Source organism: Trichomycterus rosablanca, chromosome 11, assembly GCF_030014385.1.
Source record: "Trichomycterus rosablanca isolate fTriRos1 chromosome 11, fTriRos1.hap1, whole genome shotgun sequence".
NCBI classification, from domain to species: Eukaryota; Metazoa; Chordata; class Actinopteri; order Siluriformes; family Trichomycteridae; genus Trichomycterus; species Trichomycterus rosablanca.
The window spans coordinates 36,082,182-36,154,270 of NC_085998.1; the positions used below are offsets into that span (position 1 = coordinate 36,082,182).

The 72,089-nt window shown below is 42.1% G+C and overlaps 1 protein-coding gene across 1 annotated transcript; it reads left to right on the top strand.

Annotated features, from left to right (window-relative positions):
* The first annotated feature begins 657 nt into the window (after nucleotides 1-657).
* On the top strand, nucleotides 658-54,095 carry hgfb (hepatocyte growth factor b). The gene is made up of 18 exons (XM_063004281.1): nucleotides 658-706; nucleotides 7,108-7,261; nucleotides 8,801-8,913; nucleotides 10,363-10,477; nucleotides 16,939-17,081; nucleotides 19,848-19,968; nucleotides 21,319-21,437; nucleotides 30,553-30,718; nucleotides 31,261-31,394; nucleotides 32,757-32,850; nucleotides 40,703-40,839; nucleotides 43,219-43,248; nucleotides 43,365-43,470; nucleotides 43,797-43,871; nucleotides 44,247-44,387; nucleotides 46,802-46,908; nucleotides 47,022-47,164; nucleotides 47,833-54,095. Exons 1-18 carry the CDS (start codon nucleotides 658-660, stop codon nucleotides 48,013-48,015), a joined length of 2,130 nt encoding a protein of 709 aa, XP_062860351.1. The 3' UTR covers nucleotides 48,016-54,095.
* Nucleotides 54,096-72,089: the final 17,994 nt, after the last annotated feature.

The following is a 72,089-nucleotide window of genomic DNA, read 5'->3' on the forward strand; positions in this document are numbered from 1 at the left end:
CAGGGGCACAGTCATGCTAGAACAAGAAAGGGCTTTCCCTAAACTGTTGCTGCAAAATTGAAAGCATATCATTCATTTTCTGTAACTGATTAACACCTGTTAACGTTGTTGTGGCTAAAACACTTGGTTTGAAAAAAATTAAACGGGTGCCTCAACGATTTACTTGGTACTGTGTACAAACAAACTAGTCATTATTTTGTCCTAACTTGTGTACCCCTTGTTTGCATTTGCCTCCTGTGTTCACCACTAGGGAGTGAGAGGAGTTGGATGGATGAAGTGTTGGAACAGACTGCATGCTCAGGACTCGTCTGATTCCAGCCTGAGCATAAACAGTAAAGCTGCACTTCGTGTTAAATGAACTTCCTGCTCCGGTTCAACAACCTTACTTAATCCAGATCTCAAAGCACTGGCCAGGAAATCGTGCACTAGATATAGGGGGCTTTCCTAATTCTGAACTGGACCTCTGGATCGCTTTAAATCCCTGATGGAATAGGGGGAGGGATAACGGTGCCAATAACTCAGTGCGCTCCTGATCATCTTCATCCTCAACATCATCAGTTTCTGTTTGTGGACATCACGGTCAGCAGCTCGGCTCCTCAGCTCTGAAACATTTCTGTAACAGGCTTTAGATCAGTCACCACGAAAAGCGATCGCACGATGTGGATTTATAAACTACTGTTGTGTCTTGCTGTCCTGATTTACTCGGGTAAGTTTGCTTGCGGATGCGCACTTTTCCTCTGCGGAGCTTTCATTGTTGTATCTACTAACCATCGCACAATACTTGTGGTTGTTCTAACATTTCTAACATTGGTAAAACTTTGTTAATCAAAAGGAGCTGGGTGCAAGGCACAAGAAAACAACATACTGTAGGTGTTTATGGGCAAGTTGTGATGATGCGCAGAATTCGCGCGTCTACCCTGGACATGGATACAGCCGCACTGTCACTGATTTGTACATTATTACCCTCTTAGTTTTCTTTAGCACTATTTTGACTTTCTATCTGTTATTTTTAAAAGCTCTGATTATATTAAGCAGAGAGTTTTGAAAGCCAATAGATTTTTTGCTTAAATTTCGTACTAAATTAATTCCAGTAACGGCGCATTTTAACGGGATGCGTAAATCTAAAAATTGTAAAGTCGGAGTCCATATGTTACTTTTATTATAGTAAACCATTCTATTACGATGGCATTATTTAGCAGCTCTACATTGTCACGACTTCTGTTTGTAATAGAGAGATAGAAAAGATAAACCAGAATCGGCTTAATTAAAAACGCGCAACTTGCGTCAATGTTTAAAATAAAATCACTTTGGACTAGGCGCACTATCAGTATTAAACTACTTTGCTGTAGTATATGAACATGGTGTCATTTTTAAGTTTTAGCAGTCATAAGTTGGTATTGCTTGGCTAATAATGAATAGGCAACACTGAAAAGTGCAAGTTCAAAAGACCACAGTTCAGGACTGGATGCACTGGCGCATTATCTGGGATAACATCAAGAAAATCAGCTTAGTGTCATTTCCGCACTTTATCAGGGACCCTTTTATTACGTGTGAAATGAAATTTCGCAATCACTGCAGAGCTGTTTTGGAGAAAGTACTGAGTGCTCCGAGTCCTCCTACATCTGGACGCATGAGTCACTGAGCTGAGAATAATAAAACATGATGCGTCCATGTTCAGGTCTGGAGCTGCAATATAGTCAATTTTATCTTGTTTTTAGAATGAATTCATATTCTTATACTTCTAAAATGGTCCAGGTCCAGCCACTACCCAAAGATTTAATCCCCAGAGAGTGACTTCTTGGCTTTAGACTAGCTTCTCTACTAAGAGACACCTGAACAAAACTTTAGTTCTTCAGTGCTGGACTTTCAGAACCCATGTTAGTGTTTTAGTATATGTGGAGTAGTAAATTTCATTAAAATACTATTTTAAAGTGTAAAGATCTCCTTCTGGCTGCTTAATAGGAGTGCCTATGGAAAGCCATGTGTGGCCATGTGAGGTGTAAGCTTGACCGGGTGTATTTAATGTTCCACAGTTCGAGATAGCATCTCAACTAAGCTCTAGGTTTGTTTATATAAAGGAACTACCAACAGTTCTCATAAATAGTTGGCAGTTTAAGGCATCTCTCTCCCTCTCTCTTTAGCTACAGCTACTTTCAAAAGTTATTAAGGTGCTGATAGCTTTTTGAGATGATAACTGGAACTTTGGGTAGTGTACTTACACACGTAGGTTGTACAGTATATACACTCACATTGTAATCAACAGGTGAACCCAATATTCATTGATTTTTAAAGCTTACTATGCAGATCTTGTATAGCATGCAACTGAGTGTACAATTACTGACTGTAGCCTATCTGTGACGTGGTACACTTCCCTGTACCCAATTTACCAATCATAAGGAACTTCCATTGGACACCCACTGAACAGATGTATTTGGAGGGGTGAACCAGTCTCAGAACTGCAGTGCTTGTTTGTTGTACTGGTATGAGTGCAGGTGCAGTAGTGTTGTTGGGAATTTTAAACACCACAGTATCAATGCAGGAAGGAGAAAAGTGCTCCAACCAAGACTAGAGGATGGTTAACATACATTAAGTACGAAAGTCATAAACTGCTTTTGCCTCTAACTGTACACCCACAACACATGCTAACAGCGTGTGTTTCTGATCAAGAGGCCAGCAGGTTTAAATATTATTTCAAAACTCTCTGCACAGTCCCCACCATGTTAGTCACTACCACGTTAGTGTTATTGCAGTGCTGAAAACAAGCATCATCTGGTCAGTGGTGGTTTTGTGGGAATCCCTCTTGATTGATGAATGTGCTGGGGGGGGGTGCCAAAGTGTACAGAGTAACATGACTACATTTAATAATTGTATACCCACTGTTTATCTGTCTGATAGGTGTAGCTTATAAACTAATCAATGAATGTACACAACGAATAGGTGTTTACAGTCCACTTCATGATGATCTGGACCCCTTCTAAACATCAATTAAAGGATCATAAACAGTTTGCCTTTTGGTGAAAGAGCTTAATTTCACTCTAAAACTTGAAGAAAATTTAATTTTTACCTAAATTCATTCTGTACAAACAGTCCTTCTTCATGAAATAAGTATTTTAACAAAACCACGTGTCCTAATTATTGTCTCTCCTTAATATATATTCCATATCAAGTTGATCAAAAAATCTGGGAAATGTCAAGCAGTAATCCAAGACTTTCTGTTTACTGGGGTATATGAGGTGAAACAGGTCAAATTCTCATTCTTTAACATGGGAAAGTGTTGAAAAAAAGATGTGTTCACCTTTATAAGTCAAGAAATATCTATAAAAGAGCTTCTCACCTGAAAATACTCAAATCTACAGGTAGTCAATGGAGGACTCTGTATATTAAATACAGTCTATTTTCTCGGCTGCTCCCGTTAAATGTCGCCGGTGGATTGTGATCCGCATTATTGATTTGGCACAGTTTTTACGCCGGATGCCCTTCCTGACACGACCCTCCCTATTTATCTGGGCTTGGGACCGGCACTACAATGCACTGGTTCATGCATCCTAGCGGTTAGGAACATATAGGACAATTCAGTGACTCCAGTTAGCCTGGCTGCATGTTTTTGGGGTGTGGGAGGAAACCGGAGCACCCGGAGGAAACCCACGGAGACACAGGGAGAACATGCAAACTCCACACAGAAAGGACCCAGACTGCCCTGCCTGAGGATCGAACCCAGGAGGTTGTTGCTGTGAGGTGATAGTGCTACCCACTTAGCCACCATGCCGCCCGTATGTTATATACAGTATACAGAGTATAAACTGCTGTACTGTGACAAGTTGCAACCTTAAACAGCTCTGCCTTTACACTCACATGCTTACATGTTTATAAATAAATAAATAAACAAATAAAAAAATAAAAAAAGTAGCTCAGCGGTTAAGGTACTTGGCAGTGGTGGGGCTTGAACCAGCAACCTATCGATTATCAGCCACTTTGGGTCCCTGAGCAAGGCTTTTAACCCTCCATTTTTTGTGGTTGCCGATTCAAGCTCCAGCACTGCCAAGTAGCCACTGTTGGGCCCCTGGGCAAGGCTCTCAAACCTTCATTTTTTGTTCATGTTTTTATAGCAATACTGTAACCACAGTCACAGTATTATCTTGCACCAATAAGTTATTTGGTTTGACCATCAGGAACCATAAAGGCTCTATGTAGAACCCTATAGATTTGTTCTGCCTAATCATCTATAGAACCCTGCAAAACAAATTGTGTGGATTCTCACCCTTGAATGTTCAGTTATAACACTGTAATAAGATTCATTATTATTATTATTATTATATTATTATATATTATAAGTCGTGTTTTGAGTTGAACAGTGCGCTCAGGCTTTGCATGTATTGTATAAGAATGTGAAGAATGTCTCTGTGCTTCTGGAGATGTTCAGCCATACACTAGAATTACAAAAACATGATTTGTGCCCTTCATATTGTGAAACAAAACCTGAGCTTCCTCAGATTTAAATTTTAAATGTTGACAGGCAAAGGTTCAAACTTGTTACCAGAGGGACTGCTGTCTGGAATGAGGATGCAGATGTGATTTTCTTCCTCTCGGCTGCACCGTATTACCATTCAGGGCCGGTTTGGACGACTGACAGAGGAGTCTGATGTTCTTATCTTTTAGAAACCCTACATTTTTCCTCTTGCCCATTAAGAAGTTGGACTGCGACCATGTCCGATGACCTTGGATGCCAGAGCTAGTTCATGCATGTGGATGTCTGTCTCTGGTTCTGTTCTGAACAGGTTCTGTTACTTAATCGTTCGGGACTTGGCAAGCTCGTCTGTTGCTCTTACAATGAATCCACTCAACCTGAGTCATTGTGCCTAATCATAAAATAATGAATATACTTGCATCTTATTACACAACCGGATTAATCTTGCACTAAAGCACTCTAGATTGGCTTGTCCTCGTTCCACTTTGGACATCTCGTGCTGCTGATGTTCCTTCTGCCTTATCAGATACTGGCTTGTTAGTGTCTGTTTTGTTATTCTTTTTTATACAGTCTGTCCCATGTAACTCTTATTTACCTCTGTGAAACTGGCGTACTTGAAGAACAAAGTCTTACTAATGTTTGTGCTGTTAGGCTGTGTTCACATGGTTTTCACAAGGATGTTTTTGGTCCTTATACATACACTGATCAGCCATAACATTAAAACCACCTCCTTGTTTCTACACTCACTGTCCATGTTATCAGCTTCACTTACCATATAGAAGCACTTTGTAGTTCTACAATTACTGACTGTAGTCCATCTGTTTCTCTACATGCTTTGTTACCCCCCTTTCATGCTGTTCTTCAATGGCCAGGACCCCCACAGGACCACCACAGAGCAGGTATTATTTAGGTGGTGGATCATTCTCAGCACTGCAGTGACACTGACATGGTGGTGGTGTGTTAGTGTGTGTTGTGCTGGTATGAGCGGATCAGACACAGCAGTGCTGCACAAGTTTATAAATACTGTGTCCACTCACTGTCCACTCTTCTCAGTCCAGCAGTGACAGTGAGGTGTTTAAAAACTCCATCAGCGCTGCTGTGTCTGATCCACTCATACCAGCACAACACACACTAACACACCACCACCATGTCAGTGTCACTGCAGTGCTGAGAATGATCCACCACCTAAATAATACCTGCTCTGTAGGGGTCCTGGGAGTCCTGACCATTGAAGAACAGGGTGAAACAAAGCATGTAGAGAAACAGATGGACTACAGTCAGTAATTGTGGAACTACAAAGTGCTTCTATATGGTAAGTGGAGCTGATAACATGGACAGTGAGTGTAGAAACAAGGAGGTGGTTTTAAAGTTATTCCTGATCGATGTATATACTGATATATACAGTTGATTTAAGATGATCTACATCTACCCATAATGAAGTGTATGTAAACCCATTTGGCAGCAATTACGGCTTAGCATACCTGGATTTGTATGGCAAGCGTCTGTGAACTGGCACCCTCAGGTCCTTCATGTTTCAAATCCTTGCCCTGATCGAAGCATTGCCATAGTTTAATCACAAAGATCAATATGCAGTTCATTGTGCCTTACCAAACTTTGTCCAGTCACAAACTCTAAACAACTTGTTTTCACTTTGTCATTCTAGATGATTAGATATAGTTTTATTGATAGAAAAAGCAATTTTATCTTTTCACTATCAATACAAGTGTACAAACATCAAGGGGGTTCAATACGTACTGAACTCACTGTATATTTCTAAACATATATATAGAAGTAATTTTAAATCTAATGTTCAGTATACAGGAAAGCCAGTGTGGTTGTGTCTCAATTCACATCATACTGTACTAAATATTAGTACATTTTGCACATCCAGGGTGGCTGCTCCTTGACAGTCAAAGTGTGACACAACACAGACTGAAATCCTTGAAAATCCTTGTGAAGTTGTAGCCTAGTGCTTAAGGTACTGGGCTAGTAATCAAAAGGTCGTGGGTTCAAGCACCACCACTGCCAGGTTGCAAACTGTTGGGTCCTTGAGCAAAGCCCTTAACCCTCAATTGCTTAGACAATATACTGTCACAGTACTGTAAGTCGCTTTGGATTAAAATGTTTGCTAAATGCTTTAAATGTAAATGAAAAAGATAAAAAATGTTGGTCTATGAGCTGGTGGAAACAATACAAACAATACAAAGAAGCAAGAACCTCACATTGCCATGCAGGTATCACTGAGGCATGGGCACCATACATTCCTAAGTCAATGTGCCAGCAAGGAAAAGCCCGACAAAAATGGTATTTTACAGGGCTCTCCTAGCTGCAGCGCATTATTGCTAATAAGACGCAGAGATGTTCTGATTAAGGAGACCACCAAAGACAGTAATCTGCGTCTCCATGCCCCAGATGATTCTGTGATCTAAGCCTGCTGCCGACCTCCAACGCAGGTGGTTCTGTTACAAAGACAAGATGGAGTTGTTTGTGTCTCCTTTGAAATATTTTCAGCAGTAAAAAAACAGTACAACATAATCAAAAAAGTGCCACCTTCATAAAAAACTAATTATTAATTCAAATGCATCAATATAACAGTTGTTAATATTGAGTATGAGCTATAACAGATTTGTTTTGTATGTCAGAAAGCAAACGACACGCTCTCCAGGACTACCAGAAGACTGATGGTGTCCGGCTGGTCGCTCTGTCTGATTCCTACTCAACAAAAAGCAGGAAGATGAGCTTGGGAAAGTGTGTGAGGCGCTGCAACCGAAGCAGAAAACTGCCTTTCACCTGCAGGTATGAAAACCAGAGAGGGTCAAAACCTGTAGTTAACCTTTTTTATGTGTAATGCAAGGAGCATGTGCAGCATGTAAAGAGATACACCTGGAGTCAAAGGCACAGGACAGAACTGGGTAATAAAGTGAGGTTAAATATACCATGAACAGTAAGCAGAGTTGGAAGTTAGGACCATAAACTTAAATAGTACCCGAAATAGTCTTTTTAATATTAGTTTGAGATTAGAATTATTATTAAACTTAATACCTTAAATCAGCCATAACATTAAAACCACCTCCTTGTACAAGTTTGTCCATTTTATCAGCTCCACTTACCATATAGGAGCACTTTGTAGTTCTACAATTACTGACTGTAGTCCATCTATTTCTCTGCATGCTTTGTTAGCCCCCTTTCATGCTGTTCTTCAATGGTCAGGACTCTCCCAGGACCACTACAGAGCAGGTATTATTTAGGTGTTGGATCATTCTCAGCACTGCAGTGACACTGACATGGTGGTGGTGGGTTAGTGTGTGTTGTGCTGGTATGAGTGGATCAGATACAGCAGTGCTGCTGGAGTTTTTAAACACCTCACTGTCACTGCCGGACTGAGAAAAATCCTGTGACCTGTGACCACTGATGAAGGTCTAGAAGATGACCAACTCAAACAGCAGCAATAGATGAGCGATCGTCTCTGACTTTACATCTACAAGGTGGACCAACTAGGTAGGAGTGTCTAATAGAGTGGACAGTGAGTGGACATGGTATTTAAAAACTCCAGCAGAACTGCTGTGTCTTATCCACTCTCAGCACTGCAGTGCTGAGAATGATCCACCACCTAAATAATACCTACTCTGTGGTGGTCTTGTCGGGGTCCTGACCATTAAAGATCAGGGTGAAAGGGGGCTAACAAAGCATGCAGAGAAACAGATGGACTACAGTCAGTAATTGTAGAACTACAAAGTGCTTCTATATGGTAAGTGGAGCTGATAAAATGGACAGTGAGTGTAGAAACAAGGAGGTGGTTTTAATGTTATGGCTGATCAGTGTATGTACTCTTATACATGTCATTTTTAGAATGTCTTACTTTGCCTTTTCTTGACAGTTCAATGTTCTTAAGTAGCTACTGTATATTTTTACTAGCATAAGGTTTTTGTATAATTTAACAGCCTTGCTCATATTTTAAATTGCAGTCCATTGGCCTTTTAAAAACTGCACAGTGTGTTTAGAGGAAGCAGCTGGAAGCAACATTACAAGTGAAAATGCATGATCAGCACATCAACTACTTCCTATTTTGAGTCACATGCAGCAGCTCTGAACACTGAACGTTACCTTGGCTAGCTAACAGACATCAGCGATCAGCGATGCTCTGTAGGGTCTTTAATCATGGAAACGATGTGTGATTAGAAAAAGGAAATCTACACAGTGAAACAAGTTCTATCAGGTCTCAGGTTATCAGCGTATCATTCAGCTTATCATGCCTCACTGTTGTCTTTACAAAGTCTTAATCAAAACTAGATAAAGTATAAATGAAGCCATTCAATAGCACACTGTTTGTTTCAGAGCTTTCATCTTTGATCAGAAGGGCACAAAGTGCCATCTACTCTCCTTTGATAGTCTCACGGCGGGCGTCCGGACTGAGATCGACTTCAACTGTGACCTGTACGAGAAAAAAGGTACGCACGCGCTCTTGCATTACAGTTTCTGCAGTGATGCTGCAACTTGACAAGGGTTTTAGCAGCATGTGGTTTGATTAGTAACATACATCTGTTCTCTGTTTTGCATGGGTTTTTTTCTGACAAAACACTCTCCTCACTGTATGTGAGCGTCTAGTGATGTTTAGAAGATTATTCGGCGTGGTTTCTTTTGTAGGTTGAAGGCTAGATAAAAACAAGATGACCTGTACACACACTGGCATTCAGAAATGTCAGGAGATCAGCACCAGAGAAATCTCATCTCATGATCACACAGCTTGCTAGCTCAGCATTTCTTTGGTTTAGGTTGCTTTTGCAGTGTATTCACTTAACGAAAAACAACTTCACATTTTTAATAATAATAATAATAATAATAATAATAATAATAATAACAATAATAAATAAAAAAATAAATAATAATAATAATAATAATAAATAACGATGATAATACTACTACTACTACTACTACTACTAATAATAATAATAAGAATAATAATAATAATAATAAGAAGAAGAAGAAGAAGAAGAAGAAGAATAAATAACAAAAATACAAATAAATAATAATAACAAATAATAATAATAATAATAATAATAATAATAATAATGATAATAATAATACTAATAATAACAATAATAATACATTAATAATAATAATAATAATAATAATAATAATAATAATACATAATAATACATCTTTTCTTCTATCTTTACTTTTTACATGTTTCACCACAATCTGTGTTAATGTTTACTGGCTACTTTATGTTATTTTTTCACTTTCCAAAACATGCAGAAGGTGGACTTGCTAATCCAAATTGCATCTAGGTGTTATTTTTGTGAGTGTATGGCACACTCTGATGGATTTGGTGTCTTGTTTAGGGTGTATTCCTACTTTTCTAATCCTATCTGGTGTGCGCCCAGGATGGCACTAGACTTACCACAATCTAAGTAAAAGATTAATATAATTTACATTTTTGGCATTTAGAAGTTTGTTACTGTGTGCCTTCCTCGCGCGACCCTAATTGGATAAGCGGTTAAGACAAAGTGTGAGTGAGTGAGTTACATGGTGGTGCAGGAGCCTTTTCATCATCATAAGTGTCCATTTAATTCCACCTATTAGTGTATCTGTGTTGAGATTGGCAGAGTTTTGTTTGAACTAGGTAATCTGATTTTCACAGACATTCCAAAAACATGCCATTAGGTTACTGCTCGTATGAGTAGAGCGCTCTGAGGAGGTTGCTGCCTTGTATTCTTGTCACGTGCCTGCTGTTTTTGAGTGACTTCAAATCCACTTAGCAGAACCCTAATCAGAATGACTGATTTACTGTAATATGTTCTGAATTCTGAAAAGAAATCCATGAGTTAATCCATGAGTTATAGTGCTATAAACACTGGATTGTTTAGCTGATCATGTTTCTTGTGTTACTTTTGCAGATTTTGTGCGAGAATGCATCATTGGCACAGGGCTGAATTATAAAGGCAGGAGATCGGTGACAGAGACTGGTGTTGAGTGCCAGAACTGGGATTTGAACACACCACATGAACACCGGTAAGATGCCCCTTCTATTCTTTTTCTAATTCTGTATAGGCACCTTAAGAAAGAACAAAAAATTATCCAAGAAATAAAAAAATAAACAAGCCGCTCAGGTGGCGCAGCGGTAAAAACACACGCTGTTCACCAGAGCTGAGATCTCGAATACATCGTAACAGCTTTGCCGTCTGAGGCTGAGCGGCCACATGAACAACAATTGGCCTGTTGTTCAAATAGGGGCGGGATTAAGCCGGATGGGGACTCTCTCTCAGACTAGTGCGATTACTACCTCTGCTGGCTGGTTGGTGGCACCTGCACGGAGATGGGAAAGGAGTGCGGTAGAGGGTGTGGCTCTCTGTACACAGCGCTGTACTGCACTGCACTCGTCAAGTGTAGGTGATAAGATGTTCGATTGCTGTGCACGTGTCGGAGGGGGCGTGGAGCAGCCTCGTCTTCCCCAATCAGGAGCAGGAACCAGCATTAGTGAGAGGATGATTGACGGGCAGAAATTTATGATTTTAATTGCTCTGAATGTGGTTTTTTAAAATAAATAAATAAAAAAATTAAATAAATAACATGTTTGGTGTCTGAACGCTTTTTCTACACTAATATGATTTGAAATTGACTTCCTATACAAATATTAATAGGGGTTAATGATAATCACTACTGTAATTAGGTGTATTTATCAGAATATTGTCTGTGTGAAAAAAAACAGGTAATGATTTCTGCCATCTTGTGATTTATGGTCATTTATGGTGCATTCCACTGTACTCAAAAGAAAGAAAAATACGACCTTGAGCCACGCAAAGTGGAAAACAACGCAGATGCCTTGTGAACACTTTGTGATTTTCCAGTCACCAATAAAAATTGCATCTCATCTGCTTTGCATTTGGTTCATCTAAATAGGAATAAGATGTGTTGTGTTGTGTGGAATCAGCCATGTTTTAGTGATTAGGATGGCATTGTGGCTCTACAGCACCAGGGTCCTGGTGACCTGGGTTCAAACACAGAGTTAGGTTACTGTGTGTGTGAAGTTTGCCATGTTCTACTTATTTCCCTGCAGTAAGTGAATTATTTAAGTGTTTGATGCCCTGAGGTTCACTAGCATCCTGTCCAGATGATATTTTCACTTAGTCCACGGTGTTTATGGGTGACACCAGACTATGATTAGAATAAATTGGTGAATACAAAGTGAAATATGTAAAGTGAATACAAAGCTATTAAGAAAAAAAGAATAAATAAAAAACAGACCCATATATACATCACAATTTTTATCCCATTGTTAAACATCTTTAGATAAGATGAAAATATGAAGAAATTTACAGGACTAAAAGCATCGTGTTTTTGGCATCTTGTAACATTTACTACTGTTCAGTGAATGTTTTATCCTGATCATTGCTTTGGTGGGTCTGTAGCCTCTCCTGACAAACTGGGCAAGAATAAACCCTAGACAAGGCACCAATCCATCAGATGGCTTTACAAACTCACCCATCCAGTCGCTTACTTTTTTCCATGTAAGGTCACATTTGGGCAGCCAGTTTACCTACTGGTATGTTTTAAAAGGTGCAAGAAAACAGTCCCCAGTTTGAAAACAACATAGACTTGAGGACAGTGACTGGAGGCAAAGACTGAACCCAGCATGTGTAAAGCAATTTAAATATGAAAAAAATACACAGGACTAAAAGCATCATGTTTTTGGCATCTTGTAACATTTAATACTTTTCAGTGAACGTTTTATCCTGATCATTGCTTCAGTGGGTCTGTAGCCTCTTCTGAAAAACTGGGCAAGAATTAACCCTAGACAAGGCACCAATCCATCAGATGGCTTCACAAACTCACCCATCCAGTCACTCACTTACTTTTTTCCACGTAAGGGCACATTAGGGCAGCCAGTTTTGAAAGGTGCAAGAAAACAGTCCCCAGTTTGAAAACAACATAGACTTGAGGACAGAATGGATCAAAGCCAGGTTTTCACTATGTTAGTGCTGTACAGTGCTCATACTACCTGCTGCACCACAGTGCTGCTTTGGAGAGTCCTATATTTAGACAAAGGAACATAAACCCCCCCCCACAAAAACATTACAGCTGTGATTTGGTCACAGGTACGAGTAGAGGCAGGGAGTTTGGCATATGCTTTCAATTTCTTTTTTGATTTTGTGTAAGGTGTAAGTAAGTGGAGTTGTTATTAAAATCAGTGGCATTTATAACCTGGACTATTGCATTACTAATGTCACCTCCAACACCACCCATTCAAAACTGTCCAAATACTATAAACATTTTAGTGGTTACTTAGTGGGTAGAGCTTTGAGCTATCAAGCAAAAGGTTATTATCTGCCATGTAGCCACTGTTGGGCCCTTGAGTTTATTTGTTTGTTTCTTTGTTTTATTTTAACAGCATGTTTTACATTCATGACAGAAACGGTAGTTACTCATTACACAAGGTTCATCAGTTCACAAGTTTAATATTGAACACAGTCATGGACAATTTTGTATCTCCAATTAACGTGCATGTTTTTTGGACTGTGGGAGGAAACTGGAGCACCCGGAGGAAACCCACACAGACATGGGGAGAACATGCAAACTCTGCACAGGAAGGACCCGGACCGCCTCGCCTGGGGATCGAACCCAGGACCTTCATGCTGTGAGGGGACAGTGCTACCCACTTGAGCAAGGCCCTTAACCCCCTTGGCTCCAGAAGCACTGTACTGTGGCTGACCCTGCGGTCTGACTGTTGCTTCTAAACAAGCTGGGAGATGCAGAAAATGAATTTAATTGTACTGTAGTTGCGTTTATTTATATATGACAAATAAAAGCCTTTCATTTTATTTTCCTTCTATTAGTCAGTGTGCGTGTCTCGCTTGATCATTGACTTTTAGCAGAAAGGGAAAATTCCTATTCCTATATGATCATTCCCTTGGCTTATAGTCTTTAAAATCCATTTCTGTTCTGATCGAATGTGACATAATTTGACAGCTGTGTTTATTATCCTTTATTTAGTCATTTAAGAAATATTAAAAAGTATTTTGCTCCTAATGAAACAGATGCATTTCAGATGTTTAAAAGCCTTTTCAAGATTTGATGATTTATTAATTGAATAAATTGTCTTCGAGCTTTGTAAAAATGTCAGTAAGCTCATTTTTCAGAGCTTTGCTAATAATGAAAAAGTCAGTGGGTTTTGAAATTTTGAAAAAAAATAAACATAGACTGAGCCATAACATTAAAACCACCTCATTGTTTCTACACTCACTGTCCATTTTATCAGCTCCACTTACCATATAGAAGCACTTCTGCTTTCACCCTGTTCTTCAATGGTCAGGACCCCCACAGAGCAGGTATTTTTTAGGTGGTGGATGATTCTCAGCACTGCAGTGACACTGACATGGTGGTGGTGTGTTAGTGTGTGTTGTGCTGGTATGAGTGGATCAGACACAGCAGCGCTGCTGGAGTTTTTAAATACCGTGTCCACTCACTATCCACTCTATTAGACACTCCTTCCCAGTTGGTCCACCTTGTAGATGTAAAGTCAGAGACAATTGCTCATCTGTTGCTGCTGTTTGAGTTAGTTATCTTTGAGATCTTCATCAGTGGTCACAGGACGCTGCCCACGGGGCGCTGTTGGCTGGAAATTTTTGGTTGGTGGACTATTCTCAGTCCAGCGGTGACAGTGAGGTGTTTAAAAACTCCAGCAGCGCTGCTGTGTCTTATCCACTCATACCAGCACAACACACACTAACACACCACCACCATATATCACTGCGGTGCTGAGAATGATCCACCACCTAAATAATACCTGCTCTGTGGTGGTCCTGTGAGAGCCCTGACCATTAAAGAACAGCATGAACGGGGGCTAACAAAGCATGCAGAGAAACAGATGGACTACAGTCAATAATTGTAGAACTACAAAGTGCTTATATATGGTAAGTGGAGCTGATCAAATGGACAATGTGTGTAGAAACAAGGAGGTAGTTTTAATGTTATGGCTGATCGGTGTACATACACACACACACACACACACACACACATATACATATCTTAAAATATGAAGTGTTATTGCTGAGAAAGCAGCACCATGCTATTAGATAAGATTATTTGCCAGGAGTTCATTAAACTTGTGTGGGTTCATTAAGGATGCTGGAACAGCATGAAGCCCCCGGTTTACTGCCCATCATTTATTGGGATAGAGGGAATAGACAGACTGTGCCAAGAAAACTACACACTCTTCAAAATGCTGCCAACACATGAAAGCATGATTACCTTGAAGAGACCTTGAGTTGTCTTTTTTTTTTTCTTTTTACTGGAATGCATGTTCCCCTTGGTGCTCGTCCCTCCTTCTTATGTTAACTTTTCATCCCTCCTAATGGACTGCATGCTGTAGGGTTAAAAAATCAGCCATTAAATGGTGCGTTTTTTTCTGTTTCTGGATCTGGAAATCTGATTAGTTACAAGTATTTCATGCCATGTTACGCTTGAATCTCACTCCACAGTACAAAGTCATATTGCGGTTGAATTGCTTTTCTTTTCGAACACATTTTGAGTATGAACGTTATAGAGATTTATGGGCTTCACTTCCAGACCACCACAGAGAGAATAACTGCTACGCTGGTACTGGGTTGTTGACCTCTCACTTTTTTAGCACGCATTTTGGGGTCTGTTTTTGTCTGGTTATCCTAACAGTAGTTATTTCGAGGTCACATCCTGCTGAACGGAATGTCTTTTGTTAGGAAAGGTAACTAAAGTATTTCCTAATCGATTTACATGGTCATAAATTAGTAGAAGTTTTTATTGGATTGGTGGTTGTGAAGGAAAATCCAATAAATTATTGCACGTGTATGTGTGAGCATGTGAAAACCTTACGATGAGCTTTTTGGAGCATCCCCTTTACAAAACCATAGGACCTTCTTCAGCAGTGATCATTTAGATCAGATCAGCAACAACAACATAACAGATACTGCATCCAATTCTCCATTTTTAATATCTAAACATTCATTCATTAATTTATTCATTGTATTTTTTTACTTTATATGCTTATCCAATTAGGGTCGCCGGTGATGGAGCCTATTCCAGCTTTTCAATGGGCACAAGGCACACAGTAACACCCTGGATGGGACGCCAGTCCATCGCAGGGCAGACAAACATACATACACATACACACACACACCTGTTCACCTATAGGGCAATGCGGTGTCTCCAATTAACCTGACTGCATGTTTTTGGACTGTGGGAGGAAACCGGAGCTCCCGGAGGAAACCCACGCAGAAACGGGGAGAACATGCAAACTCCGCACAGGAAGGACCCGGACCGCCTCGCCTGGGGATCGAACCTAGGACCTTTTTGCAGTGAGGCGACAGTGCTACCCACTAAGCCACCGTGCCGCCCTTATCTAAACATAGCATTGTGAATTGTATGCAGATAACATTGGATTATGAAATGTTCAAGGTGATCTTTTGAACATGCACCTAATTAATGTGGTCCACTGTGCTCTTGGTGGAATCTTTGCAGTACACTCATTCCTAGAAAGAAGTACTAGAGTGGCAGTGCTGAATTTACTTCATTTGCATAAAGTGTGCAAATTAATAAATACCCAGGTGTTTGGTGGGTAGCACTGTTGCCTCACAGCAAGAAGGTCCTGGGTTTGATTCCCAGGTGGGGCGGTCTGGGTCCTTTCTGTGTGGAGTTTGCATGTTCTCCCTGCGTCTGCCTGGGTTTCCTCCGGGAGCTCCGGGTTTCCTCCCACAGTCCAAAAACATGCAGTCAGGTTAATTGGAGACACTGAATTGCCGTATAGGTAAATGGGTATGTGTGTGTGTGTCTGCCCTGAGATGGACTGGCGCCCCGTCCAGGGTGTTACTGTGTGCCTTGCGCCCACTGAAAAGCTGGGATAGGCTCCAGCACCACCATCGCCCCCTCGCGACCCTGATTGGATAAGCAAAAGTGAGTGAGTTTAGAAATGCTTTTATAGTTTATTTTAGCTTTACGAATCTCTACAATTGTTCTTTTACATTTCCAGACTTTGCATTTTTATTTATTTCTGAAAAGGCACCTCTATAACCCAGCAAAGCACTAAATGCAAAGACGCATGTAATTGCAACTGTTTTTGCTACATCTGCAGCACACAGCTCTACATGATGTGTTAAAGACATTCAGGGATGTAGAAGGATTTCTCTTTACGGAAAAAAAGGACAGAATCCAGGAGTCGGGGCGTCTCTTTTGATGTGAACCTGCTTTATGGTTTTGTGATTTACTCGAGTGAGTGGGAGTGTGGAGGAGGACTGAAGTGGGTGACATCACTATCTAGGATGACTGTCTGTCTCCATTTTTCTTGTTCCATCCTGATCAGGTTCAATTTAAAAGGAAAGTCTCTCTTTGTTACGGACGTACAGACAGAAGTCTCGGTAGCACAGCTGTTTGTTATTTCCACCAATATCCAGATGAAACGATAGTATCCCCTGGGTTTACCCTCACTCTCTTTTCCTCTACAGCTTCTTACCTCAGCGGCACAAGCAGAGGGACCTTCAGGGGAATTTATGCCGGAACCCAGACAACAGCACGACTGGGCCGTGGTGTTTTACCAGGAACCCCGGCATACGCTATCAAAACTGCAACATTCCTCAGTGCTCGGAGGGTGAGCAACACTCACGATTTTAATTATATACAGATGGTTACCATGTAGTCGTAAGGTGTCGGACCACCAAAAGCAACATTTACATTTACGACATTTAGCAGACGCTTTTATCCAAAGTGACTTGCAGTAGTGTGATAGTATATTGTCTAAGCAATCGAGGGTTAAGGGCCTTGCTCAGGGGCCCAACAGTTGCAACCTGGCAATGGTGGGGCTTTAACCAGCGACCTTTCGATTACTAGTCCAGTACCGTAACCACTAGGCTACAACTTCCTAGTTTTAAAACACATTCTCTTAGTGTTTTGATAATGGTGGTGGAAGGTGCTGTTCATCTAGGCTGAGAGCTAGAACTGTGAAAGCCATAGCATATCATTTACATCATTTTTTAACATAATATTTATGACCCCTTGATCTAACAGTGAGCCTTTTTTTTCAGGTGGTCTTTCGAACACTTTTGATATGCACCTTTTTAGCGTGTCCAATTACCCAATTGCATCATGCTTCCTATCCACCAATGCCAATCCCCGCTCTGATTGAGGAGAACAAAGCTAACCCACGCCCCCTCCGACAAGTGGGCAGCAGCCTTATGCATTTTGTCACCTACACTTTGACGAGTGCAGTGCGGATCAGCACTGTGTACAGAGAGACACACCCTGACAGCACTCTTTTCACGTCTCTGTGCAGGCTCCATCAATCAGCCAGCAGAGGTCGTAATTGCATTTGTTATGAGAGAGTCCCAATCCGGCTCTTAATATCCCACCCATATCTGAACAACAGGCCAATCGTTGTTCATGTGGCCACGCAGCCCAGCCGGCAGGCAGAGCTGAGACTCAATGTATTCGAGATACCAGCTCTGGTGTTCAGCGTGTGTTTTTACCACTGCGCCACCTGAGCGGCCTTTTGATATGCACTTATTAATGCGGCACGTTGTGCTCTTGGTGGAATCTTTGCAGTACACTCACTGCTAGAAAGAAGAACAACAGTACTGAATTTTCTTTATTTGCAGAAACTGTGACTAAATAAAAATCCAGATGTTTGGAAATGCTTTAATAGTCTTTTTCAGCTTAATGAATCTCTACAATTGTTATTTTACATTTCCAGACTTTGTGTTTATTTATTTATATATTTTTATGGAAAAGCACCTCTATAACCCAGCAAATTACTGAATGCAAAAAGACCCAAGCCCATCTGAGCATTATATTTCATCTATTCACTCAGGTTCTTCCATTCATTTGTTACCCCTGTATCATGCTTTGTCCCTTTCATAAAATCATAACTTCAGATGATATGGATATCACACTACTCAGGAGTCCTGGAGTGCTTTTGTCAACATAACATTGACAACTTGGAAACATTTATACATTGTACATTTTTCAACAGGCCACACTGACTGGCATATTTTATCATGCGATAGATAGAAATCATCTGTTTATATCTAGTTCCAAACTGTCTCTGGAAATAATGTCAATACAAGAACTGTTTACCAGAAGCTTCATGAATAGTGTTTCCATAGTGCCGAACACAAGCCTAAGATCATCATGTGCAATGCCAAGCATGTAAACAAAAGCATTTACTTCATTACTCTTGCCTATAGACAATTTAAAACAGCCAGGGAACTGAAAAGAGACTGAACGTGTGTGGACACAAGGAGAACATAATAAAATGCTCACAGTCACTGAAGGCCACAGGACACTGGTGTTATCGCCATACAGGAGCATCAAAATAAATGCCAACCACGAGTCAGGCTTTACTTCATAACATCACTGCCTGACCTTATAAAAGCTATGACTAACTGTAAGTCAGTTCTCACAGTCATGTTTCTACAGCAGCAAAGAAAAGGCGTTACTGATTGTGTGGTTTTCAGTACCATGTTTTTGATCGATTACGTGATTTGAAGAAAGCATCGTTTGTGATAAATCAGGACACAGACAGTGCATGTGAAGTAGTCAAGTGCTGGGCTTTTTGCCTGCACCTCTGCAGTCACTAGATCAGGACATGGGAGAATGTGGGTTGAATATGCAGAGTGCCCGTTGAGAGCTTTCTCCAGAGATAAAGATCAGGCAAACAGAGACAGACTTCTGTCTACTCTCACAGCCATGTGCTAAAATACAGCTGGGAGGTTTTGTTAATAAATTAGTTTGCCATAATCAGAAACATACACAGATGGATGTAAAATCAAGGGTTTTTTAATGAAAATGGCCAGGCTGGACATCTGGTTCTAATATGCTGCTCTGGTCTTTATAGTAAAATACGAGTCATAGCGCGCTTGCTTTGGTGACCTCTTCGGGCTGTGACATTGAGTGGGCATTATGACTAAACTTCTAAATTTTCAATTAGTCATTACTGTAACCTTTGATCATATGAAATCAGTTAGAAGCTCCATTGTCCTGATAACTTAATGGGTGGTATTTTCAATCATTGGGGTGGGTTGTTATTTGATTTAGCATTTAATCGAATGCCAATTTAATTAAAAATAAAAAAACGATTATAATAAACATGGAAATAAATCCTAATCAGATCCACTGAGCGTAGGCGATTGTTCGTTGATGCTTGTGTGTTCTGCATTCCAGCACTGGTCATTCTTACTTCTGCTGTTTAAAGTGGCAGCCACGTTAAACCTATTTTCTCCTTGCTGAGCATGCTAATGTAGCTCAGCTGTGTGTGTGTGTGTGTGTGTGTGAGTGTGTGTGTGTGAGTGAGAAAGAGAAAACTCCTTTGAGCTCGTTCCTCAAGACTAAGATTCTTACCAGCCGTGTTCTTCATCCACAGTGGAATGTATGACATGCAACGGAGAAAGCTACCGCGGGCCGATGGACCACACGGAGAGCGGCCGAGAGTGCCAGCGCTGGGACTTGGATGTGCCACACAAGCATTTCTTCCACCCCAAAAGGTATGAACTCAACTCGCCTGCTAGAACATGCCCAGCGGGGTAACATTAATCACTCAGCCCTCTGGGACTTACATAAGCAAGTGAGTGTAATTAGCATTGCTGCAGTGTAGCAGCCAATCAGAGTCAATAAGACGAAGAGAGTAGATGAGGGCACAAAGGGGGAAATGCATACCCCTTTTTGTCAGACTAGTGGATAGATTTCTAAACTTTAGGTGTATTTAGAATGACTTGTTCTGGATTAGATGTTTGGCTTAACACACTGTATACAGTACACTAAACAACAGTAATCACAGGAAACACACAGTGACCACCCACCAAAAAGTGCACAATTGCATGTCAGTTGAAGTACCCATGCTGACCCCTGTCCATCATCAGAATATCTGTAAATTTGTACCTTCTTACCCACTGTAACCAAGCTCTTGTGGGGTGTTCCCGGTCTGCAGTGGTCAGTATCTATCAACCAGCGACAGGGTCATGGGCAGCCAAGGCTCATTGATGCACGTGGGGAGCGAAGGCTGGCCCATGTGGTCCGAGCCAACAGACGAGATACTGTAGCTCAAATTGCTGAAGAAGTTCATGCTGGTTCTGATAGAAAGGTGTCAGAATACACAGTGCATCACAGTTGCAGGGCTGTTTTGGCAGCAAAAGGGGGACAATATTAGCAATATTAGGAAGGTGTTAATAATGTAATGACTAATCGGTGTAGTAGTAGTGTTAGAAATAATAATAATAATAAGATTAATTATAATAAAAGCAAATTGACAATCTGGTCTGGATGTTGCACAAAAACATGGTAATCTGGCTTCCATCCTTGCTTTTTATTACTGTCTGCAAGAAATTGCAGGTTATTCTCATGTGTGTGTTTTCCTCCTCTCTTTTTAAGAAAATATCAGTATGTTAATTGTCTTTATTTATGTTACTATTCTTTCTGTAAGGAGCTGTACATGTTTTCTCTGTGTCCACATAGGTTTCCTTTCTACGCTTTGAAACATTTATTAGGAAAAGCTGAGGATCAGTTAAAGATGGATTCATAATAATCATGATAGATTTAGTTATTTATTCATTTTTACAGCAGGGATGTCTGAAAAAACACTTTTTTTTAGTATTGATTGATTTTTAATTGGGCATTTTACACCTGAGTGGAGCACAAGGATTAATGTTTCGAAGCTTTGGGATTAAATATTTGTGTTTGTAAGAGAAGACACTGAGTGTAGCAGTAGTGATAGAATGTGTTGGTAATTGGCTGCAGGTTGTTGTGGGTATCCCTCTTTATAAACTATCATGGCTATGTTTGGAAGTCAGTGGGAGGCTGAATTGACTCTGTGTTGCTTTTTTTTTTTTTTTTGACAGGTATCCAGATAAAGGACTTAAGGATAACTACTGCAGAAATCCAGACGGGCGCCAGCGACCCTGGTGCTTCACCACTGATCCTAACACTCTGTGGGAGTACTGCGATGTCAAACAATGTGGTGAGCTTGTTACTGCAACCGTATGTGTGTAGGCAAGTGAGGGGGCTAGAAAAAAGATCAGGAAAAAAAGATTGCCAAATTTACAACTTCCTCTTCCTGCAGCTCCCCACTCATTTGGGACAGTCAGAGGAATGTTGTTTGCCATATAGAGAAACAAGGACTCCTCCTCAGTGCTTTCATATCTCTACTGTTCGTTAAGTCACAGATTTTTTTAATCAGTGGTCAGTGGCTTTATCAGGTCAAGGTCATGTGTTTGGGATTGTTCTAAAAACTTAAGACATGACATGACTTTTTGGTTTTACTCTTCAACATACACATGATTATTGGACAGGCTTTATATACAGTACTGATAACCCTTTACTATAGTTAACCTTACGAACACTTACATCCCCTCATTCCCTGCCTAAGTTTCACAAGAATCACATGGTGTACATGCTGCAGAACAATAAGACAATAGCTATAGTGCAGACGAATCCTTTTTCTCATTTATTCTCAAGGGCCAATTGATGTTGAGATCAGGGCTCTGTGCATGCTACTGGAACTTCTTCACTCCAAACTCCATATAAAACCATGTTTTTGTAAGCATTTGTTGTGCATAAAAGTACAATCAGGTTGTAACAGGAATGTGCCTTCCACAAACTGTTGGCATGAATTAAAAACTTATATATTGCCAGGTGTATAACAGGTACTGATGGAAGGGAGGTCCACAGGGGTCCAAAAAGGTCAATCTTGGTCTTACTGGACCATAAAAGCTTTAGCTGCATGGCATTTTAATCTTCCAAATCTTTAAGCATAGCATGTTTTCAGGAGCAGCTTATTTCAGTGCTGTGCAAAGCTGATAAGATTGTTATCATGTGCACAGAATGACTTCCAGGTCCTACAAAGTTGCCATTAGCTTCTTGGTACCCTCCATTATCAATATCCTTCTGGCTTAGTCATTCAGTTTGGAGGGATGGCCCAATCTTGGCAAGGTGTTGGTGGTGCCATACACGATGTTTTCCAGTGCTTTTAACTATCCCTCCGAGTGTATCTTTCTCTTAACTTGTGCCCGTCCACAACTTTAACACAGAGCCCTTTTGAAAGCACTTTTCCAACCATTTCCCAGTTTTACCATGCACTACTAGTAGTGGAATTCTCAAAGAACAGCTGGTTTAATTAGTAATGAATCAAAATCATTACCTGGTGTGTACCTGAGCAACTTTATAACGGGTACCCTGACTGGTTACTTATCAGGGCGGCACGGTGGCTAAGTGGATAGCACTGTCGCCTAACAGCAAGAGGTCCTGGGTTCGATCCCCAGGTGGAGTTTGCATGTTCTCTCTGTGTGGGTTTCCTCCGGGTGCTCCGGTTTCCTCCCACAGTCCAAAGACATGCAAGATGATATAAACTTGTGAACTGATGAATCTTGTGTAATGAGTAACTACCGTTTCTGTCATGAATGTAACCAAAAGTGTAAAACATGATGTTAAAATCCTAATAAACAAACTGGTTACTTATCCAAATCAGGTATTTTACTAATGAATTTATGATAATTTAAAAGTGTAATTTTCATAGTATAATACAACCAAAAAATGCTATATTTATATTGACTGAAATTACTACCATAAGAGTGCATAAAATTTGACCATTGTGGTCAGACACTGTCAAATACTGCTTAATGAGTGGTCTGGAGACGAGGATGCAGAACACGTAATGTTTATTAGAGTACAACAGGAAACAAAAAAGAATACGGTCGGCGGTAGTAGGGCAAAAAATAACAAAGAAATGGATGACGAAAGAAAAGAGGAAATACTGGAGAGAAAAAAACAATGTTACTAAGAACTAACAGAAAAACCTAGATAGGACAGTAAGAGACAGAGAGGTGGTGAACTGAACGAGGCGGCCAACGGATGGGACCGAGAGCAAGTAGAGTGAGAGAGAAGTACAGGGAGAGCGAGGGATAGGAAAAAAGTAAGAGAGTTAGTAGGGGGAGATAGAGAGAGCGTTAGTTCACCGACAGAGAAGATGTTAGTATGAAAGAGAGAAATGTTAATGAAAACGAAAAAAGAAAACAGGACGAACTACACAAGCACAGGTAGGGACGCGCCGGAGGAGCGGGCTAGGGTGAGACCTAACTCAGCCCCAGCCGGCCAAACACAAAACACCTGTGAGTACAAACAATGCTCCAAACAAACAGCGATAGAGGAAGAGGGAAAGGAGTGAGAAACCTATGGATCTAAACAAACAAAACACTGGAGCAACAATACAGAGACCAGGACAGTTCACACACACACCTAAACACAGGTTAACTTAATGCTAAGGAGAACAGGGAAAGGAGAAGGGGCGCGCGTGAAGGAGAACGCTGGGAAACACACAGACTAACGTAAAACTGAACACACTACGCACACACGCACACACTCACCCGACGTAGATAAACACGGAAGTAAGTAGCAGGAGAAAAAGTAACTGGAAAGAGTATCGCTCGGTATGACGGCAAATCAAATACTTCGCACTCGAACAGTGAAAACGGAAACCTTAAATAGAGAAAGAAAGAACCCGGAACTAATGAACCGCACCCTGTGAATGGCAAGCGCGCAGATTAGAAGGCGGGGCTAAGGGAGCGCGTCACCGAGGGAGAGTCAGCGTCGGGATTTCTTACATAGCCCCCCCCCGAAGAGGTCGTCAAGGGGGGAACACCGGGGACCACAACAGACGACCTGGCAGGACCATCTCGGGGAGGGCAGGAGCGGGAAAAAAAACTGCGGGTGGCTCTGCTCAGGGGACGGTGCTCGGCAGGAATCGGCGGGGAAGGAGGACGACGTACGTCAGGAGCCGACTGGGAGAGAGGGCGACCCCTAGGCCTAAGGGGAAGTGAACGGGCAGGTCTACCTCTGCGGGAGCGAGGCGGTCTGCCTCGGGGTCGGGGAGCCGGGCATTGGGGATGCGTCAGGTGGAACTGGTCGAGCAGAGCTTTATCAAGTATGTCAGTCCTCTTAGTCCAAGATCTCTCTTCCGGTCCGTAACCCTCCCAGTCAACTAGATACTCTAGTCCTGTGTCAGTCCTTCTAGAGTCTAGGATACTGTCGATGGTGTATATGGGACGGTCGTGGGGAAGTTCTTGAACGAGATGTTGGTGGGGTTGGGAGTCAAGGGGCCCAGGGGTGAAAGGTTTAAGGAGGGAGACGTGGAAAGAGGGGGATATTTTAAGACGGGGGGGTAGCTGAAGGGTAAACGTCACGTCGGAAACCTTCTTGATTATAGAGAACGGCCCGATGTATCTGGCCGTAAGTTTTCTGGAGCCGGGGGTACGGATGTCCTTCGTGGATAGCCATACCTTGTCTCCCACCTGGTACGTGGGACCCTCACTCCTTCTGCGGTCAGCGAAGCGTTTAGTCCGGGCATTGCTCTCCGTTATGCGCTGGTGAACAGTCTCCCAGATGTCTTCGCTTCTCCGGAACCACTCGTCCACAGCAGGGGCGTTGGAAGGGGTGGGGTCCCATGGAGCGAAGGGGGGTTGAGAACCTAGGGTACACTGAAAAGGGGTTATCCCCGTACTGGAGCTCCTCAGGGAGTTTTGGGCGATTTCAGCCCATGGGAGGAATGTGGCCCAGTCATGTTGGTTACTCTGGCAGTAGGATCGTAGGAATTTAGACAGCTCCTGGTTGGCCCGTTCGCACTGTCCATTACTCTCGGGGTGGTATCCCGACGTCAGGCTGATGGATGCACCCAATTTCTTCACAAAAGCCTCCCAGACGGCCGAGGTGAATTGGGGCCCTCGATCAGAGACAATGTCTTCTGGGAGGCCATAGTGACGAAAAACCTCATGGAAAAGGGTTTCCGCGGTCTGGAACGCTGAGGGCAGTGCGGGCAGAGCAATGAATTTAACCCCCTTGGAAAAACGGTCCACGATCGTGAGAACCGTGGTATTGCCCTCAGATACAGGGAGATCCGTCACGAAATCTATCGCTATGTGACTCCAGGGACGATATGGGACGGGTAAGGGCTTAAGCTTGCCTGCGGGAAGCTGACGAGGAACCTTCGAGGCGGCGCAGGTAGCGCAAGAGGCGACGTCTCTGCTTATTTCGGCCCGCATGGCAGGCCACCAGTATTTGTGTTTAAGCTTGTCGAACGTCCGATCGGCCCCCGGATGACCCGAACTAGGGTTCGTGTGTGCCCACGAGATGAGTTGGTGACGGAATTGCGGAGGAACATAGGTCTTATTAGGTGGAGGTTTTATCTCACCGGGCGGTGGTTCCTTGATGTTGACCTCCCGAATGTTCTTGTCCATCTCCCAGGAAATGGCCTGCACAAAGGCTCGTGAGGGCAGGATGGGTTTGACTGGAGTTTCGGCCTTTTCCTGATTGTCATACCTTCGTGATAGAATGTCGGCTTTAGCGTTGTCCTTGCCCGGCCGATACGTCACCGTGAAGTCAAATCTGTTGAAGAACAGGGACCACCGGGCTTGCCGGGCATTAAGTCGACGAGCACACTTAAGATATTCTAGGTTTTTGTGGTCCGTGATGACTTGGACTGGGAAATTAGCACCCATAAGCCAGTGGCGCCACTCCTCGAAAGCAAGTTTGATAGCTAGTAGCTCCCGGTCTCCCACATGATAGTTTTGTTCGGCAGGCGTGAGTTTACGGGAGAAATAAGCGATGGGGTGCAGTCTAGGAGGTTCGCCTTGGCGTTGGGAGAGGATGCCTCCTAGACCCCGGGAGGATGCGTCGATCTCGACAATGAACGGAGACTCGGGATCCGGGTGAGCGAGCACCGGGGCAGTGGTGAACACTCTCTTAAGCCTCTCGAATGCAGCCTCTGCCTCCTTGGACCAGGAGAGCCTCTTGGGTTTACCTTTTAGTAGGCTGATCAAAGGGAGTGCGATCTGGCTGAATGAACGTATGAAGCGCCGGAAGAAGTTGGCGAACCCCAGGAAGCTTTGCAGTTCCTTGATGGACTTGGGAGTCCTCCACTCTAGCACTGCTTTGACCTTCGTAGGGTCCATCTGGATCCCTTGGTCATTGATGATGTAACCTAGGAAGGCAATCTCCCTCTGGTCAAATTCGCACTTCTCCGCTTTAACGTATAGTCCTTGTTCCAGCAGTCGTTTCAGAATACTCTTGGTGTTGACTTGGTGGGAACTGGAGTCCGGTGAGTAGATGAGGATGTCGTCGAGGTAAACAATAGCACATTTACCCAGGAACTCTCTTAATACATCGTTCACCAAACACTGGAAAACAGACGGAGCATTGGTTAGCCCGAAAGGCATAACCAGATATTCATAGTGTCCCGCTGTGGTACTAAAAGCAGTTTTCCACTCGTCGCCCTCCTTCTCACCAAGTTATAGGCATTGCGAAGGTCGAGCTTGGTGAATATCTTGGCTTTCCGTAGCTGTTCCAGTGCTGACGGGACGAGAGGAATGGGATAGGTATAACGTTTGGAGATCTTGTTAAGCTCTCGGTAGTCTATGCAAGGGCGGAGCGTCCCATCCTTCTTGGGGACAAAGAAGAAGCTGGAGCTAGCTGGGGACTTGGAAGGACGGATGAACCCTTGCGCTAGAGCCTCGCTGATGTACTCCTCCATAATCCCTGTCTCCTTGACGGATAGAGGATAGGGCGTAGCACGAGGGATCTTGGAGCCTGGCAGTAGGTCAATGGCGCAGTCGTACTCGCGGTGAGGTGGCAGACGACAGGCGTGGCCCTTGCTGAATACCGTGGCTAATTCCTGATACTTGGGAGGGACGTTAGCAGGAAGGATCTCCGAGGGGGAGTTAGTAGCCGCCACAGACATGTTCTTGGTTGGCGACGTCAGACACCGCTTGAGACATTGTGGTGACCACGCCAAGATGTCCAGAGGAACCCAAGCCATAGTGGGGTTGTGGTCTCGTAACCAAGGTTGACCCAGGATGATGGGCGAGATGGTGCCGGTCATGATGTACAGGGCCCTCTTCTCCTCGTGGAGAGCCCCTATGCGTAGGGAGATAGGGATGGTGCGATGGGTGATGTTACCCACAATCTTACCATTGACTCCGGAAATACGTTGGGGTGCTTGGAGAGGAATTGCTGGTATCTGGAGTCTCTGCACCAAACTGTCCTCGATGAAGTCACCCTCCGACCCGGAATCAATCAGAGCCGCTAACACACACACATTGGAGTTGTGAGACAACTGGATATTGAGGCGAGACTCGGTCTTATGGATGGAATGAAACGTGCTCACCTTATGAAGATTGGGGCTCTGTGATGACGTCTTGGTTCTCTGAGCTCCTCCTGCTGCCTCTGCTAACCTCTCCGGCCTAGAAGGGCACTCAGGGAGTTGGTGACCAGCCTCTCCACAGTAGAGACAAAGATGGTTTCTCAGACGTTCTCTTCGCTGCCGTTCAGTCAGACGAGTACGACCCATCTCCATGGGTACGTGGCTCGAGGTGCTAGGGAGCTGACGGTTCTGACTGGAACACGGGTGCTGAGTCGCTAACAAAACATGGTGATCTAGCTGGATGGATAACTCGATAAGTTCCTCGAGGCTCATGTTTAAGGAGCGATAAACTAGTTCTTTCTGGAGATTGGGTATGAGACCGGCCTTAAACTGGGATATAAGTGCCGTCTCATTCCATCCACTAGAGGCAGCCAAGGTGCGGAACCTGAGGGAGTATTCAGCAACACTTCTTTTCCCTTGGGTGAGCTGACGAAGCTCGTCCCCGGCCGAGACGCCATGACGAGGGTGGTGGAACGTACTACGGAAAGCCTTAAGGAATCGCTGCAAGTCCTGGGCTTCGGGACCATTGGTGAGCCAGATGGCTGTGGCCCACGAGGAGGCCTCACCAGTGAGCCTAGAGATAAGTAGTGCGATAGCATTGCGTTCTGGAGTGAGCGGTCTGCTGGCTAGGAACAGTGAGAATTTAAGTAGAAACTCCTCACAGCTCTCGGGGTCCCCGGAGTATGGAGGAGGTTCCGGGATGGGGATAAGCGTGGTGGGTTGTGCGGTGACGGGGGTGTTGACAGGTGCGGTACTGGCTGTGGGCACCTGCGGAGCCGCCGTGGCCCCCACGGTGAGGTTCTGGACCTGTTGGGTGAGAGCCTGAATCGCCCTACCCTGATCGTCAATCTGCTTCATAAGGCGCTGGATAAGTTGTTCCGCCGTCTCCATATTTTAGGCGAAGTATTCTGTCAAATACTGCTTAATGAGTGGTCTGGAGACGAGGATGCAGAACACGTAATGTTTATTAGAGTACAACAGGAAACAAAAAAGAATACGGTCGGCGGTAGTAGGGCAAAAAATAACAAAGAAATGGATGACGAAAGAAAAGAGGAAATACTGGAGAGAAAAAAACAATGTTACTAAGAACTAACAGAAAAACCTAGATAGGACAGTAAGAGACAGAGAGGTGGTGAACTGAACGAGGCGGCCAACGGATGGGACCGAGAGCAAGTAGAGTGAGAGAGAAGTACAGGGAGAGCGAGGGATAGGAAAAAAGTAAGAGAGTTAGTAGGGGGAGATAGAGAGAGCGTTAGTTCACCGACAGAGAAGATGTTAGTATGAAAGAGAGAAATGTTAATGAAAACGAAAAAAGAAAACAGGACGAACTACACAAGCACAGGTAGGGACGCGCCGGAGGAGCGGGCTAGGGTGAGACCTAACTCAGCCCCAGCCGGCCAAACACAAAACACCTGTGAGTACAAACAATGCTCCAAACAAACAGCGATAGAGGAAGAGGGAAAGGAGTGAGAAACCTATGGATCTAAACAAACAAAACACTGGAGCAACAATACAGAGACCAGGACAGTTCACACACACACCTAAACACAGGTTAACTTAATGCTAAGGAGAACAGGGAAAGGAGAAGGGGCGCGCGTGAAGGAGAACGCTGGGAAACACACAGACTAACGTAAAACTGAACACACTACGCACACACGCACACACTCACCCGACGTAGATAAACACGGAAGTAAGTAGCAGGAGAAAAAGTAACTGGAAAGAGTATCGCTCGGTATGACGGCAAATCAAATACTTCGCACTCGAACAGTGAAAACGGAAACCTTAAATAGAGAAAGAAAGAACCCGGAACTAATGAACCGCACCCTGTGAATGGCAAGCGCGCAGATTAGAAGGCGGGGCTAAGGGAGCGCGTCACCGAGGGAGAGTCAGCGTCGGGATTTCTTACAGACACAACACAAGACTTCAGATTTAATATGGGACAAATAAAGATTTGTGTACTTTGTGGCTATATTAAGGCAAACCAGGACTTAAAAAAGGATCAAATGTTTTTATAAGTCAATTCAAGTCAGTAATGGACTTCTGGGACGTCTCGGGTCAGTCAGTGCTCGCAAGCACAGTCTTAGGCGGTGCAGAGTTATTTATCAGAGAATATGCTTTACATGTGTTTGGAAATCCCTGTCCAGTTCTTACCCATGTGTGTTGCAGCTGTGTGCACGCTGATGCCGAAACAATCTGCAGAAACGATCAGATCATCAGTGCGTGGATTTAGATGGCTTGGGTCCACTTGGAAAGTGGACCTCCTGTCTATCTGATCGCCGTTCTTAAGGCCAGAAATGACTATTAAAACCCAGCCTGTTGATCTGCAGTATACAGTATTGTTTTTCCAGCTCTGCTGTGCTACTAATGAGGCAGTTCTTTCAAGACGTAGATGGAGTATGGAGCACTTTAATTTGGCTAAACAATTTTAACATGGCATTACAAAATCCTATGTAATACGAGTGCACATGTTGGAATTAAATGCTGTACATATTCCTGAGTCAGGTCAAGGAATTTATTTGTTTCAGGACTCATTAGTGGAACCTTTGTTCAATATGTATGACACACCTCTGACCTATGATGAAGCGGGTTGTTTATACAAAGGAGAATTTCATGTTTCATATTATTCAGATTGAATCTAGAGAGCTGTACATTTTAAGTTCATGTCCAAAATATATTTCCCAGCTGTTTTACTAGAAGCTGCAATTGCTTTGACTCACTTGCCAGGCATCGGTTCTTCACAAGAAAAACAAAACTTCTGTTGTTTCAACCTCAACGTTCGCGGTTACACAGTGACCGAGTGTGAATCATCATGTATCACCAAAAAAATAAAACTGTTGTGCTGGATTTTCTTACGTCGGTCCGTTTCTGTCTTTTTCCTTCTTCACAGCCTCTGACAACCACAGTGATGCTGAAACAACTACATCATGTTTCCGTGGTAATGGAGAAATGTATCGAGGGTCCGTGTCAGTCCCTCATGATGGTTTGACCTGTCAGAGATGGGATGCCCAGTATCCCCATGCGCACACCTACATGCCTCAAAACTACCGCTGCAAGTAAGTGCTTTTTCAATAGGGGTGGGCAAATTGGCTGGGTACTTTAAGCTTAACCCCTTAAACCCCTCATGTAATTTTAACATTTTATGTTTACAATTTCATTGTCGGCAGCACAGTGGGTAGCACTGTTGCCTCACAGCAAGAAGGTCCTGGGTTTGATCCCCAGGCGTGGTGGTACGAGTCCTTTCTGTGCGGAATTAGCATGTTCTTCCCGTGTCTGCGTGGGTTTCCTCCAGGAGCTCCGGTTTCCTCCCACAGTCCAAAAACATACAGTCAGGTTAATTGGAGACACTGAATTGCCCTATAAGTGAATGGATGTGTGTATGTGTGTGTGTGTGTGTGTGTGCGCCCTGCGATGGACTGGCGCCCCATCCAGGGTGTTACTGTGTGCCTTGCACCCATTGACAAGCTGGAATAGGCTCCAGCACCGCGACCCTGATTGGCCCAGATGACATTGGCAGTATAGAAATGCACAATAATAATTATGTGCTGGTCTAAAATGGAAGTGGAGGTCGGACTAAAAATGTTTATGTGCACTGCAGAGACCTGAAGGAGAACTACTGCAGGAATCCTGATGGTCGTCATGCCCCCTGGTGCTTCACTACTGACCCTAATGTGCCTTGGACATTCTGCACCAGCATCCCACGCTGTGGAGCATCAGAAGTTAAACCTGATGGTAAGTTGTATTCACAATTATTTCCAAACTATGTTTGGCTTAAGGGCATGGTGCCGTTTATCTCCCCGAAACAACCAGAAAGTTGGGCATGTGGGTGGCACATAAGTCTAATGCGCTAGTCCACCACACTGAGATCTCGAGCTCTTAAGCTTAAATCTCAGCTGTGCTATCTTTATGGCTGGACTATCCAATAGGCACGATTGAGAATGGGAGGTTGATGGGTTTTTTATTGCTGCTGTAATTGCGGCCTCTGTCTGCTGGTGAAGATGCCTACACAAGAGATGAATGATCCACAGACAGCAGGGCGTGACTCTCCATACATGTTACGGCTCACTGTGTGACCACCTTAAATCTCAGCCTTTTCATTGTGACCTGCAGCAGCTAAAAAACTCAGTGTTCATGGTTACTGTTGTATTTATTAAGTAGATGTACATACATCCACTTAAAATGGTATCACATAATGACATGAGACCACAGGGGCTGTAAAAGGGAGGTGATGATGCATCTTTTGATCCCTCAAATTAAACGCTGATTAAACATCACAAGTATATGGCCGCACAAGATTACTGTAATTTGACATGCAATGGGTCAAGTGAGTCGCCCACACAGGTGCCCGGCAATTAACTTCTAAATTAGGCTTAATTACTTTTCTGGATCACAGAGATTCTGGATATTCACCGTCACTGATAATGAGCCTATTTTTTATATCTTATTTTCCCTTTCTACTGCAAACTGCAATTTTCCTCAGCCTTGATAAAAGATTAAGAGATAGAATTAATTTAATATATCCTTTTTTGGCTTGGGAATATTTGTCCCTGTGAAACATAAGTGCAAAAATTTGAGATGCTGCCATTTCTCTCAGTTCTCCATCTCTGCAGTTTGGCATTGACGCATACGGGTCCCAGTAGTCCAAACTCGATATTTACTAAAATAGGCCCCAGTTAAAGGCATGCATACTGAGAGTGAGCAGTATTGTGGGAACAGGACATGCTGTAGGACTCAAACATTAATCAACATTGACAGATTTGCATTCCTAACAATAGAATTAAAAGACTGGTTCAGGTCCTCAGGCTGGCATTGATTTAGCCATCTTTTTGACTGGGGCCACAGGGTTTAGGAGCACATGGAATAATTAGACCTTGGTTGTGTTAGTTTATAGCAAACCGGACATGCAGGTCAATTGGTCGGACAGGTCTGCATGTATATTGTAATGGAAGAAAAACATTGGTCTGCTTACTATCTAGATAGATAAATGCTTTATTGATCCCGAAGGAAATTAATGTTACATTCACATTAACCTACAGTATGTTACATAAGCTGGCCATGTTCCTGAGTTTGTGGTTTTTGGATGATGTTTTTTAGAGTGTTATACTGGGAATGGAGAGATGTACAAAGGAAAGCAGATAAAGACTCGTTCAGGAATTCCATGTGCACCATGGAAGGACCATACTGAGAGGTAAGTTCTAATCCTGCTACCAATGTCAAGGTAACCATTTGGAAAACCCTGTTTGTTATTTCAGCACAAAACAAGGTTCATTCAAGTTTGGTGTGGGGAAACTCCTATGGCCTTTATAGAGCTCTGACCCTAAAAGCATATTAATTCCAAACTGCCTCTAACACAGTTCAAAAGCATTTTAAGGCATCTAGGATTTCGAACAGCCTCCTTCTCTGGAGCGTGCATACAATAACGTAAAATGCTGTCTATGTAGAGAGCTCACTAGGTTTTCGAACACACCCTAAGTTTACCTGGCTGAACAGCCACACATAAGCCTAAGATTAATTAAGTGCTGAGTGTTGTCTGGATTGGTGTAAAGTATAATACCAATGAACTCTTGGGCAGTGATAAACTTAGGTGGTTAAAAACAAACATAACGTGGTGTTACCATTTAGTGGAGGACAAATAATGGTTTGTTTTTTATTACTCTAGACTGGCTTTCTTCATTATAATATAAAACTTATCATCCAACATTAGTGCCCAATCTTACTGCTTACCAGAAAAGCCCAAAAACACAACCCTAAATGCATACATGCACCTTTCTTGCTGGTTTTCTGATCCTACAGTAAATTTGAATAATGATCAGGTTTGTTCATCCAACACATCTTTTGAGTCATTTGGTTTCCATGGACACAAAATGTTTTGCTTTTCATCATTTTGCCTTCCAGAATTTCAAGGACACCCCCATAATGCCTGTCTGCCACTTATTAGAGAGTGAATAATTCATGTCATTAATTCAAGGATAAGCTTGCTACCAAAAAATAGGGCCACAAAAAGCCCACAGCCAAAACATTTTTCAGCAGTATCAGAGCATCTTAAAAATGAACATGTATAGTAGTTTTAAATAAATGAAATGCAAAAATAATAGGAACACCACATAATAAATTGGCTTCACTTTGAAGAGACGAATGAATAAAGTCCTATTAGGTTGTTAAAGAACAACATGCATCAGTTAATTCAATATTTCAAGCAACATTTTTAAAAAAGAAGATTTTAAAGGTTAATTGCAGGCGTTATTTATAACAAAAACTGGTAAATTATTTAATGTTTTAAAGAAAAAAACTCAAATCCTCAGAACTCATGAAAGTGTATGTCATGCATAGACAAACTAGATAAGCGAAGAATAATAATAGAGGAAGCTCACTGGCAGCACTTCACAGGATTGTTACTTAATGCTCCAAAAGTATTATTTTTAAGTGAAAAGTTTGGTTTAATTTAGTCAGGGATCCATTTGTCTGTGTTAAGTGTCATTCAACTTTCTCTCAAAAGTCTTCACCAGCACCAGCAGTGTTGTGTCATCTGCATTTCAAAGGTTATGTTTCCACCTCTGGTCTTGAATTCTTGATCATCTCCCTTCAGTTCTGCTTCTTTGCTTCATTATATGTTCAGCGGCGTACAGGCTGAACAGGATTGACAACAGAACGCAGCCTTGTCCAACTCTTTGCCGATGTGGAACCAGTCTGTTTGTCCATTTTCTGCCATGACTGTGGGTTGTTGCTCAGTGAGGAGATTCTGTATATAAACAATGAAATGATCTGGTATGCATCTTTCTGAGGACATCCCACAATTTTGTGTTGCCACCACTGTTATATATAAACAGCTTCAATAAAGCCAAAGTGTGTAGCAGGGCTGCAATTTGATAATAAAAGCCAGTGCACAAGGATGTAGAACGAAGTAATTTAGTCTAAAGTATGGACTAGAAATGTGTTCTACATCTGAACGGATTTTGGTTTGGTGGAAACCAGTAGATGCGGTAGTAGAGAAGTGGTTTGGGCCGCCATCTGCTAGAAATGATAAGGTTTAAACTTTGCAGACTGAGAGGTAGATCACCACCTCATTCATCCATCAAAAAACTGAAAGATTTACTTTCTTTCTAATCTTTAATATCATTACAAACCAGTCAGAACTCACAGAAGAATATTCTAGAAAATAATAAAACTTAATCTGAAGGCAAGTTGTGGCCTTACTTTTATTAGTTCCTTGAAATAAGTATATTGTTACTTATTTTTCATTGTTTTCTCCACAGTCTATTGACTTTCTAAGGACTTTGCACACCCAAAAGCTGTTCAAACTAAATTGAATCTTTTTTTGTGGTAAAGCACAATAGATCATTAATGTCCCAGATCATTAAGCAGCTCTTAAGCAAAATATTGAACAGCTGTTCAGAGGATGAGGGGTTCTGGTGCTTTAAATGTTAGGAAGTCGGTGAAATAGAACATTATTATTATTATAAAACCCACCAGAGTTCAGAGCTCTTAAAAATTACACTGAATTACATCAGCAGAGAACAGCGAGCAGTTCCAGACATTGTTCAGCAATTCATTGCCATATGTGGTTTTTCACATCATTATTTTTGTAGGCTTTCTGTATTTTATTAGAAAGCTTTTTATGTTATTATAAAGAGAGAATAATCCTTTCAGCAGCCGTCTGTAACTGAAGATTAAGATATCACAAGACATTTTTGAATTGGTCTGTCAGTTCCTAGCACATTAAAACTTAAAACGTGTATGTTTAGAAAAGCGCTTGGTCCAGTAGATTAGATACAACAACTACGTGTCAAAGCTGATTTACTTTGTCTATAAGGATTGCATCTTGTCTGCCTTGTCTGTTTTTATTGTATTTTATTATTACCACTTTTTCAGGAGGTTTGAAGAATAAACTTTGTGAGCAAAAGTATGTAGACACCTAACAATGAGCTTGTTGGATATTCCATTCCAAAACAAGTGGCATTAATATTAATATGTGTTGCCCCACCCTGTGGGCTATAACAGCCTCCATTCTTCAATATGGTGTTACACATATTTGTGATGCAAGGCGACAGTGCTACCCACTTCACGGTGGTAAACCATGCTATCACACCAGAACTGATATCTTACATTTGCGAGTTCAAATCTCAGCTCTTCTACCAACAGGTCAATTGCCTATACAGACAATGATTGGCTCGTCTGAAGGGTGGGAATTCTGGAGGGGATTCCTCATAACTGCTGCAGTTATGACCTCTGTTGGCTGGTTGATGGCACTGCACAGAGACAGGGAATAATTGAGATTAGTGCGTGACTCTCCATGCGCGATAAGGATCTCCAAATGAGCTCACCTTGTGTGGGTGAAAAAAAGAGGTCAAGAGGAGCTGAGTTAAACCTCGTCTCTGGTTTAGCATGTTCTCTGTATGCTGTTGTTTCCTTACAAGCTTTAAAAACATAGCAGCAGGTAAACTGGTTTCTGTTAAGTGTCCCTAAAGGTGCAATTGACAGACGCCCTGTCTGGCTGTCCAGACGTCCTATTGCGTCTGTCAGGAATATTTTATTCCTGTCCAGTGTTTCTGGGTGTCTCTGCACCCATCACAATCCTGATCAAGGAGATGCAGTTGCTCAAAATGTTATAATTAATTCACAAATAATAGCTATTTAGTGCAGTGGTCTTTAGATCTAATTAAGTCTGTGTGTGTGTTTGTATATTTCTCTGATTGAAACAGACAGGTCAGCAGGAGGCCTGCAATGTTTCTGTTGTCCACTCTGACCTTAAAATGTGTGGCATTAAATAACATCCTTGCTTTATGAACAAGTTCCAGGTCAGAGATCACTCGCCCCTGCCTGTGCACAACCCCACTAGAGCAGTATAACAAAGAGCACAGGTCCTCGCACCGCCCCGCTGTGTTTGTCTTGCCTGTGAAAATAAGCTCCTTGCAGTTTTGCGAGAAAGAAAAACAGATTTTAGTTAAGCGTTGCTTTTTGAGAGAGCTTTAATTGATGGTAATGTGTGGCAGTCGGAGTGACTCAATTCCCCAAGAATTGTAGGCAGGCGGGTGCAGCTGGACCCACCAGCTTTAGCGATGACCTCTGACCTCCCTTTGCTCGCTCCTTACCCAAAACTCAGACCATGCACACATCAAAGCCGGGCAGGTTCTTTTGTTGGTCTACATGGTACGTGGCATCGCAACTGTGTCAGAGGTCACTCAGGTGTGGAGGACTGGTGTGAGAACCTCAGGTTAACCTCAGGTTAACCCACTAGAAGTCTTATTGTTTATCAAATTATGTGGACGCCTGAATATGAGCTTGTTGGACATCCTATTCCAAAACCATAGGCTTAAATAGACTCCACCAACAACATCCACTCTTCTAAAAAGGCTTTTCAAAAGATTTGGGAGTGAGTCTGTGGTTATTTATGCCTGTAAAAAAATTGTAAGGTTACTAAGCCCTAAGACACAGAACACAGTCAATGTTCCAATTCATTCAAAAGGTGATCAGTATAGTTAAGGTCAAGGTTTTGTTAAAGCCATTTGAGCTCCTCCACATTAAACATGTCAACCATTATATAAATGCAGTTGTAGCCTAGCGGTAAGGGTACTGGTCTAGTTACCAAAAGATTGCTGGTTCAAGCCCCACCACTGCCAGGTTGTCACTGTTGGCTCCTTGAGCAATGCCCTTAACCCTGAATTGCTTATACAGTATACTGTCACATTACTGTTAGTCGGTTTGGATAAAAGCGTCTGCTATATGCCGAAAATTTAAATATTACTAATTTTATACACTTAATAAACGTGACAAACAATATAATACAATATAATATAATACAAAAAACTATATAATTAGGAGGGTGGCCACAAATCTTTGTGAGAATCCACTCAATTTCTTTCTTAACCGCTTATCCAATCAGGGTTGTGGGGGGTGCTGGAGCCTATCCCAGCTTTTCAATGGGTGCAAGGCACACAATAACACCCTGGATGGGGCGCCAGTCCATCGCAGGGCAGATACACATACACATACACACACCCACTCACCTATAGGGCAATTCAGTGTCTCCAGTTAACCTCACTGCATGTTTTTGGACTGTGGGAGGAAACCGGAGCTCCCAGAGAAAACCCACGCAGACATGGGGAGAACATGCAAACTCCACACAGAAAGGACCAAGACCGCCCCGCCTGGGGATCGAGCCCAGGACCTTCTTGCTGTGAGGCGACAGTGCTACCCACTTAGCCCCTTTGTGAGAACCAAACAGTTCATCAACAAACTGTTGATTCATTTACACTACATTAAATGATGTGGATTCAAATTATATCATTTGAATCACTTGCATAATCACTTGAATAATTTATTCCTTATATAATTAGGTTAGACCGATAATTTCACATAATTTCTGCATTATGACTGTGTGAGTTATTTGATGTTTTTTTCTCCCCTTGGAATTCCAGCTGTAGAATTTGCAGCGTTCTGACAGTGGTATTCCCTAAACGTGGGGGGCTTGTGGATATTAATGTGGGAGAGCTGAGTGTAAAGGTCATGTTGCAATTAGCCAAACACTGTTCTAGTGATGAACAGGCTCTCAGCTGGAGAGTGCAGGTCTGGGGTAAAGAGAGGATTCTGAATTGCCTGATACTTATGCACACGATTTGCATGATAATGGAAAATTAATTCACTCTTATTGGAGTTTCTTCAGTTTCTGAAATACATCTAAACACATCGCAAACAGTCTGACTGTACTGTAAACCTTCAGAACTTCACTACATCTATTCCAGTCTGCACAAAGATGAAATGGTTTCTAGTACGTGTTCCTCTGTTTACAAAAAAATCTCAATGATTGTGAACACCAATGAACATTTATCACCAGGGATTACTGGCTCCATTACAGATGTTTATTATCTTTGGTTTTATTCTTTACTGGTTCATATTAACACAGTTCCAGTAATTTTAATTGGTTCCCAGTGGTTATATTCAGTTAATGTGGAATTTACCTGTACATGTTGTAGTAAGTTTGTTAAATTAAAGAGTTAACATTAATTAACATTTTTTTTTAGCTTGGCATACATTAAAAACATGAGAAATTGCTATAATAAATAAGTAAGTAAGTAAGTAAATTTTATTTATAAAGCACTCTTAAAACAACTTACGTTGACCAAAGTGCTGTACATCGAATAAGCATACATAACACAACATTATATAAAAAACAAAAAAAAACAAAAAAAAATAAAAAAGTAAGAACCAAATAAAAATACAGAGTAAGAGACAAAATAAAACAAATACAAATAGACTAAACAATTAAAATTAACACAGCTCCTCACTGTTCAAATGCCAGCTTATAAAGGTATGTTTTTAGGAGTGATTTAAAAACTGCGGCCGAAGGTGCTTGTCGAATATTAGGAGGTAGAGTGTTCCATAGCCTCGGAGCATAAACTGCAAATGCACGATCACCTTTTAGCTTCAAACGAGCCCTAGGAACAGTCAACAAATTCTGAGTGGCTGATCTTAAAGATCGCTGTGCGGTTGCGGGAGAAAGCATACCACTGAGATAAGCCGGGGCTTGACCATTAAGCGCTTTAAAAACAAATAAAAGCACTTTAAAATGAATCCTGTGCTGAACAGGCAGCCAATGTAGTGAGGCAAGGACTGGTGTAATATGGTTTCTTTTCTTAGTATTAGTCAGTAACCTTGCTGCTGCATTCTGGACTACCTGCAAGCGCCGCAACAGAGACTGACTAATCCCAATATACAGAGAATAATAATAAGTGTAACTAACAGTTATTGTCCAGATTGATAACACACAATGAACAGACAAGTACGGTGTATAAAGTGTGTAAATGTGTAAATCAAATCTGCAAATCTTACAACCCCAAATCAGAAAAAGTTGGGACAGTATGGAAAATGCAAATAAAATAACCTTGTCTAAAAATTACCCTGGAAAAGTTGGCAAAGAAAAGTACATTAAGATCTTAGAGCAACATGTGCTGCCTTCAAGACGTCGTTTTTTCAAGGGACGTCCAGCATTTTTCAACAAGACCATGCAAAACCACCTGCTGCACACATTACAAAGGCATTACTGCAGAAGAAGAGGGTATTGGTTCTGGACTGGCCTGCCTGCAGTCCTGACCTGTCCCCAATAGAGAATGTGTGGAGAACTTTGAAATGAAAAATGCGACAACGACGACCCCGCACTGCTGCACATCTTAAGACGTGTTTGCAGGAAGAACGAGACAAAATAAAAGCTGAAACACTAAATCACTTGCTCTCCTCGGTGCCAAAATGTCTTTTAAGTGTGGTAAAAAAGGATTAGTGACATTACAAAGTGGTAAATGCTTTACTGTCCCAACTTTTTTTGGAATGTGTTGCAGACCTGAAATGCAGGAATGAATGTTTATTAATAAATGAAATAAAGTTGAGCAGATAAAACATGAAATATCTCAGGTTCATCCTGTCTGCCATCAATGTCTGTTTTTTAATATTAGCATTTTCCATGCTGTCCAAACTTTTTCTGATTTGGGGTTGTAATAACCATGATGTGTTTCATACGCTGGACAGAAGCTGAGCATCATGACTGTAAAGAAAAAAATCAGTGGTGCATAAATAAAGTGTAAAAATGTTGGTTGATAAATTATTAAGTAAAAAGGAATAGTAAGCAACTAGTCTGTGCTTGTGTAAAGGGCATAAAAGTAATTAATTGTGAGGTCTGTGAGGCATCTCAGTTTGTGAAAAATAAATAAAGAAATAAATAAATCACCAAGAAAATCCTCTAAAACAAAATATGTTTTTACACTGGTATGAAATACAGTCATAGGTGAGAGGTGAACAATGTTATACGTCTCAGAGTGTTTTCTTATTCCTTGTAGTCGTGTTTTGGACACAGTAGTTGCAATTGTGAAAGCACATCTGATTAAAATCTTTATCGGATCACTAAATTAAAACCTCCACCAGTAATAAACAGAAACGTTTACTGGTTTACATGCTTTACCAGGTTTATTTTCTTTCCTCTGACAAATATGCACAGAATGTTTTTCCTTCAGTTTGGTCATTACAGCAATATTTTGTAATCCACGTGTTGTCAGGAACGAGCGAGACGTGATGACATTAAATGATGAACTAGAAGGAAACTTCTGCAGGAATCCAGACAAGGACAAGCATGGACCCTGGTGCTACACCAACAGTTCCCTAATCCCATGGGACTACTGCCCCATCAAGCGCTGTAAGTTCAACTGCCATATTTAATACTCTCTTTACCTTACATTTCTTTACTTAAATATAATATACACAGATCATGCATAACATTATGACCACCTTCGTAATATTGTGTTGGTCCCCCTTTTGCTGCCAAAACAGTCCTGACCCGTCGAGGCTTCAAGTCCGACACCTTTCTATCAGAACCAGCATTAACTTCTTCAGCAATTTGAGCCTCACGCTTGCCCCCTAACACATCAACTTTGAGGATAAAATGTTCACTAGCTGCCTAATATGTCCCACCCACTAACATGTGCCATGATGTTATTCACTTTACCTGTCAGTGGTCATAATGTTATGCCTGGTCGGTGCATGCGGATGCTAAATCTTTTGTAACAGATTTTTTTGGTGTTGTGTATCAGAACTGTTCATTAGAGGTTTTCTTAATGAGGGTTAATAAGGATCTTATCTTAAACAGTTTCTAAAGGTGGTTCTACAATTAATATTATAGCTTTCTGCAACAGTTGTTAAAGATTTTAAAACTTACTTGTCAATTCTGAACCTAAATAATTGTATTTCACTTTTGTTACTCTGCGTTTTCAATCCTGGGTTAGATCCCTGGTAGATCAGCGGTTAAGGTACTTGACTAGTAATAGGAAAATTGCTGGTTCAAGCTCTACCACCACCAAGTTACCACTGTTGGGCTCTTGGGCAAGACCCTCAACCCTTAATTACTCAAATTGCATTCAATGATAATTGTAAGTCTGCTAAATGCCAAAAATGTAAATGTAAATCCCTGGTCTGCTTGAAAACAAGGGTGTGAGGTTTGCTTTGTCCAACCTTGGGTGTAGAACGTGTTTAAGATCCCTCCACTTCAGTAAGTGCATCCATACTGGCAGTGTCAACATATAGAAGGTTAAAAACTATACGTTCATGTTAATTATAAAAGCTTTTATCATAGAGCACTACCATCGTAGCACTAACATTTATAATAATTTAAATGTTAACACTTGGTTTAGTTTATTTAAGCTGTAAAAAGCCTGCCATGAGTCTGATGTTGATGTTTCACACCTACCATCATCACTTACGCCTGGGAATTACAGCATGTGCTTCATGAAATCAAAAACTCCATGCACAGTTTAAACAAAGACCTCACATGTAATGAAGAATAAAGATGTGATGTGGTGTATCTGTCATAACTCGTCCTGTATGCCTACCTTCACATGTCTTCATCTTTATGTAAACGAATGTATTTCACACTTATAGATCATCCTCAGTCATCGTTTAGTCCCACATGCAGCCCTAGTGACTGCACCAGACCTCCCAGGAACATTTTCTACTCAAATTACCCTGTAAACACATTGTAGGCTAATTAATTATTAGTTTATCTGACATTGATTACGTGCAGGATATTTATTAACAGGTCAACCGCATACACTTATAAGGAACATGTACTGTATATCATGTGTGCAATTTTAGAATTTTGATGGTTTCCACAACTGTTCTTTTTCTGTGACTGAATGATTGAAACATGAATGTTTACATGTTAAAATGCTGCTGAGTTTAAAGCTTTTATTGTAGCCTGATACCTAAAAATCTTCCTTCAAAAAGCTTCAGCCCTTTCCACATGATCAGAAAAAACTTCAGTTGATCTTGGGTGTTTAAGGTGGTCCAGCAGCTTACAATTAATTACAATTAATAACAAATAATCAGAAGGCCATATATACACGATTAGGCATAACATTATGACCACCTTCGTAAATTCTTGCTGCCAAAACAGCCTAGTAACTGTGATGCTCTGTGTATTCTGACACCTTTCTATCAGAACCAGCATGAACTTCTTCAGCAGTTTGAGCTACAGTAGCTCGTCTGTTGAGTTGGACCACACGGGCCAGCCTTTACTCCCCACGTGCATCAATGATCCTTGGCCGCCCATGACCCTGTCGCCGGTTTACCACTGTTCCTTCCTTGGACCACTTTTGATAGATACTGACCACTGCAGACCGGGAACACCCCACAGAGCTGCAGTTTTGGAGATGCTCAGACCCAGTCGTCTAGCCATCACAATTTGGCCCTCGTCAAACTCGCTCAAATCCTCACGCTCGCCCATTTTTCCTGCTTCTAACATCAACTTTGAGGATAAAATGTTCACTTGCTGCCTAATATATCCCCCCCACTAACAGGTGCCGTGATGAAGAGATAATCAGTGTTATTCACTTCACCTGTCAGTGGTCATAATGTTATGCCTAGTCGCAATTTAGACAAAGCAGTACCCATTTCAATAATATAATCACAGAAAAATGATCCAGAAATCCCAGACAGCTTTTGTAAAATGCATGTCCAGTTAAAGTCTACACAAACATTTGTATTTCTCTTGTTTATATTTCTGTACTTTGATTTTTTTTAGGCCCACTTCAAAACAATCTCCCACTAAAAGGTAATTATGTGCTAATTATGCTTAATGTGCGTTCATTACTGGAAAATTCTTAAGTTCTCATGGTCATTATAGTTAATACAAGTAAATTGAACCTTTTTTTTATTGTTTCCTAGCAGCTGAAGCTTCATTTGTCTCCTGTTTTGTTCATAAACAAGTTCGGATAGTGGGTGGAGCCCCAGTACCGATTGAAGAGGGCAGCTGGATGGTCAGCATCCAAAAAGGGTGGGTTACTTTATGCAGAAAAAAAAAAATCACTAATTACTATAACATTTGCAGCAAGTCATTGTAAATACTGTTGATACTGTTGGCTGCACTTTTTGGAAAATGAATCTTGTTTTTAGACACGGTGCTGTTTGTATTTATGCTCTATTCCAGTGTGAATGTATGGAAACTCCCTTACTAAAATGTTTAGCAGTCTGTTTTGGAATCTTTATAAATGCATACTTTAAATATATATTATTCTTTTGTGTTTTATAATGTATAAAGGTCATTTTAGTATCGCATGGTTAGAGTTCATGCTGTCTGATCTCGCTTGCTGGTTTGTTTAGGACCGGTCACTGGTGCGGAGGCTCGCTGGTCCGGGAGGAGTGGGTGCTGACGGACAGAGAGTGCTTCTCCTCATGGTAATTTATCTGCAGTCGTGTTACACAAGCATCGTCGCGCACTCGGTTTGACCTCCACATTTGCTGGGGTTAGAGGGGTCTTTTTCCAGATCTCAGACGATTTCTCTTACATGTCTAACCTAACAAATCATAGCTTCTGATGCTTTTAGTACCGAAGATATTAGACCACCACTATGTATGTATATCCTCGCAAAAGAATCCATGGAAGTGAGCCAGAGTTGAGAAAGAATTTTGTTTGATTTATTAGATTATTTATACATACTTCTGTACAAAAGTCATATACAGTGTGGGAAAAAAAGTTCTGACAAATGCAATAAATATAAAGTTAAATAGCACCAACTGAGCTCTAATCAAAGGGTCTGGATCTCTCCCCAGTGTTCCTGACCTGTCAGAATACAGAGTGTGGATCGGCTCTTCTCATCTAAACGAATCGGCTGAGAACAGACAAGAACAGAAGATCACTCATGTTGTCTGTGGTCCAGAAGGATCAGGACTCGCCCTGCTACAACTCGCACAGTAAGCCCTTCAACTAATCATCTACGTTTCTTTTTACCCCACAATAGACTGTGTTTAAAAAGTCAACATTTTGGGATGGCAAGTGGCAAATAACAGCAAAATATTTATTATACTGTTACGAGATTACTAGTTCAAACCTCTGTGATTGTATAGCCAACAGAATCCACTAAAGCAATGTACAGTGGTACCTTGAAACTCAACATCAATTGGTTTTGGGAGTGGTGTTGAGTTTAAGAGATGTTGTGTTTCAAGCTAATGCTTTAATGCTTTCCATGATCCTGTGGAACTGCATATATTTTGGGCTCATGTAAAATAATGGGGTTGTTTTTGACTCTTAAACACTAAAAATAACACAAATATAATATAAAAAACACAAATACAATTAAAAACAGTTTAAAATAAAATAAATAACTGTTGCACAAAGCCTAACGTGACTTATTGTAGTAAAATGAGGAATTTAATTAGTGGAGACACTTGAGCAGTAATAATTAAGAGAAGTTTAGTGTTCCTGTGTCATAATTCTAATACATTGTCACGTTAAGCTTGTTTTTAACGATAAGCGTTTTAGGCTCTCTGAAAAGCTGATTCTCACAATTTCTCAGAACCTCGAGCTGTAACAAGTTAAAAAGTGAAACGGAGGAAAATCCAGATAAACACAGATACATGTGGAGCTTTCAGACTGGATTTGACGGTTATTTCACACAAATGCAGATTCGTCTCATATTCACACTTTTATGATGTTTCTCCACCCTGCTCAAGCGAAGCACTAAACAAAGCAGCTATTCAGTGTTAATTTAATTAAATAAATAAATTTTTAAAAAGGTGAATACATTGAGATTAAGGGAAATGTTGAGTTTAAGGGTACGAATTCCTCGACAAAGGGAGTTGTTTGTTTATTAGGATTTTAACGTCATGTTTTACACTTTGGTTACATTCATGACAGGAACGGTAGTTACTCATTACACAAGATTTATCAGTTCACAAGGTTATATCAAACACAGTCATGGACAATTTTGTATCTCCAATTCACCTCACTTGCACGTCTTTGGACTGTGGGAGGAAACCGGAGCACCCAGGGTAAACCCACGTAGACACGGGGAGAGCATGCAAACTCCACACAGAAAGGACCCGGACCGCCCCACCTGGGGATCGAACCCAGGACCTTCTTGCTGTGAGGCGACAGTGCTACCCACTGAGCCACCGTGCCGCCCCGACAAAGGGAATTGAGTTTCAAAGATTTTGAGTTTAGGGGACATTGAGTTACAAGGTACCGCTGTATCAGTCTTAACAGTGTTAGAGAACTACTACCCTGCATATTATCATGAGCTAATTATCAAGTCCTCAATAAGCTTAACCAGGTGTGCTGGACACCGGAAAAGTTTGAAACTTGGCAGGGCAGTGAGTCCTTAAAACCAGTCAAGAATTCCTGCCTTAAGCGTAACTGGATTTGCCATAAGTAGTCCTGGGTTCGACAATAAAGTTGTTTAGGCATAAAAATAATGGTTATATAAAGAAAAGCAACTACTGAATCTATAATTATTGTTATTATTATAGTTTTTCATTAAAAGGCCCAGTAAACTGTTAGGATATTGGCCATAATCAACTTAAGTGTCAGGAAACTTGAAACATTAATAAAGATTTAACCATCTGTCATCTAAAACTGGGTTGTAAATGGGCCTCTCAGCAGGTCAGTGGTCCAAAACACAGAACCAATCCACTTTAATTAATGGTTTTATTATAATAATATTTTTTGTTAGTAGTAGTAGTAGTAAATACATGCTGTAAGACAAAAAATGTGTCTCAGGCGCTGAGAAATTGTAAGAATCAGATTTTTATTTCAGTTTTGTTTATATTATATCTGTCATATTATAAATATTATATTTTTTAGTGTATTAGTGTCAAAAACAACCCTATTGTTTTACATTAGTCTAAAATATATGCAGTTCCACGGGACCATGAAACACATCAACAGGTTTCCCAAACATCCTTATGGAAAAACAAAATACCTTGAAACTCGGCGTCTTTAAAACTCAGTGCCAGTCCCAGAACCAATTGACGTTGAGTTTCAAGGTACCACTGTACTAAGCTATCCCCTCTGCAATACCAGGATAATGTGGAAAGAGTTGGGGGTTTGGTGTAGTTATAAATTGCTGTATAAATATCTATATTGTATTGTTTTTGTTTTTATCACTGCTTTGTCCTGGTTAGTGTTGTGGTGAGTCTGATTCATTGGGCGAAAGGCAGGAAACACCCAGGACAGTTTGCCAGTCCATCACTATATTTAGCTATTTATGTTTCTGATTAATAGACCTAATGCTGGATTTTCCTTGTTGTTGTTACTCACCACATTTGTTTTAAATCAGTGAATTCCAGTTCCTCATGGTTTAGTTAGATGTGTTTTCTCTCCGTGTTAGGCCGGCTCGCATAACCAAGCATGTGAGGATCATTCAGCTTCCTGTGGCCGGCTGCACCATTCAGGAGGGCACTATGTGTTCAACATTTGGCTGGGGGGAAACTAAAGGTACTGTCATTTAAACCACAGGCTTTGTGATTACTCACATCAGCAGCTTAGTTCAAAGATTAAAACAGTGTTACAGTGTTCCCAGAGTAATAATTAAAGCTATAATCGTGCAGGCACGGGACATGAGGGGACACTGAAGAGTGTTCATCTGCCCATTGTGAGCAATGAACACTGCCAGCAGTTACACCGAGGAACCCTGCAGATCACCGAGGCTAAAATGTGCGCTGGTGGAAAGAGGGATGAGGGAGTGTGTGAGGTGAGAAGATTTACATTCTGTAATGTGTAGGGATGTAACGATGCACCACAAGACAGTTAATAACCGATTCAAAAATTCCACGATTCAAATCGATTTGACATGTAAAATAAATCGATATTCACTTTAAACAGCAGAGGGCACTGGTGCTATGCACCTCGCCTGGTTGACGTCACTGGCGCTATACGCCTGGTTGCCAGATTCAGGGTTTTTTCAGCCAAATTGGACTTAATTCAAAATTGTTTTGCATAGTTTGTACCTACCTCAGAAATAAAAAGGCATTCATTATTTAGATAAATAAAAGATAAGCACAAATACAGTACTGTATTTTATTTTTTAAGAGAAATAATGAAAAGAAATTGTCATAACTTCAGTTTAAAAAAATCGGGAAAAAATCGTAGTGTGAACCCAGTATCGTGAATCGCATCGCATCGTGGGTGGAGTGTATCGTTACATCCCTAGTAATGTGTGTTTATATCTCCTTAGGAAAATGTTTTGACAAAAATAAAATATACACAATCAAGCCCAAGTTAAATTTGACATAAAATTGAATTTAAGCTGCATGTTTGAACAAAGCCTACAACACATTCACTAACTTTATAATAACAAGATTGTCACACTCAATAACTAATGTTCAAATACATGTTTTATCCCCATTGTCTCTCTGACAGAAAGACTACGGTGGCCCGTTGGTGTGTCAGGATAAGGGCAGCAAGGTCATAGTGGGCGTAAGCATCCATGGCAGAGGGTGCGCTCGCCACAACCGACCGGGCATCTTCGTCAACGTGGCGCAGTATACAGGATGGATTCATAAAGTGTTCAAGACGTACCCGTATTCAGACTATAATTACTGAAGCTGAACGGCAGAGGATGTTGAACTGGGTAGCCGTGAGAATTTGGACAATACCAAAACTCGGAAGGCAAAAGCAGTGCAAACCATTTTCTAACAGTTCTAACATTCATCCAAAGTAAGTGATAAAAACAGTGTACAGTGTACAGTATCTGTAAAGATATGTCCACAACCTGGGGTTGAATAATTGGGTAATATTGTGAGGGTTACTATTACAGCGAGATCTCACTGAGCAAAAACTGAGAGAGGAGGAAAATAAGGACTGATAAGAAAGAAACTAGAGATGGACTATGGAGGGGAACTTCTTCACACCTCATTTAAACCCTTACTATATACAGAGGTAAAATAATACCTGACAGTATTGGCTGTTCCAGAATCTTTTGTATAAATTGTAAAATATCTTGTGTACAATATTCCTAGAAGACTTTTTTTTTCTTTTATGCTCCTGATAATACTTGAATACACACATACAACACACAGCGTCAGTTCTATAGCATTTCCATGTTCAAGGTATTGAAGGCTCAGTTTGCTTTACAAACTGTGTTATAATACGGTGTTACTGTATTCAGATCATATGCTGTGTTTGATTTATTATCGGAAGCCATAGAAGGGTTATGTGTTGTAAATAGTGTAGGCATCACTCCAGATGCTTGGGTAGGTCTCATAGACCTTTTAAGAGGGTTGTAAGATATTTTCCTTTTTTCAATTTGTTCTGTTTTTCATTATTTTTTTTTTTAACTATTCTTAATGAAATTAAATGATGTTTCAACAGAATATTGATCACAGTGGGCTAGATTTATAAAAGTGATGAGGTACCGTGCTGATTGCCCTTTGACTCAAACATAGTCTGTGCTTAAAATGCATATAAAACATCTGTCCAGTTTACTAAAGCTGTAGCTAATCACAAAAAATGGTCTACTTAGCATGCCCTGAGTTTAAAAGTTGCTGTGAAATGTTGGGAATCTTTTAAAACCATATTTAAACCATAAATATTTAGAAGCTACATAGGAAAATGACATTTTCTAAGGAAGAACCATATTATTAATGCTAATCTGGATGCAGACGGCACGCTGGCTTAGTGGGTAGCACTGTCGCCTCACAGCAAGAAGGTCCTGGGTCCTTTTCTGTTCGGAGTTTGCATGTTCTCCCTGCAGGAGCTCCGGTTTCCTCCCACAGTCCAAAAACATGCAGTGAGGTTAATTGGAGACACTGAATTATCCTATAAATTCAATGTGTGTGTGTGTGTGTGTATATGTGTCTGCCCTGCGATGGACTGGCACCCTGTCCAGGGTGTTACTGTGTGCCTTGCGCCCATTGAAAAGCTGGGATAGGCTCCAGCACCCCCCTTCCCGCGACCCTATTTGGATAAGCGGATAAGAAAATGAATGAATGAATGATCCGGATGCCAGGCTTCAGATCCCCTTCATGGTGCTATGATCAGGGTTGCCAAATATGTTCCAAAACCTGCCATGACCAAGTATCTGTAAAATAGATCACTAATTCAATGTTTATAAATCTCCCAGCCTAAATAAAACAAGGACCTGGCAAGCACTCCCGGCACCGCTGCTGTGGCTAATTTGCACCAGGTTTTGTGAGGTGTCAGAAATAACGTGAATCAAACATGTCATGTCTTAAATTCTTTCATTCCCTAACTGCCTACTTTTTGTGGTGTCCTTCCTCATTTGCAGAAGAATACAGATAGCCCAGTTTGCCAAGGTCTCGTGGTATAGACTGCACATTTAGTCTCCTGGTCCAGCTCTGTTAGATTTGTTCCCAAGCAGCTGTGCCTTAATTCTGGTGCAAAACATCTTTTCACACTAAAACCAGATTATTCTGTGGTCTGAGTATTCAACTGGTTCATAAACAGCATACATACATCATAGATAGATAGTAATTAAAGTAAAGCAATTATTACATTACAAAAAGTACGATGCAAGAAGGTCCTGGGTTCGATCCCCAGGTGGGGCGGTCCGGATCCTTTCTGTGTGGAGTTTGCATGTTCTCCCCATGTCTGCGTGGGTTTCCTCCAGGAGCTCCGTTTTCCTCCCACAGTCCAAAGACGTGCAAGTGAGGTGAACTGGAGATACTAAATTGTCTAAGACTGTGTTCGATATAACCTTATGAACTGATGAACCTGTGTAATGAGTAACTACCGTTCCTGTCATGAATGTAACCAAAGTGTAAAACATGACGTTAAAATCCCAAATAAACAAACAAACTAACAAACATTATAAAAAGTACGATAAAACACCTGTAATTCAGCTTTTTCATCAAGTTTTACTGTCATACTTCAATCTGTGGCTGTATTTTATTTAAAATCTTTTCTTATTTAACATCAAGTGCTCTAAAATAACAGTATATACAAACAGTATACTGTTTGATGTGATGTGCATTAAAAAAGGAGATACAAATTTGGGACATAGACTTTCACAAGGTTCTAAAAGTTTTTAGTGAGTATCAAAAGAAATAAAAGAAAAGAATTTAAATGACTGTACTGTATTAAAAAAATAAAATAAATAAATAAAACAAATGTAAGAATCTTTTGCTGGAAACACACTGGACAGGTCAACAGTCCATCACAGGGCAGGCACACACACACACACACACACACACACACACACACACACCCACACACAACACTTTCAGTAGCTCCAATTGACCTGTCTGCATGTTTTTGGATTTGTGGGAGGAATCTCACGCAGACACGGAGAACATGCCAACTCCACACAGAAAGGACTTTTTTTTTTTTTTAATAAATCGACCTCCAAATAAGTGTCCTGGGCTGAGTGTGTGGAGCATTATTCGGTTTAATCACTAATGCCACTGGCAAGGCAGGATTTTGCTCTGCAGGACAGAGTTCACCCTTGACTATACACAGTAAATGCAAAAAGAAGCCTAGAGTTAAGTTTCTCTTGTGTGATAATGTATGGCTCTAACAGTTAGAGCCCCAAACAATGTCAGCTTGTCAACAAGCCAATACCACTCTGAACATTGGCTTTAAGAGCTTGCTTTCAGAGCACTTCACAGAGCATGTTTCAACAGAATATTGATCACAGTGGGCTAGATTTATAAAAGTGATGAGGTACCGTGCTGATTGCCCTTTGACTCAAACATAGTCTGTGCTTAAAATGCATATAAAACATCTGTCCAGTTTACTAAAGCTGTAGCTAATCACAAAAAATGGTCTACTTAGCATGCCCTGAGTTTAAAAGTTGCTGTGAAATGTTGGGAATCTTTTAAAACATATTTAAACCATAAATATTTAGAAGCTACATAGGAAAATGACATTTTCTAAGGAAGAACCATATTATTAATGCTAATCTGGATGCAGACGGCACGCTGGCTTAGTGGGTAGCACTGTCGCCTCACAGCAAGAAGGTCCTGGGTCCTTTTCTGTTCGGAGTTTGCATGTTCTCCCTGCAGGAGCTCCGGTTTCCTCCCACAGTCCAAAAACATGCAGTGAGGTTAATTGGAGACACTGAATTATCCTATAAATTCAATGTGTGTGTGTGTGTGTGTGTGTGTGTATATGTGTCTGCCCTGCGATGGACTGGCGCCCTGTCCAGGGTGTTACTGTGTGCCTTGCGCCCATTGAAAAGCTGGGATAGGCTCCAGCACCCCCCTTCCCGCGACCCTATTTGGATAAGCGGATAAGAAAATGAATGAATGAATGATCCGGATGCCAGGCTTCAGATCCCCTTCATGGTGCTATGATCAGGGTTGCCAAATATGTTCCAAAACCTGCCATGACCAAGTATCTGTAAAATAGATCACTAATTCAATGTTTATAAATCTCCCAGCCTAAATAAAACAAGGACCTGGCAAGCACTCCCGGCACCGCTGCTGTGGCTAATTTGCACCAGGTTTTGTGAGGTGTCAGAAATAACGTGAATCAAACATGTCATGTCTTAAATTCTTTCATTCCCTAACTGCCTACTTTTTGTGGTGTCCTTCCTCATTTGCAGAAGAATACAGATAGCCCAGTTTGCCAAGGTCTCGTGGTATAGACTGCACATTTAGTCTCCTGGTCCAGCTCTGTTAGATTTGTTCCCAAGCAGCTGTGCCTTAATTCTGGTGCAAAACATCTTTTCACACTAAAACCAGATTATTCTGTGGTCTGAGTATTCAACTGGTTCATAAACAGCATACATACATCATAGATAGATAGTAATTAAAGTAAAGCAATTATTACATTACAAAAAGTACGATGCAAGAAGGTCCTGAGTTCGATCCCCAGGTAAGGCGGTCCGGATCCTTTCTGTGTGGAGTTTGCATGTTCTCCCCATGTCTGCGTGGGTTTCCTCCAGGAGCTCCGTTTTCCTCCCACAGTCCAAAGACGTGCAAGTGAGGTGAACTGGAGATACTAAATTGTCTAAGACTGTGTTCGATATAAACTTATGAACTGATGAACCTGTGTAATGAGTAACTACCGTTCCTGTCATGAATGTAACCAAAGTGTAAAACATGACGTTAAAATCCCAAATAAACAAACAAACTAACAAACATTATAAAAAGTACGATAAAACACCTGTAATTCAGCTTTTTCATCAAGTTTTACTGTCATACTTCAATCTGTGGCTGTATTTTATTTAAAATCTTTTCTTATTTAACATCAAGTGCTCTAAAATAACAGTATATACAGTATACTGTTTGATGTGATGTGCATTAAAAAAGGAGATACAAATTTGGGACATAGACTTTCACAAGGTTCTAAAAGTTTTTAGTGAGTATCAAAAGAAATAAAAGAAAATAATTTAAATGACTGTACTGTATTAAAAAAATAAAATAAATAAATAAAACCAATGTAAGAATCTTTTGCTGGAAACACACTGGACAGGTCAAGGACAAAGGACTTTTTTTTTTTTTTTTATAAATCGACCTCCAGATAAGTGTCCTGGGCTGAGTGTGTGGAGCATTATTCGGTTTAATCACTAATGCCACTGGCAAGGCAGGATTTTGCTCTGCAGGACAGAGTTCATCCTTGACTATACACAGTAAATGCAAAAAGAACCCTAGAGTTAAGTTTCTCTTGTGTGATAATGTATGGCTCTAACAGTTAGAGCCCCAAACAATGTCAGCTTGTCAACAAGCCAATACCACTCTGAACACTGGCTTTAAGAGCTTGCTTTCAGAGCACTTCTGATACTTATTATATTGGTTTATATGAAGGATGAATTTAACTTGTGTGAGTTTGAAGACACAGAGCTTTATATAAGCAGTGCTAAAAATAGCCAAGGAAAATCATTTCATATAAATATCTACATGAAGCTACAGTTTTTGTAATTTTATTAATTTATTATTTTTATTAACAGCATCATCCAGGTCAGGATTGCAGTGGGTCCACTCACTTGCGTAAAGGGGCAATTTAGAGCAGCCAGTCCACCTCGTTCTCAAGGTTTTTAGGTTTTTAGAGGTGGAAGAAAACTAGGGAGTCGTGGACTGAACCCAGGTTTTTAGGGCCCATGTTATGTGAGTCTATGACACTCACAACTATAATACTGACTCTGAGGCAAATTTTAAAGGCCTACTACTTATGCTCGTTCTAATGGATGTGAATCTGATGTTTGTCTGAACACAGACAGCACTGATGGCAAACCCTACCAGATTGTATAATACAGTTTGCATGATGCTTCTGTTTCTGTAAGACAAATTATAAATGGTACATAAATGTTTTTTTAGGAGTGGTACTGGTTGAAACATTTAGCCTACCTAGTTGTCCAAGTATGCTCTCCTTTGTCAAGGACGGACAACCAAGCAAAGAAATAAATGTAGGTACTGCAGCTTTAAGCTTTAATGTAGCCCACAGTCACAGTAGTGAAAACCAGCTCCAGTGTCTTTAAAAAAAAAACCCTTTGTATACTTCATCATTTTTCATCGTTACCCAAATATTGAATGTACAGTGCTGCTATCTCCAAAACAAGGTTGTAAATGTTGTCTCTGTACAGTGTTTTCTTCCATGCTGTTCTGGTATGGATATATTCATTCACCTGTATTGTAATAATAATTCATTATTCTGACAGCTGTATTTATCTGCTTATGCTGTTCACTGTTTATTAAACTCTGTTATGTGCCTTTACTCATGAATACTTGTTTATTATGTCTATAATTAAATAAAAGTTAAAGTTAAAAGGTTTGTTAGTTTCTGCGACACTTGTCAATTCGTTAATAAGAAATGGTGTAATTCTGCCCTCTTGTGGTGGAAAGCGTTTATTTCATCCACAACATTTAATATCTGTTGTCACCACTTAACCGAGGTCTGATTCATAAGCGAAGGCTCACGAGTGTTGCCAGATTGGGCGGTTTTACGCGAAATTGAGCGGATTTTGTTGGAAATTGGTGGGTGGACAAAATTTGGGCTGGTTTGTAATCATTTGGCGGCTTAAAATATAAATTAAAAAAAAACTATTGCTTTCTAAAGCAGCTAGAATATAAATATGCCTACCTTCTCCCACCACATCCAACTCGTTGTCAAAAGTTGGATTGACCGGTAATTCAGGTTAAATGTACAGTAGAACAACAACCAAACAGAATATATAATACAAATAAAATATAAATATATTGTGGCGTTTGCGAAGAAGAGACGGAGTCGCGAGTTGACATGACAACAGGATCAGCTCTTTATTGTTTACACGGATTAAGACACGTGTGAACACACACCCAATTCCCCGCTATTGCAGCCACGTTATTCCTAGCCCCGTGCTACACAGTCACGGTAGGTTTTAGATTCAACATGTAATTAAACAAATACACTATGCGCAAACTAACATCATTAAACAGAACACCAAACAACATAAACAAACCCCATAAACATGTACACAAAGAACGCAACAGTTATTAACACCGCGGCCGCGAGTCCCTCTGGGTAACGCTCGCTCCGCCCTCCCCCCTAATCCACAGTGGCGGACGCCACACAGCCCCCCTCCCAAAAGTCAACCGTCCCGGTGACTCACTCAACCCCCAACAAAATCCCGAAACCTGCACGGCGGTCTCCGTTCGCGCCGCGGTCTATCCACCACGGCCTCAGGGCGTTCTGGAGCCGGTACTGTAACTGCCACATTCGAACTCCGCTCAGTGTCTGGTACCTTGGGCCTGTACGGGGCCAACCGATCACGATGCACCACCATACGCCTTCTCCCCCAACAAATACGGTAGACCACCTCCCCTAAACGACCCTTCACGGTGCAGGGCCCGACCCACGCGGACTGTAGCTTTGGGCAACGACCTTTCTTACGGCGAGGGTTGTGCAGCCAGACCTCGGTGCCAGGCATGAGAGGCTCCCCGACACAGCGCATATCGTAGGCCCGCTTCTGCTTCACCCCTGCATCCGCCTGATGTGTCCTGGCCAGCTTGTGCACTCTTTGCAAACGGGACATGAGCTCTGAGACAAAGATTGGTCCCGGTACAACACCACTTTCCCCATCCGGAGGTGCCCCAAAAACTAGATCCACAGGTGTCCGTAGCTCTCGCCCAAACATTAACATGGCTGGAGTGAACCCTGTCGTCTCTTGAACGGCCGAGCGGCACGCGAGAAGTACCACAGGCAATTGCTTGTCCCAATCCCGCTGGTTCTCTGCGGTCACTACGGCTAATTGCGTGGCCAAAGTCCTATTAAAGCGTTCCACTAGGCCGTCGCTCTGTGGATGAAGTGGGGTTGTCCGGGTCTTGCGCACCCCAAGCCGGCGACAGACTTCACTCATCACCTCGGACTCAAAGTTCCGGCCCTGGTCGCTGTGTAGTTCTTCAGGGACTCCAAAGCGGCAGAAAAACTCCCCTACCAGCCGCTCTGCTGTTGTGTTTGCACTTTGGTCCGGCACAGCATAGGCCTCCGGCCACTTGGTGAAGTAGTCCATGGCCACAAGCACATAGCGGTTCCCCGAGTCTGTCACCGGAAACGGCCCCAAGATGTCCACAGCCACTCTCTCCATCGGTGCACCTGACCGCATGGGTTGAAGCGGGGCCCTTGCTCGCTGTGGCGGCCCCTTCTTTGCCGTGCACGTGTCGCAGCAATGAACAAACAGCTCAACATCAGTACGACAGCCAGGCCAGTAAAACCGCTGCCGCAGTCGCCTCAGAGTCTTGGTGACCCCAAAGTGCCCCGAGCCCGGTGTACCATGCATGACCCGCAGTACCAACGTTCTCAGGGTGCGTGGGACAACAGTCTGTACAACCCGGCCCCCTGGTACCGGTTCTTCCCAAACCCGGCACAAAAGTCCTTTTTCGAGCCTAAGACTGTCCCAGTTCGAGCGCAAGGCCTTCGCCACTGGTCCGTGCGGTAATATCTCGGCCCAATCTGGTCGGTGTGATGCGTCCAGCCCCTGTAATGCCCAGGCGAGCTCTGGGTCAGACATCTGTGCCAGTCTAAAATCCTCAAGAGACATCTGTTGGAGACAAAGAACCGGTGGGTCCGCCACTGTCACGGCTGCACACTGTCCAACATATCTGTCCTCCGCGCGCAAACAGTAGCGGCAGTCAGTGTCCACACAAGGCCGACGGGATAAGGCGTCTGCGTTGCCATGCCGCTGGCCAGCCCGATGTTCGATCCGGAAACTGTACTCTTGCAGCCTGGCAATCCATCTCGCCAGCTGCCCCTCTGGTTCCCGGAATCTCATCAGCCACATGAGCGATGCATGGTCCGACCGCAACACAAAGGGTACTCCGTACAGGTAATGGCGGAAATGCCTCAGGCCAGCAACAACAGCCAGCAGCTCCCGACGTGTCACGCAATAGTTCCGCTCTGCTTTGTTCAGACGCCGGCTGAAGTAGGCGATGACACGCTCGGCTCCATCCTGCAACTGGGACAGTACAGCCCCCAGCCCATGGTTACTGGCGTCGGTGTCCACAATGAAACCCTCACCCGGCCTCGGGTATGCCAGGATCGGTGCGTTACACAGCCGCTGCCGCAGAGAACAGAATGCATGATCGGCGTCCTCCGACCACCGGAATTTAACCCCACCCCCGGTCAGATGGTGCAAAGGAGCCGCGATGTCTGCGAAGCCTTTCACAAACCGCCTGTAGTAAGACGCGAGGCCCAGGAAGCTCCGCAGCTCCCTGAGGTTCCTGGGGGTCGGCCAGTCCTGCACAGCCTCCGTCTTCCCAGGGTCTGTCTCAATACCCGCCCCACTGACAACATGCCCAAGGAAGTTCACGCGCCGCTGAAGGAAAGAGCACTTCCCGGGGTGCAGCTTCAGATTGGCCGCTTGGATCGCTGTCAGGACTAGTTCTAGATTAAACATGGCCCCGTCGAACTCTACTGCGTGCACGAGTACGTCGTCCAAATACACCACATACTTGTCACGGGGGATGTCTGCCAGGACCCGATCCATTAGGCGCTCAAACGTGGCCGGGGCATTGCAAAGTCCAAAGGGAAGGACGTTAAAATGCCATAGCTCCGTTCCCAACGTGAAGGCGGTCTTTTCCTTGGCACCTGGGGCTAAAGGCACCTGCCAATACCCACTGCGTAGATCCAGAGAGCTAAACCAGGCAGAACCAGACAGTCGGTCGAGTGCATCATCAATCCGCGGGAGTGGGTAGGAGTCCATTTTGGTCACAGCATTCAACCTGCGATAGTCAACGCAGAATCTCCAGCTCCCATCCTTCTTCTTGGCTAGCACCACCGGAGACATCCAGGGGCTGTGTGATGGCTCGATGACTCCGGAGGCTACCATCGCCCGGATCTGTTGCTCGGCCGCCAGTCGTTTCGCCAGGGGAAGACGGTGTGGTCTGAGACGAATCGGGGGGGCGTCGCCCGTGTTGATGTCGTGCTGCGCCAACCCGGTCCTGGTGCAGTCCTGTTCCGAAGCTGCGAAGACCCCTGCAAAACGCTCCAACAGGTCCCACAGCCGCTGTTTCTGCACCTCCGAAAGGCCTGCACCACTGCGTTGCCATAGGTCACGCAGCGCTTGGGTGTTGGGGGACTCCTCTGGCCCCCTTGGTGGTCCGCCCGTGTCGGGGGACCCTGCCGGGAACTGTGTGTTCGAGCAGTCCCACACCATAACCCCATCACAAACCTTAACTGTTAACCCATTCAGTTGCACGGTTCCCCTGTCAAAGTTGATTATAGCGCCCAAGCACCCCAAAAAATCCGCCCCTAAGATGCACGAGTCTTTGATGGGACATAACCAGAAATCATGAGTTACCGGCCCACCCCCGAAATCGACCGCAAGTGCTCGGCAACCCAGTAATCCAACACGGTCGCCGGTGACCGTCGACAGTTCAGTTGGGACCTGCTTCCATTTCGCCATGTCCCCTGCCATGTCTGTTGGTACCCCCAGCCCTGGTATTCCAACACGGTCGCCGGTGACCGCCGACAGTTCAAATTGGCCCCCGATGTCCGGTACAACTCCCGGTCGGATCAGCGACACCGACGACCCGGTGTCCACGAGCGCCATGACCGGAGTCCCATTAATTAAACATTCTACATATGGGCCGCTACGTCCGCCGACCCTGGCCGACGAAAACCAGGAGGGATTGACAGGTGGGTCAGGAGCCACCACGCCCCTCATTGGGCGGCTCCTGGGTCGTTTCCCGCAGGGCTAGCAGTGGGGCACTGGGTGGCTCTATGTCCACGCTCACCACACAGCCAGCACCCCTGTTGCCGAGGCGCAGACCTGGCTACTGCTGTCGACTGGCGAGCATGGCTCAAAAAGATAAGCTCTACGCGTTCTGCTTCCTTGACTGCCGCTCCCAGGGAACTTGGAGCTGCTAGTTGCACATGCTTCTGTAGCTCATGCGGGGCCAGTGCATTTATGAAGTAATCCAGAGCTAGCTCCCGTTGCACGGAACGTGGGAATGTCGGGTACGCTTGCCGCACCAACAGCGCCACCTCGGACGCCAGCACACTGATCCGCTCACCATGGCGACGTCGTCTTGCCGCCAACAGCTGCTTTGCCGCCGGTTCCGCCGGGTACCGCCCGAAACGGCTCCGCAGGGCCGCCGTCAGCTCCCCCAAATTACCCCGGCACTCTGGGGGAAGCTCCACCAGAACCCTCAGAGCCTCTCCTTGCAGCGCGAGGCAGAGATGAGCCGCCGTGTCGCCGTCCGTCCATCCGGAGCGGGCCGCGACGATCTCCAGCTGGGCCTCATACGCCTCCCAATCCGCTCCACCGTCGTAGCTGGGGAGACGAAGCTGCGCCGCCACTGGTGATACTGCTGCTGCCTCCGCTGTTGTCACCACCGGACTCGGCCGAAGCTGGCTTGATCCATCCGGTTCGAAAGAGAGCTGTTTCCTGGTCTTCGCCGTGCCGTCTTTTCGCCGTGCGCCAGAGAAACCATCTATTTGCCGTTGAAGAAACTTTATTTCTTCAGCAATTACCCCCACGTCATCTAGAGGGCAATGCGATCCCACTTCTGACACCAAATGTGGCGTTTGCGAAGAAGAGACGGAGTCGCGAGTTGACATGACAACAGGATCAGCTCTTTATTGTTTACACGGATTAAGACACGTGTGAACACACACCCAATTCCCCGCTATTGCAGCCACGTTATTCCTAGCCCCGTGCTACACAGTCACGGTAGGTTTTAGATTCAACATGTAATTAAACAAATACACTATGCGCAAACTAACATCATTAAACAGAACACCAAACAACATAAACAAACCCCATAAACATGTACACAAAGAACGCAACAGTTATTAACACCGCGGCCGCGAGTCCCTCTGGGTAACGCTCGCTCCGCCCTCCCCCCTAATCCACAGTGGCGGACGCCACAATATAAATAGCAAAAAATGCAGTGTGCCAATTAGAATATAAAATAACAATTAAATTTTTTAAATTAAATAGCTATATAAACAAAAACAACCAAACTGAAAAAGGCAAAATGTGCAAAAAAAATATATAACTAGATACATAAATATATAGAAAACATGCAAAAATACATACAAAAATGTGCAAAAGTATATAACTATATACATAAATATACAAAAAACATGCAAAAATGCATACAAAAATGTGCAAAAAAGTATAACTATACATAAATATACAAAAATGCATACAAAAATGTATAACTATATACATAAATATACAAAAAAAACATGCAAAAATGCATACAAAAATGTGCAAAAAAGTATATAACTATATGCATAAATATACAAAAAACATCAAAACAAACTACACATCATCTATGCATAAATAATGAAAGTGCTTCCACCTACATGTTGCCATTTAAAAATACCAACTCACGCACTTAGGATGAATTACCATGGGGGAGAGGTTATGATACTCCTTAAGTGGTACAGTCCTAAATCAGCCACATAACGAACACCAGTGAGTTTAACTGCTTGTTTATTGTAATATTTACCTTACATTCACGGACTGGAGTGAAGCCGGTTCAGCCAAATCATCTGAGCCAGTCAGATGACTCATAGGATCCGGGTTAATTGAGACCTCGGAGTCGTGATTCCTAATTCAGTACGAAGATTCGAATCATTAACCCGGGTGATTCAGGAACCGCCCAGTTCTACTCGTTTCTAAGCGAACGGTTTTGGCTTGTTTAGGAGCTCTTTGTTTAGCGCTCACAGTGCCAAAGTGGGGAAAGTCCTGTCGTAAATAATGCATTTTAAACACTTGGTAGGCTACTTCAAAGACATGCAGGCAAAATAATTTGTCCTTTATGATTTATAATTACTGGTCTGTACAATTTAAGATATTCATTTGTAGGTCATGGTGGTTTAACTGGTTTATTATTTTTGAAATGCTAAACATCATCTGCTTATCCTGTATTGTTTTGGATAATCAGATGAAACCACTGTTGCAATTTGGTAACCCTAAACAAAGGGTTGCCACATTGGGTTGAAAAAATTCTCTAAATCCAAATTTCTGTACACAAACATTAACTGTTAAAACACAGAGCGCTTAGATTCACTGGAATAAAACAGAGTTAGTGTTATCTAACATTAAATAAGCGACAGAACTGATCACAGACACGACTGGATCAGCAGTGCTGTTTAGTGAATATAGTTTTCCCTCCAAATGAACGTGAACAGCCCCTAATCACCTCAATTCAATGATTCTTTAAAGTTCTGTTCAGTTTTCTTTAGTTTTCCTTTCTCTTTATTTCATCTAGCTTTTAGTACAACATACAGTTCATCATACCGGCTCAATCAACGAGACAAAGACTGAGCACAGCATGAGAACACACACTTTTATAATGTCGGGCCCAGGTGATGTGAATCGTTATTGATGAGCGCGGTGATTCATGGGAAACGTGTTTTTTTTTAACTACAACAAAAGTTGTCAAATAAAGCAATAAGCTAGGAGAGACAGTGCATTACTGCGATTTTGTCACGGGGAAGGATGTTTTGTATACAACAATGTTCGATTTTTAAATGTCTTTATTTACAAAAATTCTTTCGCAAAATCAGGTAGTCCGTTAACAGTGTTGGTAGGCAACATGAGGGCGAACATAACATTCGCAATTAACATTCCTCCACAGACACTATTTCACTATTTCTTGGACGAAACACCCGCTTAATGATTAGGATTACTTAATCTGGACATTTCCATGTATAGTACATGACTTAAAATAGTGTTCAACCAAGTTTGTACTTTTTCTTTTCAGTGGCGTATTAATATGGAATGATGTGAGGTGGTCATAGGGGTGCGTAGGCTATATCGGGGATTTTACAACGGCTCAAAAACGGCTCAGCCAATCAGATTTTAGGACCGGAAAATCTGATTGGCTGAGCCGCGTTCGAAGCCGTTGTAAAATCCCCGATATACACACACATATGACCACCTCCCATCATTCCATATTAATACGCCACTGAAAAGAAAAAGTTAATGTTATATTCACCCTCATGTTGCCTAGCAACACTGTTAACGAACTACCTTGCGTCGCGGAAGAATGCTTTATTGTAAGTTTATACACAATAAATACATTTATGAATGAATAAAATCGCAGTAACGCACGGTCTCTCGTGGCTTATTGCTTTATTTTGCACCACTAAACTTAACCCATACTACCCCGGACCCAGTTCACCACATAGGAAAATTATGGTTGTAAAACAGACTAAATGGACCACAAGGAACACATTTCTTAAAGCTTTTTTGAAGTGCTGGCCCCCATTGTCAAAATCTACATGTTACATGTATGTCACATTGGGTGTTTATGGTAAATATATACTCATTTTAAATAAAAATTTAATAAATTTTTTGATTAATGATAAAGATTTGCCTTTTTATTTGCATTTCCACAACACTGCTGGTTAAGCCAAACAAATGAAATGCACTGCCATTTCCAGTGATGGTCTTGAGTGCATCCTGAGGACTGTATTGCTTCTTGGTATTCACACTACAAGTAAATAAACTGACATTAAAATAGAATCAACATGTTGCTTTTTTTTTCCATTAAGTAAACCGTCTCAGCTAAAACCAAGGTGCAGCTGAAGTACTGATATGCAAAAGTTGTTTCATAATGTTATATAATTATGTCATTATTTTATAATCATTTAATTGATTACATTTGTTTAAATATGCTTTAAATTAAACAACAGAAAATGTATTGATTCAGAGTAATTCAATCAGTTAAATTAATTAAGTAGCTCATTAGCATTTTTCTTATTGTGACAGAGGTCACATGGTGTTTTTTTGCATTTACACAACAATAATTTTGTTATTTGTTTTACATTATTTAGTAACAGAAAGGGCGTCAGAATGTGTCATATGTAATATAGGACATGTTATTAAAGCATTAGAGTTGTCAAATGAACACATATGAGGTCACATGAACACACATTTAAATACAGTAATATGACTACATCCAGGATGTTCAGTATATGTCACATGGGAACTTCATGAGGACAAAGTGAAGGATAAAGCTGTTTAAGGAACTTTTCAGACCTTTCAAAGTGTTGGTGACACATATGTCATGGTCTCTTACGAGTTAAATAGATCTTTTCCTCCGATGATCTTTTTCTTTTATCATCTTAATGCAAAATCAAAGTCCACTTGGTCTGCTTTGTAAACACTATATGGTCAAAAGTATAAGGACGCCATGAACTGCTTAGACATTCCATTCCAAAACCATGGACATTACTGCAGTCCCCCCACTCAAATGAATGTATACATCTGTGTGGCTGGAATGCTAAAACTTGATAATTATAAGATGTCCACAAACTTTTGGACATATACTATATTGTTAATTTATTAACTGTAAAAATGTGTACTTGTCTGTAGTTGTTATATAACTAATAATAAAAAGCCACATGGACACAAGGAGAACATGCAAACTCTGCACAGAAAGGACCCTGGCCACCTGGCTGACAATTAAACCCAAAACCCAGTTCTGGTTCTGAGAAAAAGCCTTGCTACTCAGAGCGAGCCTCATGGTGGGTCTGAGACTGATCTTCAGGGGGGTTTCCAGGTAGACTAGGCCGTGTATACTCTGGAAGAAGTGCTGAGTTTTCTAAATGAGACATATGGTATATAGGTTAAAGTGCAATAATTCTTTCCAGACACGGAAACATTTGTAAAGTCAGTTCCAGTCAAAAAAGTGTTTACTTTAATATAAAAATGTGGTAAGACAGCAAAGAGAGAGCCTAGTGTTTTTTTGATAACATGATCACGCATCACACAATGTCTCTTATTACTGTTATTGCTCTGTTTTTAGGTCCTTTCCATAAATCTATCTATAGACACATTAAGAGTAGGCTCTTTTGATATAAATGGTGGACGAGACAAGTATACTTGAGAGCATACAACAGAAGTGTTTGCACATGGCTTTTCTCCAGGAAACACATAGCGATGTGGCTAATGAAGTTGAGTGGGAAATGTGGTGGGAAGGACAACATGCACTCAGTCATGGAACCAATTTGTGTGCAGGGGTGGCAGTTTAATTCTCCTCTTCATCAGGAGCTTGGATTTTACACACTAATGAGGTAGTGAATGGGCAGCTTTCAGTAGTTAGCGCTCAAGTTAGATGTGCTATTTTTTACTTTATGAATATTTATGCTTCAAATGTAAATGATGAATGTACTGTACTATGTTTTCAGAGTATTGATTGCCTTGAAAAAGTGTGCTAATGATGGATGGGTTGTTTTTGAGGGGACTGGAACTGCACTGTGGACTTCACAGTAGATCACACTACTGAGAAACCTCATCACAGAATAAGTGCTGCTCTTCTTTATCATATTTACGTCTCCACATGTTTTAACAGCAGGATCACTGGTGCTTTAATTTTTCATATGAGATATTCTGATCACCACTTGGTTGAATGTCATATTTTTTCCAGTAGGCCTTTCTACAGGCCTTTTAATGTAAAACCTGTTACAAGACACAGTGTTTTATACACATTTATATTGTTTTGGGTACAATGAAGGAACACCAGAAATAATTTTGAATATGAGGGGGTGACAGTGGCCTTTGTTAACATCCTACTTTACCTCTATGGCAGACATGAGGCATATGGCAGCCTGTTTCTGGTTCTCTAATGGAAGAGTGTCTGCTAATATCAGAGATTTGCAAACATGCAGTGGGTTTTTACTTTTTATACTGCAGAGGCCAGCAAAGACTCTACAGCAATGGTCCCCAACCACTGGGCCATGGAATGGTACCAACATCCTATCTTTGTGAAGCGGTGAATTTTCTGCAGTAACGGCAACCAAAACAAAGTTATGGAGTAGCCTGGACATAAGGAACACACTTCTGGTGTTATTTTCTCCTATCACCCCTAGGTGTGAGCGTCTCATTGCAGCGAAAAAAGCTCAGGGTTTGCTGCGTTTCCATCACTGGTAGGTGGTATTGTTATACACTTTTTGTTTTTTACAATGCTCGTTGTATAATTTCATTTTAAATCCTCCTGCCCCTGTCAGTCCGTGAAATTATATCTTATATGAAACCGGTCCATGTTGCAAAAAAGGTCGGGGGCTGCTGCTCTACAACACAGCTTCTTCAAGGACTCTAAATATGTAGGATATGATAGGGTTAGACACTGAATCTGTGGGAATTTACTGCTGCATTTGGACAGCTTAACACAGGATGGTCTACCATCTGATTTTTACAAATGGTTCTGGGACTGTATTGGGGGTGACGTTTATGATGTAGGTAGGATAATGTGTGAAAGCATAATCAGGCTCATGTTGATATGCTCTGATATCTCTGAGACCTTCTAAAGAACTGAAGACCAGTTGCTTTTTAACTTTATAGTGTAAAATCATATGCAAATGTTTTCCAAATAGACCCAAGAACTACCTTTCTTCAGTGTTATACAGGTATCAGTCCTATTGCATTCCCGATAGGTCAATAATGGGCACCCTGTTCTTAATGAGAGATGTACTGGATTGTTTTGGAAGGTTTTTTAAGAGAGTTTTGGGTTGGTTTTTGTTGATCAAGGAAAAAAAGCTCTCAGTCGTGTTGATTACTGGTATTTTTTGATGAGCTGAAAGCCTTTGGTTTTGTAGATGCTTTTATAAGTTGTTGCTAAGACAAGATAGTTCCCTATGGTGCTACCAGAGGCTGCATTGTAAGATCCTTTACACACCCTTTTACAGGTCCATAAATATTTATAAATATTTAAATGTCCCAATAAAGGGATTTTAGGACTCTCTCTCTCTCTCTCTCTCTCTCTCTCTCTCTCTCTCCTCTCTCTCTCTCTCTCTCTCTCTCTCATTCTCTGTCTCTCTCTCTCTCTCTCTTTATTAAGGAAGAAATGTGGAAGTGAAGGTCATCAAAAGCTTTTAGAAAGTAAGCCTACCACTTTCAGAATTTTATTTTACAATGATGGACAAAAACTGCTTTAACTTGCTGTAAGCCACTGTGCTTTATTATCTCCAAACTTTAGATGTAAGGCAGTTTTTTGAAAGACTTGATAAAATGATAAAAAAGTCCTTAAAATATTTCAGGGCTGAAGCTTTTTGTGTTTACAAGAGAACAAGATTTTTTAAATGAATTTATCCTGTGCTGCAGTTTCTTGTGTACGTAGTTGAATTTGATTAGAGCAGGAATTAGTAAGATTTTAGCTTTTCATGTGCCCTATGTAGGGATATACAGTATATACAGTGTATCACAAAAGTGAGTACACCCCTCACATTTCTGCAAATATTTCATTATATCTTTTCATGGGACAACACTATAGACATGAAACTTGGATATAACTTAGAGTAGTCAGTGTACAGCTTGTATAGCAGTGTAGATTTACTGTCTTCTGAAAATAACTCAACACACAGCCATTAATGTCTAAATAGCTGGCAACATAAGTGAATACACCCTACAGTGAACATGTCCAAATTGTGCCCAAGTGTGTCGTTGTCCCTCCCTGGTGTTATGTGTCAAGGTCCCAGGTGTAAATGGGGAGCAGGGCTGTTAAATTTGGTGTTTTGGGTACAATTCTCTCATACTGGCCACTGGATATTCAACATGGCACCTCATGGCAAAGAACTCTCTGAAGATGTGAGAAATAGAATTGTTGCTCTCCACAAAGATGGCCTGGGCTATAAGAAGATTGCCAACACCCTGAAACTGAGCTACAGCATGGTGGCCAAGGTCATACAGCGGTTTTCCAGGACAGGTTCCACTCGGAACAGGCTTCGCCAGGGTCGACCAAAGAAGTTGAGTCCATGTGTTCGGCGTCATATCCAGAGGTTGGCTTTAAAAAATAGACACATGAGTGCTGCCAGCATTGCTGCAGAGGTTGAAGACGTGGGAGGTCAGCCTGTCAGTGCTCAGACCATACGCCGCACACTGCATCAACTCGGTCTGCATGGTCGTCATCCCAGAAGGAAGCTGACGCACAAGAAAGCCAGCAAACAGTTTGCTGAAGACAAGCAGTCCAAGAACATGGATTACTGGAATGCCCTGTGGTCTGACGAGACCAAGATAAACTTGTTTGGCTCAGATGGTGTCCAGCATGTGTGGCGGCGCCCTGGTGAGAAGTACCAAGACAACTGTATCTTGCCTACAGTCAAGCATGGTGGTGGTAGCATCATGGTCTTGGGCTGCATGAGTGTTGCTGGCACTGGGGAGCTGCAGTTCATTGAGGGAAACATGAATTCCAACATGTACTGTGACATTCTGAAACAGAGCATGATCCCCTCCCTTCGAAAACTGGGCCTCATGGCTGTTTTCCAACAGGATAACGACCCCAAACACAACCTCCAAGATGACAACTGCCTTGCTGAGGAAGCTGAAGGTAAAGGTGATGGACTAAACCCAATTGAGCACCTGTGGCGCATCCTCAAGTTGAAGGTGGAGGAGTTCAAGGTGTCTAACATCCACCAGCTCCGTGATGTCATCATGGAGGAGTGGAAGAGGATTCCAGTAGCAACCTGTGCAGCTCTGGTGAATTCCATGCCCAGGAGGGTTAAGGCAGTGCTGGATAATAATGGTGGTCACACAAAATATTGACACATTTGGGCACAATTTGGACATGTTCACTGTGGGGTGTACTCACTTATGTTGCCAGCTATTTAGACATTAATGGCTGTGTGTTGAGTTATTTTCAGAAGACAGTAAATCTACACTGCTATACAAGTTGTACACTGACTACTCTAAGTTATATCCAAGTTTCATGTCTATAGTGTTGTCCCATGAAAAGATATAATAAAATATTTGCAGAAATGTGAGGGGTGTACTCACTTTTGTGATACACTGTATATATATATATATTAAGTTTCTTATATGCTAGGTTAAAGAGTGACATATATGTCTTGTTTGATGTGATTGTGAAAGCAGCAGCATGAAATTTTACCTTTTTAATTTTTGTAGTCAAAGATTTCAAGATTGTCAAAGAAAACAGCATAAACCAGCTTCAGATTGCTTGGGCTGGTTTAGCTTGTCAGCCAGCCTATAAAGCTGAGATTGGGCTGGTCAAGCTGGTTGCCCAGTCGTCTCCTAGACTGCACAGATAGAATCAGACTGAACAGCATCAAAAACCCCCTTTAAACCATCAAAGACGAGTCTGACCAGCGAGAACAAGCCAGTTCAGTGATTCGAAGTATATCCCAATATACACAGCCTTAACTCAAACATGCTTACACATACCAGCGGTTTGAATTGAAGCCATGTTATCAGATTGCTGTACTGAATGCTCTTATAATGTTCTTCGTGAGATGGCTCAGCTGGCATGCTAATCTGATCCTAACTCGTATCTGAATTTTGGTCACCTGCCAAGTAATAAAGAAGATTAGATCATGATCTGATAGACTAACAGTAGAAGAAAAATAATCTCAGCTTGTTATATAGTGAGGAGCCAGTTTGGGCTTCATTTTGGGGTGCTGAACGCACCATTTCTTGAAAGCTGCCTCCAACAGCCCCCCGGGGTTGAATAAAACCACTTTTGAAAAGCGCTGACCTGGTCCTCCAGCGAGTTTGCTCATAAAGTGGAGGTGTTAAGGTGGACTTTTATGGTGAGAAGAGGCTGAGCGTGGCTGCGGTCTCTCAGTATGGATTAGAGCGCTGGTCTCATCCTCTGTGTTCAGCACATCCTGACTATGACTTTAGGGCTTTATTGGCCTTTAGGGTAAAACAGTGCAGGCTGTGATGCCAAGATAATTAGCTAAGCTGTGCTATCGAGAACATATAGAGATGTTGCATGTTGAAGTGTGGCCTCTAGCCACCAGGTGGCGCTACTGGTACAGGAACGACATATTGTTCAAACTGGGAACCAGATCTACTGGAAAATACTGGGGAAAATTCACAGTGCTCCGTTTTTATCCTGCCTCAAGCCGTTTACCTTTCTAATCTCTGGTGTATGGGTGTGATCACCCAACTTTCATCTTTCTCACCACCATTCAATCATGAAGCTGTGGGGCTTGTGTGAGTGTGTGTGAGTGTATGTGTTTTTCTGTTCTGACTGGATTTTAATAAACATGCTGACTGCAGAGACTGCGGGCGGTACACTGCAGAAGAAGATTCATTAGGGCTGAGGGAGGACAGATGTGTTAAATATAAGATATTGAGCCCAGCAGGAAGAGCTGTAGCTCTCGGTGGCTGTTTGCTGAAGACTGGTAGTTTTAAACCATCCAAAAGCAGAGAGCAAGGTTTGAATCAGTGATTGTATGCAGCCACGACTGGCTCTTCTACTATGGCCAAATGCCATAAAAAAATGCCATTGTGTTGGCAAAAACTACTTCCCAGACGTGGAGATCTGTGGGCTAGTTAGAGATAGCTGGGTACAGGTGAACTACTGTATATTACAGCATGAAGAGCAGGAGCTCATAGTGGGTTTTTCTACCAAAGATACACCAATCAGCCATAAAATTAAAACCACCTCCTTGTTTCCACACTCACTGTCCATGTTATCAGCTCTACTTACCATATAGAAGCACTTTGTAGTTCTACAATTACTGACTGTAGTCCATCTGTTTCTCTACATACCTTATGGCCTGCTTTCATCCTGTTCTTCAATGGTCAGGACCCCCACAGAGCAGGTATTATTTAGGTGGTGAATGATTCTCAGCACTGCAGTGACACTGACATGGTGGTGGTGTGTTAGTGTGTGTTGTGCTGGTATGAGTGGATCAGACACAGCAGCGCTGCTGGAGCTTTTAAATACCGTGTCCACTCACTGTCCACTCTATTAGACACTCCTACCTAGTAGGTCCACCTTGAAGATGTAAAGTCAGAGACGATCGCTCATCTATTGCTGCTGTTTGAGTTGGTCATCTTCTAGACCTTCATCAGTGGTCACAGGACGCTGCCCATGGGGCGCTGTTGGCTTGATATTTTTGGTTGGTGGACTATTCTCAGTCCAGCAGTGACAGTGAGGTGTTTAAAAACTCCAGCAGCGTCTTATCCACTCATACCAGCACAACACACACTAACACACCACCACCATGTCAGTGTCACTGCAGTGCTGAGAAGGATACACCACCCAAATAATACCTGCTCTGTAGTGGTCCTGGGAGAGTCCTGACCATTAAACGACAGGGTAAAGCAGGCTAAAAAAAGTATGTAGAGAAACAGATGGACTACAGTCAGTAATTGTAGAACTACAAAGTGCTTCTATATGGTAAGTGGAGCTGATAAAATGGACAGTGAGTGTAGAAACATGGAGGTGGTCATAATGTCGTGCCTGATCGGTGTATAGTTATTTGAAGATGTAGTTCACCTGAACCTCCAAAACCTCCAAACCTAGTGACTGATATGGTGAGACCAGCTGTCACTTTATAGCCACATACAATACAAATCATATTATTGTTAAATGTAGGGAAAAAATAGCTGCAGATAGCTGGTGACCCCAGCTAGCCAAACATTGCCCCCTTTGTGTAGGGTTTTGCAGATATACTGTATTAAATCCAGCATGCTACGGATAGCTACCCCCTCATCCTGCTGTTTTCGTTGTGGAATAAGGGGATTGAAGTGAAGATAACCCACATTAAATCCAGCAGGAAGAACTTCGGCTTTTTATTGATTTTTACATTAAAGGCAAGTATTCTATTTGAACATCCAAGAACATGGGGCAGGGTTTGATTGTTTGGGTGTACCCGGTTTTACTTTGCTAGACTTAAGGTGGTTCACTTCTCACTCAAGTGGGCCTGGATTCGACATTTTGCCCATTTGTTTGTGTACCCAGACACATACCTGGGTATATAAGGGACAAAAACCAAACCATGAAGCCCCAAAAACTGTTTGTGGCACTTTACAATCAAATCTTGGCAAGGCTTAGATTTAGGCAAGGATACAAAACTATACTTAAGGCTTTGAGTATTCCCAGAACCATAGTGGCCACAATAAATTTGAATAAATCTTGAACCTTCAGAAAGTTGACCATCTGGCCAAATTGGGCATCTGGCAAGACGTTCATAGGGTAAGACCAGCAGACAATGTATTGCCGGACAAGGCATTACTGGTGACGTAGGACAGGGGATTAGTGATATAATGGAAGACAACATTACTGCTAGGAGTAAAACAAGGGGTTACTGGTAGGGTAGCACACAATATTATTGGTAAAGTGGGACAATGTATTATTGGTAGGGCAGTACATAGTAATTGGTAAATGTGCGGTGCTCTGTGATGGGTTCTCTCACCAGGGTCTTTTTCTGTCCTGTGCCCAGTGTTTCTGTGTAGTGTTAGACCCACTGTGACCCCGATCAGGATGAACTGGTTACGATTCAAGAATAACTTACTTATCAGCATTATGTATTACATTTTAATATGTATTTCAGAATGAAACACTACAGCCAGTGTAGGCACAGAGGAGGATGACAAATGAGAAATGAAGATAAATATGCCAGAAGTAATTCTGACAAGAGGCTTACAGCAACATTAAAGGAGCTACAGGAAATTATGGCACGTACTGGTTGTGTACTACATGTGACAACAATCTGCCGTATTCTTCATGTCTGGGCTGTGGGGTAGGGTGACAAGAAAAACACGGCTACAATTTGCAAAAATCTACATCAAGTCTGCCAAAAGGTTCAACTTTTTGGCCACAGTTCCAAGGAGTATGTGTAGTGTGAAAACAACACTGAACAAAACCTTCAGAACCTCTGCTGAAAAGCTGAAGATGAAGACGATCATCTTTCAGCACAACAACAAGTTTTGGAATGGCCCAGCCAGAGCCCAGACCTGAATCCATTTAAAAATGTAAGGGGTGACCTGAAGAGGGCTGTACACAGGAGATGCCCTCACAATCTGAAACCTTTGGAGCACTTTTTCAATGAAGATTGGGTAAGTATGCAGTGCTGATGGACTCCTACTTAAGCATTATTTCAAAAGCTGCTTAAACATGGTATTAGTTTAAGGGTGTGTATATTTATGCAACCACATGATTTTTTTTCAGTTTTGGTCATGTTTTGTGAGCTGGCTTGGTGGGTATATAAGGTGTGTGATCGGCTGTCTGCACATAATGTACATCCCTCGTTGCTGTCCTGGGTAAAAGTACCATGGGTAAAGTTGTGTTCCCTGGGACGGATGGGATCTTCCAGCAAGACAATGTGACATGTCACATGGCTAGAAAGTTGGTTGAAGGAGCATGACCAAGACTTCCAAGTACCACCCTGGCCCCTAATTCCCCAGACTTAAGCCCAATTGAGCATCTGTGGGACCACCCCGATCATCGAGTTTGCTCTGTGGATCCTCTGTGGGATGTACTGCAGTCAGCATGGCTCCAGATACCTGTGACAACCTACCAAGACCTTAGTGA

Coding starts and splice junctions, on each gene's coding strand:
- hgfb (XM_063004281.1), top strand. CDS start 658: ATGTGGATTTATAAACTACTGTTGTGTCTTGCTGTCCTGATTTACTCG. Junction 707..7,107: donor TGCTGTCCTGATTTACTCGG/GTAAGTTTGCTT, acceptor TTTGTATGTCAG/AAAGCAAACGACACGCTCTC. Junction 46,909..47,021: donor TGGCTGGGGGGAAACTAAAG/GTACTGTCATTT, acceptor ATAATCGTGCAG/GCACGGGACATGAGGGGACA.